General features: G+C 48.0%; 1 protein-coding gene and 1 pseudogene across 2 annotated transcripts; both read right to left on the bottom strand.

Annotated features, from left to right (window-relative positions):
• Positions 1–471: 471 nt before the first annotated feature.
• Positions 472–816, bottom strand: LOC308423271 (homeobox protein Crxos-like; annotated as a pseudogene). The gene has a single exon. The product of its transcript is annotated as a homeobox protein Crxos-like (transcript).
• A 28,123-nt stretch (positions 817–28,939) lies between these two features.
• Positions 28,940–43,238, bottom strand: SPRY4 (sprouty RTK signaling antagonist 4). Its single transcript, XM_080920315.1, has 2 exons — positions 43,114–43,238; positions 28,940–33,338 (listed from the first exon to the last, which is right to left on the bottom strand). Exon 2 carries the CDS (start codon positions 33,289–33,291, stop codon positions 32,389–32,391), a length of 903 nt encoding a protein of 300 aa, XP_080776441.1. The 5' UTR covers positions 33,292–33,338; positions 43,114–43,238; the 3' UTR covers positions 28,940–32,388.
• Between the last annotated feature and the right edge of the window lie 28,479 nt (positions 43,239–71,717).

Below are 71,717 nucleotides of genomic sequence, written 5' to 3' on the forward strand. Positions count from 1 at the left end.
AAAAACAAACAAACAAGTATTTAAACATAAAATACTCATGATCAAGGTCACAAAGGAAAAGAAGCTAGCAATGTTAGAGTTAATCTCATGGAAAATGGTTGTTCCGGAGGTATATATATATAAGTCTGGAATCATGCCTTGGGAAGAAGAGGCAAGAAGTCAGTGCCATACTGTGACAGACCTTGTTGACAGCTAGCCTGAAGTATACCACCTTTAAGGGGAGGCTGTTAAAAGACCTGGAACCACAGGCTTCAGCCAGAGACGGACCTCTGAGGTGTGGCTCTGAAAGTTCTAGTGGAGGCCCAGTTGGAGACTCAGCATCTGGCATACCATGTCTATCCAGTGCCATCTGTCCTGGCACCCAGGAATTCAAATATGGACCCTGAGGTCAGTCAGGAGTCTGAAAGGGAAGGGAGTTGGGGGAAGCAGTTTGTGTGCTACATGTTGGAGTGGCCCCATGGGGAAGGAGGATCAGCAACTGTGCTTACAGCTGGTTGAGGACTCAGGGGATTGGTGGGAATGAGCCTGCACTTCCAGCTTGGTGGCTGGCAGCAGAGGGCTTTGTGGGAAGGAGAAGAGGTATCATCCCGGGCAGTCTGCTGCAGCCTGGCCAAGGATGGCCAAGGATGGCTGGATAAACCAAGCCCCAACTCGTTCCTCCTTTAGTTTGAGTCTGGTGGCCATGATCTTTGGAGCCTCGAGGTCTGGGTATGGTTCCACCTTGAAGTGTTCCAGCTCTCCAAGATGCTCCCAACTGTACCTCTGGTCAAGGGGACCCAGGGTGTAGGAGGTCAGAGAATGTGGAAATGCCTCCATCTGGTCTGTAGCTCAGTTCAGGTGTGAGGGAAGGTCTGATCTATGAATTTTGGAAAATTTGTCTTTAGAGACATAATTAAGGCAAGAATCAGGAGATGGGGTCACGTACCACACATAAGTGGATAGGCCCTAAAGCCTGTACAGAGAGCCAAGAAACACAGGCATTCAGGGGAGAAGGCCAGATGTTGCTGCCGTATTAGCCCAAGAGGACCCAGGGCCACTGGGAGGGTGACACTGCACACACCAAGATGCCAGACCTCTCCCATCCAGAGCTGGGAGATGAGTTAATGGTGTTTGTAAGCTCCATGTTTGTGGTAGTTTGTCATGGAGACCCTAAAGGATGGCTCAATGCCTTCCTCCCACTTGGCTCGTGATGGTCAGTCAGAACCTCTCCTCCCTGAGGTCAGGAGGATATCTCAAAGGTTAACATACAGACTCTAACTTCTGCTACAGAACGTCATTGGCCCCTTCGCATACAGAAAAAGCCACAGCCCTTTTTCATAGCCTGTGGAGCCCTGCCCACAGCTCCCGGGTGCAGACGCTTCATCAGAACACACCAGGCTCTCTTGTACCTCAGGTCTTTGCAATGTCTGATCCCTCTCTTCACAATATCTGGAGATCTTATGAGTTGTGCCCTCTGTGGTCCATTAGGTTTCAGTTCACACCCATGCATGAATTCTTTCTTCCATTCACTCTGCAGCTAAATAAAATACTGAACTCTTCTAAGCAACTGTCACAGGTCAAATTCAACAGCTAATGTCAGGTTTCCTTTTTTTAATATATATTTTTTTTTAATCAGGTAATTCTTTGAATGGAGTGAAATCCAACAGGTGAAATAGATACTGGGTGGAAATCAGTGGCTGTTTAATACTGTATTTTCTTTCTGCTCCCAACAGCAGTTAGACTTTAGACTCTTCCCATAGCCGGGGCAGGAAGGTAAGGCCAGAGAGGCAAGGACCAGTGAGGGACCTAATTATTCCTAGGGATTATGCCACCTACAAATGAGTAGCACCCAAAGACATCTTCCTCCCAGGACAGCAGCACATTCTTGAGACGGTGAACGTGGTGTACGGCCGCTCTGGACCGTGCTCCATCATGGCTCTTCAAAGATGCCGACACCAGCCAACAGTGCCCCTCAAGTTTTAATAATTTCATTCCAAGTCTTTTCTTTGTTTCCCTGGCCCGAGGGATGATTTACTACTTCCTGAAGTTACTGCTTGCACGGAAAATTAGGGTATCTTTTTGTTCACCCCTCAGTTACATAGTTAATAGTCCGCATTACATCAGGTCTTTGGATCCGGCTCTTGCTATTGACTGGACAGGGATGGCTCCTGGCTCCTGTGTAGACCTTGGCTGACTCGGCCTCCCTCCGATGCCTGTCGGCCTTTCTCCCAGGAATTCCACAAGATGAATTTCTTATGCATCCACCTGAGAACAGATGCCGTTTGTTTGTTTGCTTTTTTGTTTTTAAATACAGGGTCTTTCTATGTTCCTGGATGTCCTCAAATTCTCTGTGTAGACCAAGCTGGCTTCACACTCATTGAAATCCTCCTGCCTCTGCCTCCTGAGTGCTGGGATTAAAGGTGTGTGCCACTGAGTCTGGCCTTTTTTTTTTTTTTTTTTTTTTTTAAGTTAAACAGTCCTCTGAGAAACTACCAAACGCCGGCAACAATCAACCACGCTGTGGTAACAACAGCTTTCCTCTTAGTACCAAGCAAACTGCCAGGCTCTGAAGAGAGAGTTGTTTCCTGTAGAGACGCTATTCTCTCCCAGTTTTCAGATGAGGAAACTGAGGCACAGGGTGACTTACTCCAGATCTCACAGGTAATGGGTGTCAGGGCCAGTGCGTGAATGCAGGAACCTTGTTCCTATTCTGTCTCCCTGATAATGTGAGCCTACACTAAGTGAGAAGCACCAGAGGAAAACTTCTTCCTTTTCTTTGTTTCTTTTCCCCTTTCCCCTTCTCTTTCCTACTCTCTCTCTCTCTCTCTCTCTCTCTCTCTCTCTCTCTCTCTCTCTCTCATCTTCATCTCTCTGTTTTGCATTTGGCTTGAATTAAAGGAGCACAATATTCCTGTGACATGTGCTGTAAAAAGCCAAGTTTCTTCCTATCCTCTCACAACCCCCTGCTTTTCCTCCCCAGGAGCATTGAAAAACCTGGAAGTTTTTCAGTTCTCTCTTCTTTCTTTTCTTATTTAGTTATTTATTTTTCTGAGACAGGGTTTCTCTCTGTAGCTTTAGCTATCCAGGAACTCACTCTGTAGACCAGGCTAGCCCAAGTGCTAGGATTAAAGGTGCTTGCCACCACTACCCCAGCTTAAGTTTATTGTACTATTTAGTGTCTATAAGCCTCTTGCCTGCTTGTATTTCCGTATGTGTACCACATGCGTGCCTGGTTTTTGAGAAGGCAGTGAGCTTCCATGTGGGAGCTGGGAATCAAACCCGGGGGTCTGATTGATACAAGTGCTCTTAATCACTGAGACAACTCTCCAGTCCCAAGCTCTCACTTCTTAATTAGCTCTGTATGTCAGAGCTGGTGACTGCTTCCTGTTTTTTTTTTTTTTTTTTTGTTTTGCTTTGTTTTTGTTTTTTACATTTTTAACATTATCTTTGTATTCCTTCACAGGAACATGACCATACACACTGTTATAAACGATGCACGAATTTTCTTTTCCGTTAGACAACACGTGTTTCATGGCTAACCCAGGTCTTCGCACATACTGAATAAACCTCTCCCTCTGAACTATGACCCCAGGCTTGGTTCATTCTTTTACATGGAATACATCAAAAGGCAAATGGCCATCTCAGAGTGTAGAGCGGAACCCAGGGCTTGCTCCTTTGGTCATATCTGTGGTAAGTTATTTTCAGCTGAGCCACGCCGTACTCTAGAATGTGCTAAGTAGCTTGTGTTTTCTCTGGAGACGGCTGCCCTCTCTGTTGTTGGTATGCTGAGTATTTCTCAACACTATTTAGAAATTCAACCTAGGGCACAGAAACCTACGGGCATCAGCAGTGCCTCCAGCCATCTGCTTGCCCTGTGCCAGGATCCTGTTCCTTCTAGTTGCTGTTGGATCTTCCGCTCCCTGGTCGGCCATGTTTGGTGGGTCCCTCTATTATACCAAGATGCCTCATTTGCTCCTTACTGTCAGTGAGAAGGTCTAGATGTGAAGAAGGAGGAGGAGAAGAAAGGAGAGAGAGAAAAGAGAGGAAGAGGAAGGGAGAAGGGAGAGGGAAGGGGAGGAGAAAGAGCGAGCGAGCGCGCTTTATAGAGATTATAGGCAAGCCTGCAGAGCATTTTCTTAGTGACGGACAGGCAAGAGCCCAGCCCATTGTGGGTGGTGCCATTCCTGGGCTAGAGGTCTTCTCTAAGGCTGAGCAAGCCAATAAGCTTTCATGGCTTTTTCATCAGCTTCTGCCTTGAGTTCCTGTCTTGACTTCCTTGGATGATAAACAGTTCTGTGGAAGTGTAAGCCCAACTCTTCCCCAACTAGCTTTATGGTCACAGTATTTTGTTACAGCAACAGAAATTCAAAGTAAGGCACCATATATATGTCTGATGGGCACGGCAGTCTACTCGTGTCAACCTTAGACGTCAGAGATCATGGGTCCCCAGAGCAGGCTGACTAGCCAGTTCTTCTTTGAGTCTGCTTGAGAGACTCTGCTTCGATGAATAAAATTCAAGACCTGTCTCAGCTACTAAATGAATTTGAGGGAAGCTTGGACGAATTAGTAAAATTCTGTCCCCTGCTAATCTGGAAAGGGGAATAACATTTGAAATGTAAGTAAAGAAAAAATATTTTTAAAAAAATTCTGCCCTCCCCTCCCCCAATAAAAAGATAGTTGAAGCTATATAGTTTAGTGTGGGGCTCTTGCCTAGCAAGTGCACGATCCTGCGTTCCATCCCAAGTGTTACAGAACAAACCGCAGCGGTGCTGCGAAGGTGGCTCAGTGGGTAAAGGCGCTTGCTGTCAAGTCTAAGAACCCAAGTTCAACCCCAATACCCACAGCACTGAGACAGAACTGACTCCCATGAGCTGTCCTCTGACCACACACGATTGGTATCCTGTAGCTGTGCACTGTGTAAAGATTATCCTTACATTATTCAAATGCTGGTTTCTGCGGCCCCATATCTGTTTGCAATCTGGACATGGCATTGTGATGCTTATTCTAAGAATCTCCTGCCTTCGGTTGGTAAATAAAAAGCTGGTCAATCAGTGACTGGGCAGAAGAGATAATAGGGCTAGATTTCCAATCCAGGCTAGGAGGAGGGGGTGGGGAGAGGATTCACCATGCAGATGAAGAAACAGGTACCACCATGAGAACACACACAGAGCAGAGAAAGCCAGGCCAATACTAAAATTCAAGTATCTCAGGGATTTCGGCTGGGGAATAGCTAGGTTATTTTAAAGGATTAGAATAGATCAATATCAGCTTAGTTATTGTGCCTTAAAGCTTGTTAAATAAATCTAATAGGCTCTATCTTTAATTAATTAAATATCTTTACTTCATTAAAGGCTCTATCTTTAATTATTTAATTATTTGAAAGATAGCCAGGTTAGAGAAAAATATGCCCCTTTTAAGTTTGTACTAATAACACACATATACTCATATACACTGGAACTCATACATCATACACCTATAACAGCATTATCCTCAGCATCATCAACAACCACATGAGTTATATTAAAGATAAAGACTTTATGAACTAATAACAAAAAAGAATGAGAATGCACCGAAAGTTGATCACAAAATGAGCCCTTTCTGGGGAGCAGCCCAGTGCCTTTGTGTATTTCACAATTCTCTGAACAGTTCAGTCTGTGGCAGGAGTATTCGATGCCCCCACCTTCCTGTCTGAAATATCTACGTAAGCGACGTTAGCGATCTAATGTTCTCAGCACCTGTGAACCAGAGGGCAGAAGAAAGTCGTTCGTGTTCTCGAACCTTCTCACCCTCCATCCCTCCCACTGCCATCTGTTAGTTGTCATTTTTATGTGTTTGTACACTGTCTATACCACATGGTCAGTCCTAGAGACCCAAAGGAGGCCAGCACTCCAGAGGCAAAGGCAGGCGGATCTCTGAGTTTGGTCTAGAGAGTGAGATCCAGTACAGCCAGGGCTACACAGAGAAACCCTGTCTGTCTTGAAAGGAAGAAAGGAAGGAAGGAAGAAAGAGAGAGAGAGAGAGATTGATTTCCCTGTGTAGGGGAATGCCAAGGTGCTGAGGTGGGAGAGGGTGGTTGGGAGAGGGATCACCTTCATGGAGGAATGGGAGGAGAGGGGGAAGGGATTGGGGGAAGGGAATAACATCTGAAATGTAAATGCAGAGAATATCCAATAAAAAAAGTGAAAGAAAAGAAAACCAAAGAAAGGGAGAAAAAGAAAGAGGTTCCAGACTGAGGAGCAGACCCCCCCCTTCCTAACCATGAGCTCTTGAGAAAAGGGTAAATTAGGAAATATTTTCTGGAACTTATTGCTAAAATGGTGACAGTTAAAATTTTTTCTCAAGGTTGCTTTAAGGATTAAGGAATAGAATCATAAAATTATAAAAGGCCCCAAGTGTTGGGACTGGAGACACTTGTGCAGCGAAGAACACGTACTACCCCTGGACTCGAAGGAACACACCTTTCATTTCAGAACCTGGAGGCAGAGGCAGTAGGTCTCTGAGCTGAAGGCTAGCCTGGTCTACATACAGAGTCCTAAGACATTCAGGGCTACACAGAAGACCCTATCTCAAACAACAACAATAAATATTAAACATTTAAAGAGAGAAGATACTTGCAAAAGACTGAAGTTTGCTTCCCATAACCCACATCAGTGGCTCGGTCACCAACTCTAGGGCATCCAACACCCTTTCTGGACTGAAATCACCCACACTTGCATGTACACAAACCTATGTGTATACACACCTAATTTTTTCTTCAGGGGAGACCTGGGTCTGGAAAGAAGACCCAGTGGTTGAGAGCACTTGCTGCTCTTGTAGAGGCTCCAAGGTTACACCCTAACCCTGCACTAGGCAGTTCACAACCGCCGGTAACTCCAGCTCTGGGTCATCCAAAGACTTCCTCCAGATCCATCAGAGACGGATGCTCATATGTGGACCGCCGCATGGACACAGAATTCTAATTATTAATTAATTAGATAAATTCTAATAATTAATTCATTAATTTACATTTTAGGCCTTGATGCTTTGCCTGCATGCATGTCTGTGTGAGGGTGTCAGCTCCCCAGTAACTGGAGTTACAGACAGTTATGAGCTGCTATGTGTGTACTGGGAATTGAACCTGGGTCCTGAAAGGGCAGCCAGTGGAATGAACCATGTCCTCAGCACTAAAAATCTTTAAAAATATAAAGAAAAGAAAGAAAGAAAAGGGGAAAAGGCCAGGGCTACACAAAGAAATTCTGTTAAAAAAGCAAACAAACAAACAAAAAAGAAAGGAAGGGAAAAGGTTTCATTATAAATGCTGAAATGAATATCGACTTGATAAGTTTTCTCCCTGGAAGGGTCTCAGGTCAGCAACCTCAGACCAGCCCCTGTTGCGAACAGATGGAGCTGTGCATCTTGCTTGAGTTTTCACATCTTTCTTCCACTCAGCCATGATTTCCAGAATTATCTGCTATGGCTAAATACTGAAGCCTTCTAGAAACTTCTGGAGAGATAGGATAGGCTGGTCAAGCCGAGGTCTCACTGTGGGTGCTGTCCAGTGCTGTGAAGGAGAAGGGAGGAGGAGCCTGGAGCTTGATTTGGATGGACAGGAATCCAGACAGGAATTACTCGAGGGGAGATATTTTTCACGTGGCTGGTTCCCTGAACACCAAGCAGAATGTCTTAGACTAGTGAGACCAGGGCTGGGAAGATGGCTCAGTGGACTTGAGTGTGGATTCCTGGAACCCATGCAATAGCAGAACCATGTAATAGAAACTTCCAGAACTCCTAGAGAAAGATGAGAGGCAGAAATTCTCCAGGAGCAGGAAGGTAGCTAGCCTGGTGTATGCAGTAGCGAATAGCAAAAACTTCCATCCCATACCAGGTAACGACCATACCCAAAGTTGTCTTCTGCCTTCCACAAATGTGCCCTGGTGCATGCACTCTCAAGAAATGCACACACACACACACACACACACACACACACTAATACGAAAGCACGCATACTCATCTAACACACACACATATACAAAGATTTAAAAAAGAAAAAAGAGGAGGCATCAAGAAGAAGTGGCTGAAGGCCTAGGCAAGGGGCCCATGAGCAGACCTTTGGGCTCACTGGGGGGTTGGGCATTTTGCTTTCTCAGGCAGCTGCTCATCATTTGATCAGCAGAGAAAACTGAGGCTTAAAACAACCAAGGAGATCCACTATCGTTACTAAGCTCTCCAGGGTCAGAGCAATAGCCAGTGTGGCCCAACATGGCCAGCACCTGCTGCAAGGTGGGTGGCAGCCCCACCCCCATCTGCCCAGTCATCCTTTGCAAGTTTCCACGGGCGGTTTGGAAAATGCCCCTGAGAGGAGCAGTCGGCACGGGGGCAGTCTGAGGCTCTCCCGGTCCTGAAGCGGTTTGGCGTGGTGCAGACACCTGGCATTCAGATACCGAGATCAGGCTGTTTGTGCCAGCGCTCGGGAGGAAGGAGGCAAGAAGGGTCAGGAGTTCAAGGCCCTCCGCTAAGGAGACCCAGGTTTAAAATAAAGTTTAAAGTTGCAGATGGCTTGGAGCTTACAGTGACACATCTTCCCCGGAGGGTTAGAGAAACATTGCTATGTCTCAGAACAAAAGTGGAGCTGAGGCGGGCAGCTGGTTCATCATGGGCACAGTGGCTGCCATCTTTTGGCTGGTCCCCTCTTGGTCCCAAAGCCAAGGCACAGAAGGATCAGGAAACACCCTTGCTTTTTTGGAGACAGGATGTGTTTGGGAATCTGTGAACATCCCCTTTGTCTAAGACCTTCCTGTCTCACCATACCCCAGGTGACCGTTCTGACATCTCTTCCCAGGCCAGGGGCCTCCGTCTTTGCATATCCAGCTTCCAAACGGCCTCTTCCCCAAACATTAAAACTGTTCACTTACGCCAGATGCCAATAGGTGATGAGGGCAACTCCTGGCAGGGCTGGAGCCCAGGTGGTCCCTCAGGGTGAGAATACAGGGACCAAATGGAGGTACCTTTTGGCTCCTCCAGTCACCCCATCACCCTGGGAGGTGACTCCTTTTATTTCCAGGGTCTTCTGAAGTGGGAAGCTCTGTTTTTTCCAAGGTTATAGAGTAGGAGGTGGCTGAGGCTCAGGGGTCAGTGTATAATGACAGGAGTTTATAAAACAAAAAACAAAAGCAATCCACAGAGAACCCTCCTCACTGCCTTATGCACTGTTTACAGCGTCCTGAGTCTTCCGACCATCCCAGAGGCCCTTGGTCAGGATGACCTTCTCATACACCTTGACCGAATACACTCCTTGCAGGGAGGGTGTGACCAGCCACCCAGTGTTTGCTCAGGACTCCTTTGGACCCTGGGAAGAGACTTAGCATACAGCACCTGGTCCAAGACCTGGAGGACCAGTCATACATCCCACTAGAGACTCAGTACCCAGCACCTGACCTGAGAGACCTGGAGGACCTGCTCTGTATCCCACTAGTGAGTGTCTGAAGAGTCAGGAAACCTCTGACTTGCCAGCCCTGGGGACAAGCTTTGAGTGTTCTCTCTGAGGCTAGTCACCTATTGATTGGTTCCTGACTTCCCCCTTTGATTTTTACCTGGTTTGCCAGTGCTTTCCATTAAGCAGCAATGGTGTCAACAAGTTCCAGGACACACACACACACACAGAGAGAGAGAGAGAGAGAGAGAGAGAGAGAGAGAGAGAGAACATTGCCTTCACTCTGACCCCCTTACTTCTCTGTTCTGTGTCTACTCACCCCCCCCCCCGTCATGCCGCCCCCTGCAACTTCTGTCCTCTTTGGCTTACTCAAAACTCTGTGCCTAGTTGGCTATGACCTGTATCTACCTCTCTAACATATCCCATAACTGCCTAGGACATTAATTTTCCTAACGACAATTACTACCTTCACTAAGGACTTAATCATCATGGCTGGCATTTAGTGAACAGGTTTTATGACTCAAATGCTCTAGAAGGTTCCATTAAGGTCTTTGCTATTACTGCTGTGTTGTACTCGAAGAAACAAGTTGAGGAATCTGCCCAAAGTCATGAATCTAATGAGTGGCAGGATTTTAACACAGCCAGCCTGGGTACTGATTGGGCACAGTTACCATTGACTGGGCCTGAAACTCAGTCTTTCTGAACACCAACTAGTAAAGCACAAGGCCAGGCAGGAGGACATTTGAACCAGAAGACTCTCTCTCCAGCAGTCCTGGCCTCAGCAGGGGTCACCTAGAAAGACTGAGTAAGACAAGTCCAGAAACCACCGCTGTAGGTGGGGGCAGGCCACAGATCACGGGCAACAGCGGAAGGAAGAGTGAGAATCCACATCTGGCTTGGAAGACTCAGCTAGGAGATATCCCAGGAGGAGGAATGGGTGAGGGGTGTTTTCAAGGAAAAGACAGGTTTGGTGACAGGATCCTGACAGGAGGAAGGCAGAAAGAGAACAGAGGGTGTGGGTCGGAGATCCAGAGCTTGTAGAATAATGTGGAGAAAGGCCGGACCGAGGTCAAAAGTCCTGACTGTGTGTCACCAATGTTGCAGAACTGTGTACAGTCTTTAAGAGTTGGTTCTAGCTGGGTAGGGTGGTACACTGGGGTGAAGGCAGAGGTGGAAAGATCTCTGTGAGTTTGATGTCACCTTGGTCTATTATAGTGAATTCTGCCTACACAGCGAGGCCTTGTTTCCAAACAAACATAAAGTAGATTCTTAGGGTGGGCAATGGAGCCCAGTGTAGAACACTGGCCTAGCGTGCTCAACCTACTGGCCTAAGTTTTACATCTAGTACTCAAAAAATTTTTTAAATGATTAATAGAATTTCAATATAATATGTTTACAAAATTAGAGCCAATGTTTAAAAAAGGGGGGGGAGGGGATGGAGAAATGGCTCAGTGGTTAAGAGCACTGACTATTCTTCCAGAGGTCCTGAGTTCAATTCCTAGCAACCACATGGTGGCTCACACCATCTGCAATGGCATCTGACGCCCTCTTCTGTGTGTCTGAAGACATTGATAGTGTACTCATATACATAAAATAAGCAAATCTTTAAAAAAACTAAACAAAACAAAGTTGGGCCTGATGGCACATGCCCTTTAGTCCCAGCACTCAGGAGACAGAGGCATTCTTATCTCTGTGAGTTCGAGGTCAGTCTGGTTTACAAATCCCGTACGGGACAGCCAGAGCAATTACACAGAGAAACCCTGTCTTGGAAAAACAACAAAACAAAAGGAAACCCCCACAACTCATAATGAACAAAACCTTTAAATAAAAAGAAGCCGCGTGGCTGTATTGGAGCCTAACGCAGAAGATCAGCAACATTGATCCTGTCTGAGGATAAGGACTTCACTTCAGCTGAGGTAATGAGCTTGAGAATTTAGCACCACTCTCTGGCAGGGGTGTGGGTGTGTGCAGCGGGGTGGGCGTAGGGGTTTTCTGGAATTTGAGGTCTGCGATTTGGGGATGAGACAGTTGTTTATGAACACCCGCTTCACTCGGGCTTTCAACCCCTGAGCCCTAAGGAGTGTCTTTCCTTCCCTGGTCAGTGATGGAACTCCACACATCCTGTGCCGGGGGAGTGGGGGGGGGGGTAGGGAGAGAGAAATCCTACTTGCCAAGATTGCCAATGCTTGCCGGGAGCCCTGTTCAGAGAAGTGTCTGCTCATTTCCGGTGAGTTACTATACTTGTTGGCCCTTTCTTTAAATAACAGAACTTCAGGGGTTGGGGAGAAGGCTCAGCAGGGAAAGTCAGGACGTGAGTTCAGTTCCCAGAACCTATGTACAACCTGCAGGAGGTAACCTCTCTCCCTCTACCATGTGGATCCTGGGGACTGAGCTCAGGTCATCAGGCAAGCGTCCCTGCCTATGGAGCCACCTTACCTGCCCAGGATCTTGATCCTACCGACGTTCACTTCTCAAGCGCTAGGGCCATCTCACAGATGCATTGGATGCTGTGTGGGAATCAGCCAGGGCTTTGTGTGTGCGCTAAGCCAGCGCTCACCCCACCAACCAAGCCCAGCCTTCAAACTGCTCTGAACAAGTGACATTTCTCAGTTTCCCTTAATAACCCGACTTCTCTCATTTCGTTCACTCCTTGTCTATACTTACCTTTTATTGTACATACACTTACTTACTTTTTATTATATATATATATATATATACTTACTTTTTATTTTATATATATATATATATATATATATTTACTTTTTTTGAGACAGGATTTCTTTGTGATCCTGGAACCTGCTCTGTAGACCAGACTGGCCTTGAACTCACAGTGATCCCCCTGCTTCTACCTCCCGAGTGATGGGTATGGGGCAACAAACCTGGAAGCTGTTAGTAGCTCAGGGAAATTTTGGTGACTGTGATGATCCTGCTCCATTGCTTCAACTTGCTGCTCTTCAGGTTAAAGGGCACAAGAGCAAACACACACACACACCACACCACACACACACACACACACACCAACACACCACACACACACCACACACACACACCACACACACACACATACCACACACACCACACACACACACATACCACACACACCACACACACACACATACCACACACACCACACACACACACACACCAACACACACACACACACACCACACACACACACACACCACACCACACACACACACACACACACACACACACACACACACACACACACACATACCACACACACCACACATACCACACACACACACACACACACACACCAAACACACACAACACACACCACACACACACCACACACACACACCACACACACACACACACACCACACACACACACATACTCACGAAACACACACACACACACCACACACATACATACCCACCACACACACCACACATACACACACACCACACACACACACATACCACACACACCACACACACACACACCACACACACACACACACCAAACACACACCACACACACACCACATACACCACACACACACACCACACACACATACCACACACACACACCACACACACACATACCACACACACCACACACACACACACACCAAACACACACCACACACACACCACATACACCACACACACACACCACACACACATACCACACACACACATACACCACACACACCACACACACACACATACTCACCAAACACACACACACACACACCACACACATACATACCCACCACACACACCACACATACACACACACCACACACACACACACACACACACACACACACATACACACACCACACTAATGATGAAGAAAAGTTTCACTGTCCTAAAAATCCTCTGAGAGATTGGAGAGGTGGCTCAACAGTTAGGAACACTTGATGCTCTTTCAAAGGACCCAACTTTGATTCCCAGCTTCTAACCTGGCAGTGTACAACCACTTCAACTCCCATTCTGGAGAATCTGACCTCCCTCTTCCATCTTCTCTGAGCAATACACACTCACATGACACACACACATACATCATACATATAGACACATATAAAATACAAATACATTAAAAAAATTCTCAGCTGGGTGATGGCGGTTGAGGTCTTTATTCCCAACACTTGGGGGTGGGGGTGGGGGTGGGGGTGGGGACAAGCAGCAGCAGGAAGATCTTTCTGAGTTTGAGGCCAACCTGGTCTACAGAGTGAGTTCCAGGGTGGCCAGGGCCACCCTCCTACTTGTGACTTCAGGGTCAATTCAAATACCACCTTCTGAAGTCTCCCCCAGGTTCTCCCTAACTACAACCAATACTGAAGAAGAGTCTTCCACCTTCCACAAACTAACATGGGTTCTGGAGCTAAGGGTCCTGTGAGGAATAGAAAACCAGATCTCAGACAGCTGGAAGTCCCTTATAGAAAATAAAATTGAGAGCTGGCCATTCCAGTGCTTAGTGTAAGTAAGGCCCGAAGCCCAGTCCCTAGCACCAAAACTAAGTCAGTAAATCCGAGCACTGTGTTGAGATCCCAGGGTGGTCAGGGGACTCTCCTGGGTTGAAGTGACCAGGAAAGGTGGAAGGAACAGGAAATGCAAAGCGTTCCCGTGGGCCTCAAGGAACACTAACCAAGGATCCCACGCCTGGGGGTGAAATTGATCTGCGCATGCTCAGTGACCATGGGGTGGGTGGGGCAGGGCACACCCTTTTCAGGAACTTCCGCCCAGTGGCTAGGCCTGGCTGCAGGGCTCACTTTCCCAGCTGGGTGCCGGGGGCTTTGTTTGCACTTTGGATAACATGCTGGATCACCTAAGTAAAAGGCTATTGCCTCTTTAAAGAGTTCAAAAGCCAAGGCCTTCCTTTTAGAAATAACTGGTACCCCTTCACCAGCCCTTAAGGGAGCGGGTTTATGGCCTATTTCCCCCAAAGGCAGACAGACTTACAGACACAATACTTTCCTTGATGGCGGCTTCCTACAATGGTGGGATGCTTCATTTCCTCTTTGCATTTTATGACCTCCTGATTGCTTAATCCTGAAATGGGTTCCTTTCCCAGGAAGGGGTGAATTTAAGACTGTGTGGATTCGGCTGGGGAAGCCAAATGCCTCCCTAGATCAGGAGGTGGTGAGCATCAGGGGAGGTAAGGTGGTAACCTCTTCGACCATGCTAACTCAACTCTTCCACATTTTATCCTGAGTGGTGGCTCTTTATTTTGTGGGGCAGAGGCGGCATTGGACAAGATGGTGAACCAGCCCAAAACTTACGGAGTAGGCTAGGCTGACGTGCAGGGATTGGCTAGCCAAATGGTCTAGCCTCATTCAAGGCATAATAGGAAGACCATGTAGACCCAGGACAGAGGCCTGTAGCAAAGCCTGAAGCCCCTTGGCACAAAGGCAGGCTTCTTGCCCATCGTCCATTGGTACTCTCCTGCCTCACAGCCTTTTGTCTAGTTCATAGCCTCTTGGCCAGGAACACACTTCAAATCCCAATCTCTCCATGGCTGGCCATGGAGTCTGATACCAGTGGACTGGGGTGGGCACAGGCTTCAGCAACTATAGCAGATATTCCAAAGACCACAGCTCTAGTCCACAATTCTCGTTCTTAACCACAGCTTCTAGTCTGTCCTTCGCCTGGCTCAAAATGAAAGGTCTCAGCTGGTGGCAGGCACTTGCCGACAAGCCTGGGTTTGAGCCCTGTGATCCACAGCATGTTAGAAGAGAACTGGCTCCTACAGGTTGCCTCTCACTTCGTGGTACGTGCACATGTATATGTGTGTGTGTGTCTGCATGCATACATACACACAAAACGAATGTGAGAGAGAGAAAAAAAAGACTGTCACTTTGGCATTCACAACCCTCTAAGGGCTGGTCCCCAAATTCCTCAGCCCTATCTCAGTTTTCAGTGACCTTGTAGTTCTGGAGTTCTCAGAGGAGAGGAATTAACGAACTGCATTTTGCTCCCCACTACTTAAGGGGTCAGAACACTGGCTTGGGAGTCAGGAAAACTGAGGCTTGAAGCCTGGCTGCTACGCGGAGTCTCAGCATTCCTACCCCACCTCTACTCTGTGTTCTGAGTGGCTGATACCATGACAAGCCCCGCCTTCTGGGAAGGTATCACAGGTACTAGTTTCACTTCCACAAGTAACGCGCCTTACTTTGTGCCATCTCTCTGCAGGGGATTCCTGGAAACCATCAGCAAGGGGTTTGCCAATATAACCAACATGGCCAGATAGCTTATTTCTCCGCCGACGGTGAAACGAACCAATCCAAGCCAGATCAGAATATTTTAAAGGCAGGTTTTTGGGGAAGCTGCTATCTGGTGGGCGAGTTCACTGGCCCCAAGGATCAAAGCCAGCGAAGTCGCCAAAGAGAAAGAGGTCGTAAAGGAGGGAGAGATTAAGAAAGAGGACGGAGACCAAAATGCCTGCATTATATAGGGAAGAGCCTCTGGGGGAAGGGCAGGACAGCCCCTGGACCGGAAAGTTCACGGTTGGGGGCAGGGTGTGCCAAATAGGGACTGAGGAATGCTGGGAGAACCTGGTGGTCTGGTCTGCTTTGATATGTAAAATATGTAACTCAGTCCTCCGCCCCAGCCCCTCGGGGGTCAGAATCCAAAAGTCCACCTTACAGCCAGGCCTTTGTCTTGTCTCCTGAGCTAAAAGTCCAGGTTCCCAAGGGCATGCTCCTAGATTTCGGGCCTGATGCTCAGCTCAGTGTGTATGTGTTGAATGAATGTAGTATTGAAAAGAAGCTTCCAGCACTGCGCTCAGGACGGGCACAAGTACGATACCATTCTATGAATCCAAGAGGACTTGGCAGTAACTCTCCCTCCCCAGAGTGTATGGCAGATTGCGATCGGTAGAGAAGCCACAGTCCTGTGGTCCAGGGGACAGTGATTCAAGAGCAGGTTCATGTCAGAAGAGGAGGTGCCTCACGATGGCTGCTCCCCCTCTAGGAACTGGACGTATTGGGTGTCTACCAGGACCTTCGCTTTGGCATCCCGTGGCCATCCAACATCCTCTCCCGGTCGGCGCCAGGGGACACAACGCCGAGTGACGGGCCTAAGCATAAGTGGGATTTGAACCCGAGGCTGCCTTGCGAGCGTCTGTTTGTCAGACCACCCACATTTACTGCATTGGCTGGGTCGTCCACCCCCCCACCCGCCCCCCATACCTTTCCAAGGATCTGTTGAACTTATTTTCAGCACCCGTTTTTAGCCAGCAGGACCCCCAGTGGAAGGGCCAGGCAGGCTCGGGGTTTGTTTCCAAACCACTTTGGGCTGGGTGCTGCCAGCACCAGGTCCTGTCCCTGAAGGAGGTTGAAACTCAGGGCAAGTGGAAACTTCCCCCAGCGTGGCGTTCAGAGATGGAATTTTTTTTTTCTTCCTCTTTCCTTTCTAATTTTGAACTAGCAGCAGGGCGACGGCCAAGGCAGAACTCCTCGGGGCTTCATGATTTATTCAACAGGTGGCTTTCTGCTGTAGAACACGCGCTGCAGGAATTTGCTGTAGTCGGAAGTGGAGAGTCAAGGAAACCCGGGGGCTCTTATCTCCCACCCCCCAACTTTACCCTGAAGCGAACAATGGCCATCTCTGGGGGGGGGGAAATGAGATTTACTCTCCCACCCCAGGCCGGGTGCCTGATTGCCAAAGAGATAGTGTCCCAGCAGGAAACAATTAACCGCTATTGTATTTTTTAGGCTGGAGCCTGGGGGAGGTGAGGATTGGGTGGGCGATTTGCAAGTTTATTAGCCCCCTCCTGCTCTTTTCCACACAAACGTACACTAATCCCCTTGGGCCCAGGGTTGGCTAAGCCAATAGTAAGGTCAAACTGATTGTTTGATTCCTTCCTTCCGGTTAGGTTAGCTTGAGCTCTAGCTTCGGCCCCTGACTATTTGGGTGGCAGTTTGTCCGTACTTCAAAAGCCTCTCTCTATAGATAAATGGGCAAAACCCCCAATACTTCACAGCCACGTGTCTGCCTTTGCACGTGGTGGTCCCTGGCCTGACACACAAGGACCTCCTAAGATGTGAGCGATCGCGGTTGCTGCTGACTCGGGAGGGCACCCCTGTGCCAGGTGTCAGTTATGATCCAGCTTCCAGTACCAGCGACCAGGCAGGAGAACCTCGTCCTCCTGTGCCGCTGAGACACGTACTCGAGGCTCTGGAGAGGAGGCTCAAAATCCAAACCCAAACAGGCTCAGCTTCCAAGATGGCACCTTGAGAGGTGTGCTCTCAGACGGGGCAGAATCTGCGATCTCACCGGTAGAAGGAACCAGAGGGCAGAAAGGCAAATGCTGTTTGAAGCCTCTTGTATAAAAGGTTTACTCCCACCTTGAGGAAGGTCCTAGGACCTAGACATCTCCTGAAGGCCGCATCTACTGTGCTGGAGATTAAACTTGAGCATGAATAGAAGGGGTGGAACATTAAACCATCAGTTACAACAAAGCACATTGAGTGACTCAGGCTAGTGCTGAGACTCCGCTCGGGGCCGGGGAAGCCAAGGGCTGCTCATTCACGCTCCATGTTTCATGAGGAAAGAGAGCCTGCTTTCTCAGATGCATAGACCCTAGCACAGAGGGACAAGGCCACCTCATGGCTCCCCAGCTACAGATGGCCCTTGTTCCCTTTCGCTCGACTAGAGGATGCCTGTGGGGGTGAAGGAGGCCATGGGCAGGGAGACAGATCATGGATCCTGGATTATTAACATGTGGGATTCGGACCTGTTTTAACAAAGGTGGTTGGCGCAGGCCATGCTCTGGACATATTTGAATAAATATCATATAATTCTTTGGTATAATTTTGCTGCAAAGTCAGGTGTATATTGGGAAATAGAGAAGCCCCCCCCAAAAAAAAAGAGTAAGCATGAAGTTTTCATTTATATTTTGAAACAGTCTTACCATGTCACTCTGGCTGGCCTGGAACTCATAGGACCCACCTGCTTCCCAAGTGCTGGGATTAAGGGCATTTGCCACCAGGACTGGCTTTACAAAAAAGAAATCTTGAGCCCAGCATGGTGGTGCACACTTTTAATTCCAGCACAAGAGAGGACAAGAGAGGCTGAGGCAGGTGGATGTCTGTGAGTTCCAGGCCAGCCAGGGCTACAGAGAGAGAGGAAAGGTGGGGGGGGGGGGGGAACAGTCAGACAGACACAATGAGAATGTTTGGAAAATGTCTGGATAATGTCTGGATTATGCAGGGAGAAGCCTCTGGGGGAAGGGCAGCCCAGTTCCTAGGCTGGAGTGTTGGAGGCAGGGCAAATGCCAGGTAGGTACCAACTGAGGAATGCTGGAGGCCAGGTCTACTTTGATATGTAAAATATGTACTTCAATCCCTTGTCACAGGGTGTTGACTACTACATGCATGCAGTACCTTCAGGGGCCAGAGGGGGCGTCAGATCTTCAGGCCTGATGTTATAGGTGGTTATGAGACCTCATGTAGGTACTGGGAATCAAACCCAGGTCCTCTGGGAGAGGAGCTAATGCTCTTAACTGGAGTCATCTCTCCAGCCCCAGACTGGATTGTTTAAAAACAAACAAAACACAACACAACACATTTCAATAATAAATGAACAGGCTGGACAATATTATGTATCTGTTTATCCTACATTCTTGGGCCACCGTCTCTCACTTTGCAGCCCTGGCTAACCTTGAATTAGGAATCCTCCAGGCTCTCTACCTAACCCTAGGTTCCAGAGGGAGAGAGAGAGACAGAGAGAGAGAGACAGAGAGAGATAGAGAAGGGGGGAAAGGGGGTGTAAGACCCTTTGTGACCTTCTCATGGTGTGTTTACACTTTAAGCCTTGTTTTGGCAGCTTTGACCTAAAGACAGCAGTTTCAATTCCCCTGGTGCTCTGAGGTCAAGGGGAAGCTTCCTGCCTTGACCTTTCAGTACAGCTCCCCTTGACCCCTCCCCACCTCGGGCATTTCTTTGTCTGTAGATCACCATCCTGGTGGTCCCTGGGGGAAAGGGGGGGTTTGGAGTGTGAAGCTTCACCTCCTGTCAAAGGAAGCTCAGCTAAAGCAGGGAGCTGAAGCACTATCATTCGGAAGTAGAACAACACCTAAAGATCTCTATCTGGGCCATTTGTCTGGTGCTTCCCAGGAGCTGGGCCGACCCTTCCTGCCCTGGCTTCTGCCCTGGAGGGAAGATTTTTTTTTTCCTTCCACTTCTGAGAAACCCTGGGCTTGTCTTGTCACTTCAGTTCACTCGGCCATATGTTAGGTGGGCCATTCATTTACATTTGTCATTGAGCACTTTTATGGTGTATGTGTGTGTGTGTGTTCCTATATGGTAGAACTGAGTCACAGGAGAGCTGTTGGAGAAGACCTTTTTTTTTTTTTTTTATGAGAAAGGTTCAGATCTCAATCCTTGCCTCTCTCTCTCTCTCTCTGTCTCCCTCCTTCCCAGTTTTCCATCCTTCCTCTCACAGCACTGGAGAACTAGCCAGGCATTCCCACATGCTATGCTATTCACATTTCCTTCAGTATTTCAAACATGACTTTCTCAGAGAGGCCCTCCCCGACCTCCGCTTAAGATCAGTGTCTCTATCTATCAGTAGTAGCTTAGTTTAATTTCTTTCTTTCCTTATCTTGTTTTTAAGATTTATTTATTTTACAATACAAGTACACTGTAGCTGTCCTCAGACACACACAGAAGAGGGCATCAGATCTCATTACAGATGGTTGTGAGCCACCATATGGTTGCTGGGAATTGAACTCAGGACTCTGGAAGAGCAGTCAGTGCTCTTAACCACTCAGCCATCTCTCCAGCCCCTTAATTTAATTTCTTTGTACCAACTTTCACTCTAAAAATTGTCCCGAACATCTATTTCTTAATTCTCTTTTTTCCTTATCATGTGTATAGATGCGCACTTTTGTGCAGGTGCCCTTGAAGGGTATCTGATTTCCTCTTTTGTAGTTACAGAAAACTGAGACCTGCTTGACGTGGAGATTGGAACAGAAAGAACTTGGGTCCTCTGCAAAAGCAATGTGTGCTAACTGCTAAGCCATGTCTCCGGCCCCTGTGCATTTCTTATTTAGTGCTCATCTACTTTCTCCCCCTCTACCCCATAAGGCCTATCTAAAATGGCTTCCAAAGCCTGGCCTGTGACTAGTGATTCCTAGGCCCTTAGTTAACATTGAGTGACCAGCTGTGAGCTGTAGTCTGAGGAATACTCGGTCCCTACCCAAGTCCTTTGTTCTAGCTTTGATCTGTGCGTGTACTTCTGTGTCTGTTTGTAAATTGTGTGTCATTCTTTATGAGCGGGCAGTGAGGACTCTGGATTGACCCTTCAGCCTACCTCTAGTACAAGGTCGAGGTGAGAGATCTTTGGTAATCTTGTCCCAGGAGAATAAACCGTGTGGTCCCTCCTTTTCCCTTAGGAGTTTCCCATATGGCTGCACACTTCCTGTGTGTGCTCTGGCCTGGGAACATCAGCGACACCACAAGGACTACTGCAAACTGTCTCAGTAGGAGGCTACAGTTGTCCCTTCTTAGGATGACAGTCATTCCCCTCTCTCTTCTTAGCGAACCCACAGATGTACCAGCTCACAGAGCTAAGGGATGCCTGGAATCCCAGTACCCACAGGCTAGAAGCAGAAATATCAGCAATTCAAGGCTGGTCATTGTTATATGAGACCTTACTTTAAAATAAATAAAGAAGAAAAATCTTTAAAGGAGAAAGGAAGAAAAAAGAATGAAGGAAAGAAAGTCAACTTGTCCTACAATATGAAGGCCCTGGGGTGTTGTCTGAGCCAGACTAAGCTTGCAAGAGCAGTTTGGGTGACCTTCGAAGGAGTAGCAACTCTCAGTTGGCCTTGCAAGAAGGTATCTTAGAGCGCAGGGATGCATCAGATGTTAGATGCTGCAGGCCTCACCACCACGTTGCAGGTGACCATTATTTACAAGACAATCTTATTCAAGCTACTGAAATCAGGGGAGGCAGGATGGAGACTGGATCTAACAAATGAGTTATTTATATCTATATCCCAGACCTCGGAGGGAAAATTCCCGAACTTAGCCATTCCTAGATGGCCTGCGACACAGGATATTTAAAGTAACAATGGGTTGAATTCTTGTTCACAGTTTTGGCAGGGCTCCAGTCTGAAAGTCCACAAGAGAAAGACTCCTTGGGCTGTGTAGCTTCAAGGGGCGGGGACTGTTTCTAATTTGGGATCTATTTAAGATCTGACTCCCCTCCCCCTTCTTCCTGGAATTACAAAGAAAATAAAAATTTGACTTTAGAGACAACAGTCCCTGTGGTCAACTCTCGAAGATTTGGGAAGTGTAGCTCTTTGTCCTTTCCACTCCATCTTTGAGGGAAATGGTGTTATTTTAAAGAAAGAAAGAATAGTATATAGTTTGCAAAGCCCAAACATCCCTTTTTAATTCTTTAGACTTGAAGGCAGAAATAAACAGTACCAATGGGAACAGCCTAGTAGCCAAGTTCTGACTACTCTGTGACAGCTGTCTAGAGGCGGATATGGCCCTGTGCACAATCACTGACCCATTTACGACACACTTGCAGGGAGACACTCAGAAAGCTGGAAATGACGACTGATTCCTTATTCGGTTGAGAAGATAGTGGGGTGACTTTTCCCATAACTGCATTCTAGAATAGTTACATAAATAACTAGCTGTGCACATTTAATAGATAGTCCTGGACAAAATACAGTAATTGCTTTATTATTTTTGAGACAAGGCATTCTTTAATCCTACCTGGCCTTGACTGTGTGGCAGAGGTTGACCTTGAACTCCTGATCCTCCTATCTTAACCTTCAAAATGCAGGGATTATAGTTAATAGGCTCTTCCCATCCCTAGGCTATTTCTAAACACTGGTTTGGGAAGGAAATAGACTGTGGGTGAGATGGCTCTGCAGAGAGAGGCGCTTGTGGCCAAGCCTGCTTATACTAGGGAACCCTCATGACAGAAGGAGAGAACAGATTCCTACAGCTGTTCTCTGAGCAGACATGCGCCCTAGCATGCTCACATACTCACACTTGCTATATAGACCAGGTTGGCTTCAACCTCACACAGAGTCACCTACTTCTGTATCTCAAGTGCTGGAACGGAAGGCGCGCACCACCATATCTGGACCCAAAAATTTGAAAGTAGAGAATGTACCAGTTAGAATGCCTTTGGTTCCAAGTGACAAAATCCAGCTCAAAATGGCTTATCTCATACAAGAGACTTATTCTCTCCTACGCCTAGGTGTCTTTAGGTTGAATGATTTATAAACTAGCTAACATGTTTTGTTTAAAGCCCAAGGTTCTTTTTCGTTATGCAGGTCAGCCTCCATGTTCACACCAGTTTGTTCATGGCACCAAGTCTTACTGTTACAAGAACACGACACTTAGATGGTTTCTCCTGTGTGTCAAGATGAAGAATCTTTGGAATTGGGGGATATAAACTCAGCGGCAGAACTCTTGCCCCAAGTTAGCCAGTAGAATTCCTCTCCTATTCCCATTGGCCAGTACGATGTCACATGTTCACTTGTGAGCCAATCACTAGCAAGACACTCAGGTCCAATGGGATCTGGTTAGACTCTGAACCTGCGGAATAGTGTATTACCACCCCCCCCCCCAAGGCTGATGGGCTCTGACTGGAACAATCTTGGATAGCAAACGAAAACTGGGGGTGGGTGCCAGCTAATTTGTTTGCCAAGACAGCTATGAGAGGGAAAATGTGGAAACGCCACTCCTGCCTGCAGAATTGTTGGTGATTAATGGTTGGTGGGATGGGGTGGAGGTGGTTCATCTTTATAGCCACTGATAACAACCATTCATGGTCGGGCGAACAACTCTAATTAAACCTTGGGTCACACACAAAAGGAAGATACGAAAATAGGAGACGGACTTGTTGAAAATCAGGGATCTGGCCAGAGAGGAAGGAGGATGAGAAACGGGGGGCGGGGAGTGTTGACAAACTGATGAAAGTTCATTACGTAGAGGTATGAGGCTGTTTGGTTTAAATTTGAGGTAACCAAGGAGCCAGAGAATATAGAGCTGCGGAGACGGTAGTGGGTGAAACCGCCCTTAGAGAGGGGAAGACAGTAAATAATGAACTCGTGTGTGGATTGGATAAGCACCGTGAATGGAAAGGCCCGGGCTTCGGTGAGGATGTCTTCCAGGTCAAAGCTGTGAGGCAGAGTAACTGAGCCAGGCCAGAGATGTGTGGGAAGTGGGAAGAGGAGGAGAACGCAGCTCCCAGGAGCAAGAGCTGGTGTCAGGCAGAGAGTATCCCAGCAGGTTGGAAGGGCTCAGGTTGCAAAAGACGGAACAGTGCAGTGTCTTCCAGACACTGACAAGGAGCCTGTCTTCCACATTAAGTTCAATTAAGCGTAAAAGCTTTGTCCGTTTTTTGTTGTTGTTGTTGGTGGTGGTTTTTTTTTATTCACAAAAGGTAAGCTATCTTTATTTGGAGACACAAGCAGCAAGCTTTGTTGTTTTATTCTAAGACCCCTTTTTAATTTGAAAAAAAAAAAAGGCTTAAGATAGTTTTTGATTTTTATCTTCTGTGGTGGGTGTTTTGCCTGCATATTTGTTTATGTACCATGTGGGTGCAGTTCCTGCAGAGCCCAGAAGACGCTGGATGCCCTGGAACTGGAGTTAACACCCTGTTGTGAGCTGATGTGTGGGTGCTGAGACTTGAACTCAGGTTCTTTGGAAGAGCAGCCAGTGCTCTTAACGGATGAACCATCTCTGCAGCCTCTATTCTGAAATAATTTTAGAGTTAAAAAAGAATTGCAAAAACTGTTGGAAACCCCCTATTTTCTTTACCCTCTTCTCCATTCTCTGTAACAAACCACTGAACAATTATTGAAGCCAGAAACTAACGCAGCATAGGCTTTGCTTGCCTTTACCCACCTCATTCCACTTACCTCATTTTTCCCATCAAAGGCTCCCCTCAATTCCAGGGTCTGCTCAAGACACCAGCTTACTGTCACTTCTCCCCCACTCCTTGATGTTAGCAGTGGGCATGTGTTTCTGCTGAACACGCCCCCATTTAGGTTTCTTTGTTGCTTTCCAATATTAGAATAGTCTAATATTCTAATAAAATATGCAGGTGTTTTGCTCACATGTATGTCTGTGCTTCACATGTATGCTTAGTACCTGTGGAAGCCAGAAGAGGACATTAGACCTATTGGAGCAGAGGTACAGATGGTTGAGTCATTATGTGGGTGCTGGGAATTGAACCCAGGTTCTCCTGAAGAGCAGCCACTGCTCTTAACCACTGAGCCATCTATTCAGCACAGTTGGTTTTTGTTTGGTTTGATTTGAGAAAGAGTCTTTCTATGTAGCCCTGGCTGTCCTAAAACTCAATAGATCAGACTGGTCTCAAACTCACAGATATCTACCTGCCTCTGCCTCCCAAGGTTAAAGGTGTGTGCTGACACACTTTACTTTTTTTTTTTTTAAGATTTATTTATTTAATGTATATAAGTACACTGTAGCTGTCTTCAGATACACCAGAAGAGAGCATAAAATCCCATTACAGATGGTTGTGAGCCACCATGTGGTTGTTGGGATTTGAACTCTGGAAGAGCAATCAGTGCTCTTAACCATTGAGCCATCTTTCCAGCCCTGACACTTGGCCTTTTAATATTTCTTTAAAGTATAATTTGATAATTTTTAAAAGTATAAATAGAATATGTTGGGCAGATTTACATTTAAATTATTAGTTAGTTGGGTTTGTGGGGGAGTGACAGAGTTTCTGTGTAACCCTGGCTTCTCACTTTGTAGACCAGGATGACCTCCAACTCAGAGATCCACCTATCTCTGCCTCCTGAATTTAAAGGCATGAGACACTGTACCTGGCTGAGCTTTTATTATTAATGTGAGATGTCCAAGCCATGGCCCATATGTAGAGGTCAGAGGACAATTCTGTGGGATCAGTTCTCTCTGCCACCTTTACATGGGTCCTGGGAATTGAACTCAGGTTATCATACATGCACAGTCTGTGTCTTTACCTACTGAGCCTTCTCAGGCCCTGGCAACTTCATTTCCCTGGCGGTTTTCCTTTTTGCAACAGTTAACGTTCTTTTTTAAAAAAGAGATCATCATGGAGGTCCACCTGTCACTTCAGCACTGGAGAGGAAGAGTCAGCAGGATCAGGACTTTGAGTCCAGCCTGGGCTATATGAGGGGTTTTTCTTAAAACCCAAACCAAGATCATCTGATTCTTAATAATGCTAGAAAACAAACGAAAAAGTATGCACCAAGTATGGTTACAGGCTTTCCCCGACTGCTTTTGTCCATCTGGTGAGCATGCCCAGAGCAAATGCGCTTTGGTTGCCCTAACAGTTCTAGTATAATTAGAGGAGACCCTTTCGGTGGGAATTGAAGCTGCACACAGTGAGGTGTTAGCAACTCAGGTGAAACAGACATGCCGTCGGTGTGAAGGACGTGAAGGAAGAGCAGGGCCAGAGACCACGAATACGGGTTTGATGCAGTGTCTCATACCCCACCACAAAGTGCTTACGCCAGCGTGGAAACGTGTTCACCAAGAGCCCTTTCACACATAGCGGTGTAAGAAGACATCCAGTCAGGTGTCAGTGGCCCACGGGGATGGGAGTCTCTTATCTGTGGTTGGAGTGAGGGATCTGCTGCTTTTATTTAACGAGCTTACTTTGCCTGGAAGGCTGAGGCAATGGGAATATTTTTTTGCCCTTGAGGAAAAATATGAAATCAGGAACTGGAGGCTGTCACTCTGCCATCTTTACCCTGGAGGAAAGCTTGGAAGGGCAAGTGGTGGAAGGTGACAGGGAAGCTGGCATCTGCAGTGAAGCCAGCTTTAGGGGACTCCTCCTAGCTGAAGTTAAGGGTTACCTGGCTGTCAGAGTAATTCAGGACGTAAACTGAATACTTAAAGCAGCTACCTTGCCACTTACACATGTGTGACATTTTTTCTGTTTGTTCTGGGCAGGGTTTCTTTGTGTATCCATGGATGTCTTGGAACTAGCTCTGAGGACCAGGCTGACCTCATACTCAGAGATCTGCCCGCTGATGCCTCTGGAATGCTGGGGCTAAAGGCATTTGCCACCCCCCACTCTGTTTCTTCCAATTTTTCTATTTTATGTATATAGACATACTGTCTGCATGTGTGTCTGGCAACATCTGCATGTCTAGTATCTGAAGAGGGCACTGGATTTCCCGGGACTGGAGTTGTAAGTGGTTGTGAGCTGTCCATCTTGTGGCACTGGAAACTGATCTTTCTCTGAAGAGCAGCATGTGTTCCTAAGCACTGAAGACCCTCTCTGCAGTATTCCATAGGCTCAGGAACAGACTACAAACTTTCCCAATAGCCATTCCAACCTGAACGTCGCTTGGAGCTCTCTGCCGTGTGGCTGGCAGGCTCTTTAATGCAGAGCCCTAAGTTACCTCCAGAGATTCTCCGGGTCCAGCAGAGAGGATGGGGAGAGCTCGGCTGGGAGGGGAGGAGTGCGGCTCCCAGCTTGCAGCAGTTACTGTTAGCACACGTGTGGGCATAGGAAGTAGAGCCCAGGGAGTTTTTCAGTCATCTCCTGCCTAATGCATCCAGATGCATCCATAATTAGCCCTTGCCTCTGGCCTCCGGGCCCAGGTGGGCTCCAGAAGGCCCACACTGCCGCCAGACGAGAGGCCTTAAAGAACACCGGGCAGACAATTGGAATGCTATTTATCCGTGCGAAACACAATAAAACCCTGAGCGCTCTTCCTGTCTCAGAGACCCATAAATTATGAAAATTATACCTGCCTCAGGCCATGGACATATTGTTTTATTAAAGTTCCGATGAATAAACTTCAGGTCTCTTAAAAATGCCCTCCCCAGCTTACGTCGCGGCACCTCCGGTGTGGGGCAGGCTTCCTGAGTCTTTCTAGATTTCCAAAGCTTGAACCCCCAGATTCACTTCAGGCTGTTAGTTACCTAGGCTGGTCAGAGCTGAGAGCACTAGGGACTCTAAACCAGGGACAAGGCTGCAGAGGTGCAGGGATACGGTCTACTTAATCAGCAGCCCCCACCAAGCCAAGCCCTTCCCTGCACGAGCTGGGTAAGTACTCAGCGTGAGGACCCGGCCATTCCTTCTTTGAAGAACACTATGTGGTGACAGGAAGAGGTTGATGCAACTTCTGCTTTTGTATTTGGTCACTGGGACACGCTCAAGCTTCCCCATGCAGTACTTCTTCCCCAAGTCCAACTACTGAGCCCTCACATTTTTACATTCTGTATGTGCAGCAATTTCCCCGACTTCCATTTCTGTTATCTCTAAAGCAAACGGCATCAAGCAGAAAGTCACGCAGCAAATGCTGACCTTTGGGGTCACCCCAAAAACCATCTGTAACTGGGAACTAAGGAGGTCCAAGGCCATACAAGGCAGACAAGAATAGCAGTTGCAGATTTCCCTTATGGATGTTCTGGGCTTCCTCCTTTTCCCTGGGTGAGTGGACTCTTCATGCATGCAATTCAAGAGGGGTTTTTGTTATTAACCTCTAAAACCCCCAGAATCAAAATGTAAACCCCACCAACCAACCTGTGACTGAACCTGATGAGTCAACAAATGTTGAATGTTAGACACTATTTGGGACCAAAGTGTTACTTTTGTAGGGCTGGTAAAGGTCACATGGCCAGAAAACAGCAGGGGTTCAAGGAAGTTCACTATAGAATGGGACCAGGGGACCACATGGTGGTGGCACATGCTTTTAATCCCAACACTCAGAAGCAGAGGTAGGCAGATTTCTGAGTTCAAGGCCAGCCTGGTCTGGAGTTTCAGGACAGGCAAAGCTACAGAGAAACCCTGTCTTGAAAAAAAATTAAAGAATGGGACCAGGGGTTCCTTGACTTGTGTTCCAAAACCCCAGAGGGTAATAGTATTGGATACTAAGGAGCCCAATGATGCCACTAGTGACTGAGAGAAGGAACGGATCCAGGGATGGTAGTGCCTTTCATCCCTACACTCACAACGAAAAGGTAGGCAGATCTCTTAAATCTGAGAAGCTGTTCAGTGGCTAGGAGGCCTTAAGTGGTTAAGACCTCGCTTTGAGGTCTCTTATTAGTAAAAACCTGCTGGAGTTCTGCTGAGAACTCTACTGCTTGGCTTCTTGAAGCCTGTAGATCTCGCAGCATCAGGACCAAAGTTTGGCCCTTCCTTTTCCCAACCTGTAGATCTACAGAATCCTTTTTGCCCATCTATATTACCAGAACACCCAACAGCTTGGCATGACAATACACACTTCTAATGCTATCCTGGGCTATCATTATCTTGGGATAGCAAGGACTAACCTAGAACAAGAAAACTTAACACCCAGATACCCCGTGTAAGGGGACAGGGAGTTTTTGTATCACATGGTAACACCCAGCTTCTCTATGAAGTACAAAGTTCTTCAGTAGCTTTCCTATTAATTCTAGACATAGGGTGAGGTTCTCCCCAGTCTGAATACCTAGCCCATGTGTGCACGTGCCCATGTGGCTTGGAGTGTGGAATTCCTGATGGATGAGGATGTCAGACAACTGAACACGACACAGAAGAGAAATGGCAGCCATGTATATATTTAACAATATATATTTATAGATATCTTCTAGATCAGTACATTCAGTTTTTAACTTGTTTTTTTTCTTCACAAACAGAAGAACTCTTACAATAGTAGACTTTCTAAAATAAATACTATTAAAATAGAGCTTCAAAATAAATATTTTTTACAAAGGAAACCTTCTGTGGTAACTTTTGTGGTGGGATGGACAGGTGGGGGGGGCTACAGTAAAAGAGGAATGTGGTGGAGTGGGCGCTGGGGCACAGCTCTAGTGCTGCCAACAGGAAATCAACCACAGGACACAAGAGAAAAGCAAGCTAAGGAACAGCACAGTCACCCACAATCAAAATGGAAAACACAGGATTGACATCCACCGTGACAGAGCAGGGAGGGCACGGAGCTACTCCTCACCAAATGCATAAACCGGGAGGCCCGGGAAGCTCCGGATGTTCTGGTAAATTGTACAGTGCAAATGTGTGCTGCCCACACACCTTAGGCATTTCTTGGAGCAGCACCAGAGACCAAGCTGTTTCCGAGTGATGGGTACCTGGGTCCTGGACCTGACCACTTGATATGTTGCTCCCCCGATGTTGTGATCCAGTTGGGCCCCACTGATGCAGACCCATCAAGATCACAATGTCAGCCGAGTAGGGCCCAACAGTCAGGGCTGCTCTTTGCTCCCTTCCAGTTGGCCTGAGGAGCTCTGATTGTACCTTGGAAGATGTTGCTAGTCTAGACTCAAGACCCCAGTGTGCTCACAGGATTGCTAGCCTTACCCTACAACGGGGAAACCCAATAGCCGAGGTACTTTAAGCAACGTTCTGGATGCCATCCTCGGCTCCAGGGACAAATGACACCCACCCCCCAGGTCTAGAAGCAAGAACCAGCTGGCATTTCTGAAGTGATGTAACCCAGCCAAGCAAGCTAGCAAACAAGTCAGCAACAGCCACAGAAATGTGAGAGCCTTTGCTCTCAGTGCCTGCTGACCAACCTGGGAAGGGATGGGGGCCCTATAAACAAACTACCCCCTTTTTTGTGTGCTTGCCCCCCCTGCACCCCATGTATAGGTGTTTGCCAAGAAGTCAGGGAAAAAAAAAAAAAACCCACAACAGAGCAGAGGAAAAAGGATGCTTCCCTTTACCCCTTTTCTTACCACTGAGCAAGTGGATCCCAAAGTAAACTCCTGGGGGGCAAGGTGGGGGGGGGAGTTCTGTAGACATCATTCCCAAGCCAAGCCAAAACAAGGGGGGTATGGGGGGAAGCAAACCAAAACCCATAAAAATCCGTGTTTACAGCTATGTACACAATGTCAGGGTTTGGGAGGGGTTGCCAGGAAACAGGGTCTGTGTGGTAGAGGGTCTGTGTATGTTAAGTGTCATGTGTGCATGTGCGCATACACGGCTCATGTAACTCAACTGTCCACAGAAGTGTGTAGACCAAGATCACCAAAGTGCAACTTGCTACCAGGTCAGCTCTCCTGTGGAGACAAATTGAGGGAGGGACTCTGGGCAAAGATCCCAGGCTTCTTAGAAAGAGTGCACGTGTGCGCTATCATTTTTTTTGGGGGGGTTGTTTCCCTCCACACACCTCATCTGAGGAAAACACCACAAGCTCCTTCAGAAAGCGTCTAATACATTCAATTAGTGTAAGTGGTTTGCTGATCTCGGGGTTTTGTCCTCTTATCTTTCCTTCCGACCTGTGCAAGAACAGCACAGTTGTGGTGAGGGCAGGTGTATGGATTAGCTATAGACGATGAAGATGCAGATTTTATACTTGCCTTTTACAAGCCAGTAAATGTTACATAAATAAAGCTGAAAAATAAAACCCTCCCTTCCTCCAATCAATAAATACCTATGGTTACAATTAACTTATTCTAAATCATAAGGTGTTAACTACTACTTCTAGTAGCTTCCAAGGAGGGGGTGGGGGTGAATCCTTGAGAACAGAGCAATAGGTACACTCCACTCACAACTGCCTGCCTCCTCGCCTCCTTCCTGGAGGCAGCTCACACAAAGAACCACAACTGTTCTATATGCTTTTCGCCTAATGCTCTTCCAATTTTACCTGGGGTACCTCTTCTGACCCAGTCTATTTCCCGAATCAGAGGCAGGGATGGAGACAAAATACCACACAAAAGCAAAACAAAACAAAAAAAACTTAAAAAAAAAAAAAAAACCGCAACAGTTGGGGAGCAAGGACCAGAGACACTGTAGCTTTCTGCATGCAACAAGTACCTACCCACTGGACGTGCTGCGCTTTCTGAGTCCTTTAGCACCGTGAGAGAAAGAGTTGCTACGTCTTTGGGGACCGTTGGGAGGGGTGTGTGTGCTGCACACAAAAAGTGGGGCTCAAATCCGGCAGCCCCTGGAGTTCCCCACCCTCTCTGGCATCTTCTGACTTCCCCACTGGGGCGCCTCCTAACACTAAAATAGACTCTGTCATCTCTATGTACAAAGACAGGCGCATCGCTATACACAAAAGGCTACAGCAAGCAGCAGAACCAGAAGAAAACCCAACCCCAGTTCGGCTCAACTGTCATTCTGCCAATGGGAGGTACGGCCTCTTCTTTGCCATTCTTGATGTGCGTTGGGGGGGGACGCTCCTTGAGGTTGCTTGCCCCCAGATTTTGAAATCAGCCCTTCCTGGGGGTGGCCCAAAAGGAAGCAAGTTGTTGTATTATTATCATTTAAACACCAATAGCATCTAGTTTAATTAAACATATAAAAACATCATGGCTGGATCCAGAGACCACAGCCTCAGACTCATTGGCAAAATGATATTTGGTCCTGCTTGTGCTATCCTGACCTTCTTAACCCAGCAAGTTTTCTACAAAGAATCTGAGTAGGAAGAGCCCAGGACACATAGCAGGGCAGGCCAGTCTGTGACTCTGTTAAGAACCAGAGGATGGTGTGATGAGCGGACACCCCCAAGTCAGTGATTGAAGCTAGGAGGACCACATGGCTAGGTGGTTCCTTATCCACTCCGCGGGCTCCAGGGAGAGGGCAGCTTACCGGCGATTTTGTTCTCAGCCATGAAGTTCATACAGCAGGAATTGCTATGGTGCACCTTCCCAAGAGGCCAAGGCCAACAGGCATAAACAGAGGCGGAAAAAGAAGTCAAGGCTCTGAGGGTCTTCCTCGAGGTATCTCGCCTCCCATTAGCTGTTCCTCCCAAGCAGGAGGCTCCAGTAGGAGCCAGAGAGAATGGCGGAGTGGGAGGGAGGGGAGGGGAAGGCCGAACTTGCAGATTTTGTGTCCACATTTGTCTTCAGTCTTCTGAAATAGGGAAACTGCTCTCCCCACACCCTGACACTGTCACTGCTGTTTAACAAAGTTTCAAGACCATAACACCACCCCCCCAAAGTGCATCTTCATCCTTTTGGGGACTCAAGGCTAGGCAGTAGCGTTCTCTGCCGGTTTCTTCCCAATCTAGGGTTTAGGAGAGGACGGATGAGTAAGGTCAGCCTCAGGAGACTGGCAGGAGGGACCACGTCTTCATCCAAAGTGTCAGAAAGGCTTGTCGGACCTGCTGGCCTTGGTGTCCCCGCTGGCTGCCTTGCAGATGACGCTGTTCGTGTGCTTGCAGCGGCAACCTGGGCGTCTCAGGCGGTCATAGCCGCGCTGCGCCAGCTTGACGCAGCCTGTGGCCGGCAGGTAGCACAGCAGACAGGGCAGCACCACAGAGAGGGCGCCCATGAAGGACCAGCGGGCGCAGCAGTTGGAGCCGGAGCAGGAGCAGGGATGGTCAGCGCAAGAACCCTCATCATCCTCATTAGTACAGTGGTAGAAGATACCTTGCACCAGGCACATGCATGTGCCGTAGTTGACCAGGGTCTGGGCCGAGCACAGGCACTCTTGGTTGCAGACCCAGCAGGAGGGTAACGTCCGAGGGGACGCACACTCCTTGCACTTACACTTCCCACAGGCCTCACACAGCAAGAAGTGTTTGTCTAGCTCTGGCGGAGCTGCTGGGACCTTGAGGTCCAGTGGCTTACAGTGGACCACCTTGGGCTGGAGGCGCACAGCCCGGGGCGAGGCCTGCTCGGCCACTGGCGGTGGTGCCATGTGATCTAGGAGCCTCTGGTCGGAGGAAGTGCTGCTGCTGCTGCTTACAGAGCTGGGCCGACCGCTGAAGGAGATCCAGTGGTGAGTGACATCCTGGTCACAGCGGGCGGGTGTAGGAGCCAGCTCTGGGGCCCCGCCCCGGGGGCGCTTGGGCCCCGTGGCAGGGGCCAAGCTGGGGTTGTCTATGTAGTCGTTCTCCACGTGGCTGGTCTTCACCTGATCAATGGGTAAGATGGTGAGTGGGTGCTGGAGACGGCTGTGGGGCACTCTACTGTCCAGGAGGGGCTGCACCATGACTGAGCCGGGGTTCAAAGGGACGCCGCTCTGTGGAATCGGGGGCTCCATGAGGCTGGAGGTCCTGAACTGCACCAAGAGACAGGCTTCTAGGGGTCCTGGAGGAGAGGAAGGAAAAAGAGAAAATGGATTCCGAGCATCAATACATGGCCTGTTACTACACTCCCCTCAATCTTAAAGTGAGGCCGTGGGAGCCTAAATAAAACGCAAACTAAATTCCTTCATTGAATTTCCTAGAAACTCCCAAGGCTTACACGGTCAAAACTGATAACGATATTGGAAGAAATAACACCTATTGGGCTTGGTGCAGCTTGGTGGTAGATGGCTTTCCTAGAGTGCCTCACAGGTTCTGGCTTTGGTTATCATCACCATGGGTGTGTGTGTGGGGGGGGGGGGGGGAGGTCCAGGCCTAGTGGCACATGCCTAGAATCTCAGAATTTGGGAGGTGAAAACAAGGGGTACTAGCCTGGGCTACAGACTACACAGCCTGTCTCAAAAACAGCTTTAACACTAACAGCATTGCTGTAGACAAGTTTATAACTTCCTTAAAAAAATTTTTTTTGAGGGGGAGAAGGGTGAGACAGGTTTTCTCTGTGTAGCCCTGGCTGTCCTGGAGCTCACTCTGTAGACCAGGATGGCCTTGGATTCAGAGATCCACATGCCTCTGCCTTCCCAGTGCTGGCATTTATGGCATGTGCCACCACTGCCTGGCTTAATTATTTTTAATGTATGTGTGGGGTTGGGGGACAAAACTTTTCTTAGAGGACAATCCCTTCTCTCTCCTTCCACCTTTATGTATGATGATAATGTTTGAACTCGGGTCCCCAGGCTTGTGAACATCTGTACCAGCTGAGCCATCTCATTCCTCCTTTTGAGGAGAGGGGACAGCAGGGAGATGTTCTCACTGTGTAGACATGGGCTGGCCCCTGAACTTGGTTTGTATTAACAGGTTATCCTTGAATTCACAGGGATCCACCTGCCTCTGAGTTCTGGGGCCCTAAAGTCTTCACCTTTTTAAAGGGGTTCCTGCAAGGATTAAATAAGATGTACACCTGCTACATAGGGATGTACTTAATTCATCACTACCTTAAAATAAAACCACTTTGACTTCCTAAGTCAGCACTTCAAGTCCTGCAGGGTCTGTACTGGGCACTGAGGACCATGTATGTGGTCAATGGAACTCAAGAGCTGGATAAACAAAAGCCTTCATTTTGGATACTGAGAAGGAAGGGACACATCCGATGCCTGATGCCTGCTCATCCAGGACATTAGCCTACGACTCCCAATTCCGAGAGCAGCAACGGCCAGCAGCCAATAGCCCCTAGGTAGGTGAGCTTCCAGCAACTTGCATGGGAAATCCTCTCAAGGGGTACTCACATCACCCATTTTCAAGTGCTGAGCTGAACATTCAGACTAAATGCTATTTACTAGAATAGCTAAGCCAGCCCTGGATCAGTTTCTAATTTCACTGAGAGAGTGCAATTTTAAGTTGGCATCCGGCCAGAGATTCAACTGCAGGGCCTGACACGGAACCCCAGGAAGTCACTTAAATCAAAGAGCGGAAACGGCTTGGTTCAAATTTAGAAAGTGCACATTGTTTTCTATTAGAAGTGCCATTTCCTTGCCTGCTGACCTTTACATTTGGAATTCGGATGGAGATCAATTTAAAGAAATAGCAGCAGAAGGCCAAGACCTCTGCTCAAAGGAGACACAATTTGGAATCCAAAGGGAAGATTACACTGTGGGAAGATTTCACAAAGAACTTCAAGGGAACAGGGATGGGGTGGGGTGGAAGGATGGAAGAAGAAGAAGGGTCTTCAGAAAGACCTTACACACAAAAGGCTAGAGTGTGTCAAGGGTGATGTTTCTGTAAAAGCCTTTTCAAGATGCTAATGACAGTTCCTGTCTCTCACCTAAGTTTATCTTGCATCAAAGGTGTTGCCAAGGGGATGTGAGGTAGGTTTCTAGTTCACTTTTTTTTTTTTTTTTACCCACTTGCTGGGACCATCTCAGTATCACAGGAGAGAGACACCTACCTGCCTGGGACTCACACTGTGGTAAAGTCTCGTGGTGATGGAGGGAGGAGGCTGAGCAAACTCACTGCTTATCTATGCTTGTCCCTGCTTAGAGATGAGGGTTTAAGCCAAAGCTCTTTCTTGGATGCTTCTAGTCCATATGAAATAGGGCTGTCCCTAGCATTACTCTATGTATTATCTATGCCTCTAAGCACAAAACCTCCAGTTTTCTCAAGGGTCAATGCTCAGTTCCAGTTTACACAGGGCACTGACTACTGGCTCTATGGGGATTTCTACATACACTATTTCCCTGTCTGTCATGGATGAAGTCTACCTGGTGCAGGGTCACCAAAGTTTTCTTCAACAAAATCAGATGTTTTTTAACCGTCTATTTGCTGAGACAAGGCCTCACATTATGTTAGGTAGGTCCTGAGACTTACTATGTAATAGCCCAGGCTGGTCTTGAACTTGTAGGCGTTCTCTTCCCTCACCCTCCCAACTGCTGTGATTACAGGTGTGAGCCATTATACACAGCACAGAGCACCAGTTTGCCTCAACTACCTGGAACATTCTCTTGTCAAGGGTGGCTTCACTGAATTGTTGTGGCCATGGCTGGGAATAAGCATCCACCCACAGAGATGCCCTGTGAGGAACGATACCTTTCAGATAGATAGCACACTTGTTCTAAGTAGGGTCTCAAAGCCTTTTCTCTAGAAAATGTTAAGTTTGGGGTCAAATGACCAGCTGGTTAGAAGCCCCAGGTTTTAGCAGCAGGGTCTTAAAGGGGTGGTTAAAGGGGGAAAAGGCGTATTTTTTGCATAATATAAATGGTCACAGGTGTCAGCCAGAACCTTCCTCCCTCTTTCGATAACAACATGACCTTTGATTACAGAAAGCACAGGTTGGGAACACCTGCCAACAAAATGCCTTGGAAGCTTCAAGTGGCTACATATTGGCCCTTGTAGCTATGGTTTTTATCTCAGGAGCAAGCAGAGTTGACCAAGCTAAGCCACCGAGGCAGACTGATTTCCCTGCTCTGCTTTCCAAAGCAGGTTACCCAAAACAGCTGCGTTTCTTGCAGATGAAGCAAAAAGCACAGGCAACTTTGAAGGATGTTTTGCAGGTCCTGGAATATGTGAGTAGACAAGACTCTCCCAAGTCATGCGAAAGCCAGGAAAACCAGTTTGGAGCAGCCACGGAAGCCAGTGAGGACACTGCCATCCACAGGTTCCCATCATGCTCCAGAGGCAGCTGTTAACATCTGGGCTGACAGTCTAGGCCAGCCTTGAGAAGACTGTGGGATCTTGGACCCCAATGACTTAGCTTTCTCTGGACACGCAGCATCTGACATTCGGTTCCAGAAGGCTTGTTCAAAAAGGAATCTCCCCACCATAACCATCAAGTCTCTCAACCAGCACCTCAGCAAACCCTGATGGCTGGCTCAGAGACACAACACAGCTCACACTTGCTTAGGCCTGCCCCAGCCAGCCTCTTAGAGCCTCTGCTGAATTGATGTGGCTGGCCAAGGAAGATAAACAACTGCCTGTCAGACAACCCCTCACAGCACAACCCTAGGCCTACTCCCTACCTGGCAACCCCCACCCCCCCAAGTCTGAGTTCTATTCCCAAGATCAGTCTCCACCCTGGGACACTTCCGCCCTTGCAGGTGTTAAGTGCACTGCTCCAGGCACCTCTGCTTCTCCTCCAAGGAAGAGAATTATAAACAGGATAGGAAGCTTTCCTCAGCAATCTGTAGGGAAGAACTAGATGGTCAATTTGGAAGATTCTGGAGGGAAATGACACCAACCCTGCACTTAGCCAAGGAAGGGCCTCACAGCTATATGATTAGCCTAAGAAGGAACTTTCATATCACCTCCGCTCAACCAAATAATAATAATAATAATAATAATAATAATAATAGCTACTTTTTAGAAGGGGCTGATATTTACGGAACACTTCCTGGTGCCAGGCTTTCTGTTGGATTCTCCCATTTACTCTTTACTGTTGCCTTATGGGATAGCGCCCATATGGGAGTTAGAAATGAAAGCACGGGGAGATGGCTGGTCAGTGGAGTGTTTGTCATGCAATCGGAGGACCTAAATTCTGGTCCCGAAAGCAGTTTTGTCATATCTGGAACCCTTGTGTAGTGAAGACAGAGCATAGCTCACAGGTCAGTCACACCGCTAGATTATCACTGAGTTCAACTGAAAGACCCCATCCCTGTCTCCAATGATGAGGGACTGGAGGAACGCAGCAAATTAAGAGCACTTGCTGTTCTTGGAGAGGACCTGGGTTTAGTCTCCAGCACCCGCATGGTGGCTCTCAATCATGTACATCTCTCATTCTAGAGAAATCCAACACCCTCTTCTGGCCTCGGAGAACATCAGATATGCCTGTGGTATACGTACATGCATACCAATACTCCCATATAAATAAGATAAGAGAGCCATTGGGGAAGACAGCACATCCGTGCACACGTTTGAGGGAGCAGGTACTTTGGAGCACAAAGGCAGAGCAAATGATCAGGGTGGGAGTCATTTCTATTCAGTCATGTGACCCTGTGGCAAAAGTCTGGGTTCTGACAATGACTTGCGGAAACTTTCCCTACCCCAGGTGATCCATGCCATGACTCTTCAGTTACCACCAGCCCCCCCCCCCACGTGTGTGTGTGTGTGTGTGTGTGTGTGTGTGTAGGTGGTGAGAGGTTTAGTAACCCAGTCACAGCAAGGAGATCAGTGTCTCCAGACAGGGTATTTGTCCCATCACTAGCTAAATATTTCAGTTTAGTTTTTTTGGCCACTCTTTCTGTCTTTTCACCTTTCCTTTGTGAAGTGTCCGCATCTTTACACAGATGACCTCAAAGGGTTTCACTGTAAAAACAGCCCCTAAAGGAAGAGGAAATTCTGGGTTGAAAGGGGACCCCCACCTCCTCCTCCTCCCATCAAGCTAAGCTTGGGGGGGCGTTCCTCAGGCATCTCTGATGACAGTTTCCAGTGCAGGTGTGTAGGGGAGAGGAGGGGAGGGAAAGGGAGAGCCACTCAAGGAAACTAGAAGAGGCCAGGGCTGATGAATCAGCAAGCTCCCCACCCCCACCCCCTATCCCATCACAGTCTCTTGATCTGAAGCTTGGTCTGGCAGCTCAGAGCGTCCAGTCTTGACCATCACTGCCAGCGATATCTGTGGGGAGAGAGCTAGACACAGGCTGCAATGATCAAGAGGCAATGTCAACTGTTCTCACAAGCTGGTCACCCCGCCCTAAGAAAAGGGGAGCTGGGGAATACGGAGAAAACCTGCCGGCCATACATTAACATCTACCAACTGGTGAGAAGCTCTGAACGGCCATACATTAACATCTACCAACTGGTGAGAAGCTCTGACCGAATGCAGTTTCTCTGCTGCCCATTCAGTCTTAGCAGAGGTTTGTCTAACCCTTTAAAGAACACAGAATAAAGGTCGTTCCCGCCCACCCCTCTGCAACACCAATGCCTGGTCCTTTGTGACACTGTCCCACTTTAGTTAATTAAGCTACAGCCAGATGATGACTTATTGCTTTTAGAAAGACCCTTAAGAGGGGTTTAGGGAAAGCCAGGGACTTCCCTCCCTGGGCCTTATGGGGGAAACCGATTTGTGGAAAAAATGGCCCAGTGGAAGGAAGGCAGCTGAATTTGTCTGAGGACACACCCTCACCCGCTCCCTACTTTACTAGCACTGAAGAGCTCACAGCTGGCTGTGTTAGGGATCACAAAAGAAAACAGGGGTATTCAGTTCTTCTCCCACCCCTGCCCTTCCCTTGGTGTGTTTTAAGCAATTCTAACCAGTTTCAAGTTTCTGCTTTGCTGTATGTATACCCCTGCAGACCCCCGCACCTTGGAAGGCTTCTTTTTAGAAGTCATCAGGATGGTCTTATGGTCTCCCTAAGCTCCACCAAGAAACAGAACTGACAATAGATTTTTAGCTCACTCCTGGGATTGAACAGGAAATAACTTCCCCCTTTCCCAGCCAGAAACAGACTGACAAGGGAAACCTCTTCTACAAGTGGCCACCTGCCCCGGGGCCCCTTCCCCTCCTCCACTAGACCTAGAACATCTGTGCTCACTCTACAACGCCTTGCTTCCTCCCTTCCTTCACAGACTGGAGGCCCTCTCCTCGGTAAGAACCCTATCACAGCTGAACAGCAGGGCCTCTTAAGCCTGGCCACATGTCATGGATACATTCTCCAACCTAGTCAGCTGTCTGAAATCTGCAGGGTAGCCCCAGCTCCCTAAGAGCCAACAATACACCACCTTTCACACCAATAGGTACTTCCTGTGCCTTTCATTAAAAATGTCTTTAAAACTAGACTCTCTACCTAGGAGTACAGGATTAACAGAGGAGCCCCCTCCTCCCAGTCCTGGACACTCATTAGCATCCCTACTGGCAGCTCTGGTCCCTCAGGCTCTTAAGATAGAATAAACTCTTCAAGTCCTGTGCTTACCAGCCCCTAGTCCGTCTCTGCAAAAACCTAGTCATTGTATTCTTCTGTCTTCCCAACCTTATTAAAAAACAAAACAACAATAACAAAAATAAAAACCTGTAAAAACTGTTGTAAAATGGGAACCATGGAGCCTTCTTATAATACCAACACTCAGGAGACAGAGGGAGGAGGATTGCTCTAAAGTTGGAGGTCAGCATGTCTACATGGGAAGTTCCAGGCCAGCTAACAGCTTGTTTCAAAAAAACAACTCATAACTGCGTGAGATAGCACATCTGCAAAAGCAGCACCCAGGAGGGGGGGGGGGCAGAAAAATTAGAGACTGAAGGCCTACGGGGCCTTAGTGGCTAAGAGCACACCCATACTGGAAGACCGAGTTTGGTTTCCAGCACCAACATCCTTCAGATTACAATGTAACAGCTCCAGGGGATCCAACACCTTTGGCTTCTGTGGGCAATTGCATTCACATGGAAGTACCCATATGTAACTAATAAGAACAACAAGAAAACCTTAAGAGTTCAGGATTAGCCTGGACTAGACTGTTTCAAAACAAGCAAGCCAGCTAGCAAACAAGGAACCCCGGTTCAGTCTGTTTCCCAAGCTCCAAATGATTCTAGTAGACTTGGTCAAATGGCAGGAGTTCTCCTTCAGCTAGGCACATGTAACTCCCTCCTTGGTTCCAGAGGACAGACATCCTTGGATTCAGAAACAATTAAACCCAAAAGAAGGCTCTTTTTCCGTAGGCCATCTTGAACACTCAGGCCATATCTAACAGGCATGAGTCCCAGCACCTGGGAGGCAAAGGCAGGAGGAACTCGGTCTGAGTTTGAAGCCAACCAGGACTAGATAATGAGTCTGTCTCAAAAAAATAAATTAATGTAAAAGTGTTCTATGAATCAAAAAACAGGGCAGAAAGATACCTCGTTAAGGGACACTTGACAGCAGAAAGTGAAATTTAAAGCCCTTATGTATGATCCAAAGATGTTACAACCCCAGAGGTAACACATTTCAAAAGCCACTTAAGAACATGTTAATGGGTTTTGTGTCTCTCTTAGTTTTGGATCACTGATTTGCCTTCATTTGTTTTCTGTTGTTTTAGAAAGTCAGCCAAACCCCTGGGCACATATAGTACTAAGCTTGCGAGACAGTGAAAAAGAGGTATGAAGTGGGCAAAGGGTGATTTCCAAATTGCCAATTCTGGAATGAGATACAGGCAAAAACAACCACAGATGCCCGGCCTCCCACCTTCCCTGAGTGGATCCAGTCCACGTGCTGTCCATCTCTTCCCACCCAACCAAAGCTGTGGCCACCATTTCAGAGGGAAATGTGGGAAAGGTTGTGGGACCCAACGAGAGCGCTGGGACATCCCAGAAGCAAAGTGACTCTTGACCTTAGGTCTAAAATTTTCAGATGGCGCATAACCAAGGGATGTCATTAAAGCTCCCTCAACCTAGTTGCCCATCTGGAGTTCAGCAATCTAACCCAACAACACAGTTCAATTGCTCTAGCCTGGTGAGGATTTTCCTGGAATCAAGGGACCCTCTTCTCAAAGAAGTAGCAATGGAGAAATTCAAACTCAGGCGTGTCAACCCTACAACTTCTTTCAGAGAAAGAGCCCGGGCAACTGCAGTCCTTTCCTTCCGGACTCCCATTCACATCCGCATGCACTAAAGCTGGGTTAGAAGCAGAAAATCTCAGATGTTTATGCTCCATTTGTGTGAAGATCCGGAGAACTCTAAACATTGTGAAATCCAGCAGTGCAATATTGGGTAGGGCCTTAGGCCAGACGGAACTTATTAAAAGATTGATAAACCTCTATTTCCCAACCGCTCTAGGTCTCACCTTCCAGCTCTGTACTGCGCAGAGGCCTGTCAGAAAGGTTGCAGCACTGGTCAGTTACAGAGATGTATAGGACTCTTGCCCTCCCCAGGGTCCCTCGCCTCTCCTGAAAACGGGGGAACCACGCCACTGGTTTGGAGACACTGAAGAGGAGACTGCCACTGAGTCTGGAGACTCCAAGGAGTCTATCTTCCTTGCAGCGTCGCCGGGTTCTAGGAAGCCTCCCTGCGCAGTAGGAGGCCTTCAGCCCTGAGCCAGGCCTGACAATATGGATGTCCAGCCATCAGCTTTCCCCTCTACTTAGCATGCAATCCCCCCTCCAGCCCATGTCGCCTAGAACTCCATCCCTTCAGCCCTTCAAAAGTCATGCAACCATCTTTCTGTCTCTCGCCTCCTTTGAGCACCACCCCCAGCCCCCAATCAAAAGAATTGAGAAACCGTCTTCTTGCCCAATAGCAGCTACTGTAAATGCGTTTTGATCGACTGCTTGGAGAGGGAATTGGGCACAGCCGTGGCCCCAGTGATGGAGCAAAGCCCCAGCTACCCAGGTTGGCCAAGCCCGTCCTCTCCCTTACCCTCCTCAATGCCCCCGTGGCCCGGCGACTCCGAATTTTTCAGAACATACCGTCTTTATCCTCTGTTCTCGGTGTTGTCAAGTCTGGTACCAACAAGGAGGGAAAGTGGGCACCTTATCTCTCCTACGCACGCAACCTCTTCCTCCAGCTCCCACACGCCCGGCGTTATGTAAACGCACCTTCAGCCCCCACCACAGCCTTAGCGAGAGGCCCAGGGGCCCTGGGGCTTGGCAAAGATCGATGTCTGAGGATAGGGGGGCACCGGGTGGCTAAGGAGCCTCAGGCCCAGAAGAAGCGAAACAAGGCAGTTGTACAGCATAAAAAGCAGCAGCCGAGCAAAGGTCAGACGGCCTGGAACCTCCTGGCCAAGGAGAGGGAGCAGAAAAGCTCAGTCCTTGGCTGGCCCCACGCTGACCATCCAGTAGGGAAGCTAAGGATAGGAAATCTTGTCCACCACGGCTTGGAACCAAGAAAGAAAAAGCTACGTCGAGCATAGGCCGCTGAGGCGGGCTGGGAAGACCCACGGCAGAGCTGCCACCGTGGGCACGAAGCCCAGGGGTGGGCGAGCCGCCTAAACCTAGGGCACCCCCCCCCAATTCCAAGCGATCGCTCCAGAGCGAACCCGGGGCTGCGGGTTCCAGCGCTCAAGGAGAGTAGTGGCAGAAAAGGCCAGGCCAGAGGCAAACTCCCCTGACACGCACAGGGCTTCCAGAGTCGCACAGGGCGCGGAAGCCCGGCTTGGCAATGCCCCGGGTCAAAAACGGCAGTGCCAGGCTGTGAACACCCCTAGCGCCGTGCCGGCCGGGCGCGCCTGGTAGCTGCGGCGTACCGCAAGGGACCCGAGGAGGCGCAGACCGAGGGAAGGGACACCAAAGCGGATCGAAATAGTGCACCACTGGCCCCAGCCCGAGGGGAGCCGCGTCACGGAATCGAGGGGGATACTTTTGGTTTCCCAAACCGGCTGTGGACTTACTTTGAGGAGCTGCAGAGTCACAAGCATCGCTCCACGTCTATGTAAATCCCCGAACCCGAGTGGGTTAGTCGCCGTTATACTCGCAGACGCCAGTCAGAGGAGCCGGTAAGGCTCTCTAAGTCCTGCAGCGCCAGCTCCGCGCTGTCAGCTCAGCTCGCTGCCTCGGCGGCGATGTTGCAACCCTTGCCTGGGAAAATGGCTTTTTTATGAATGGGAGGGCAGCGAACTCCAGTGCGCACGCGCGCCGCTCGCGATTCTATGAATGGGTGGGCACAAGTGACCCGGTGCGCGCATGCGCTAGGCTCCTTTTTTTATGAATGGGGGGCCGGAAAAGAGCTTAACCCGTGATTGCTGGGGCCGGCTGTTGCTCCTCCTGGGGCCGTCGTTCTTTTACAAAGAGGGGTGGAGGTTGTTGTTCCTTTTTTTTTTTCTTTGTAATGAATGGAGGGCGGCGGCGACTGCAGCAGCTGGCTTAGCTGCGTGGGTTGTACCCTCCTCCCAGCCTGCGAGAGGAGGTAAAGGCCACCTTCACGCCACTGCGGGCTCGGACAGGAACCGTCAGTGTGACTAGAGGGTGGGGGGCGCTGCGGCCTCCGGATCTTGGGCTCAGCGTAGGGTGGGGGAGGATACACCTCGATTTGCGTATCTCTTGTCACCGCAGGCGATGGGGAGGGGGAGCAAGAGGACCCCTACTGGGGACCTTCTCTTCCTTTTTTTTTTTTTTTTTTTTCTAGATCTGTGGCGCCTGGGGACGTCGGGGGTAGGGACCTTTCAGCCGCGTTTGCCAAAAATTAAGAAAATGTCCTTTGTCTATTTCAAAGAAGGGCAGGGTGGGGGTTGAAGAGTGAATCTGGCTCCCATTCTAAGTGCAGACCACTCCTCCTCCCATTTCTTGGGTGTGGACAGTATCTGGGCTGAGGCCTCTTCCGGCTCTAGTACCCCCCGGGGCGATTATGTCCACTCAGCCTGAGGCCTGGCCCTCACCTCTCAGCGCCCCGCCTCTCCCCCGCCCCAGTGTAATGTCCGCAATGCCCGGAGCTTCCGCCCGCCCTCTGCTGCCCTGGCTAGGTTCCCCCTTCACTACTCGCGTCCTTGTCTTCAGTCCTTCCAGGTCTTTGTAATCTTGTGGCCCTCACCTTTGTTACCGAAGGCTGTTTCCACTAATGCTCCCCCCACCTCGCTAAAGAAATAGGGAGAATTGGCCAGGTGGATGGGTGGAGCAGGCCGCGGCAGGATGCTGCGGGGGGGGGGGGGGGGGGTTGGCCACGGTATTAAATAACAGGGCTCTTGAGCCACAGAAGGAATGGAAATGGCCGGAGAGCCTTTCTTTGCTGGGGGATAGGGGGTAGCAGCCCAAGCCGGTGAAAAGAAAAGCCTCTCTATTAGGCCTGACTCCTGTAGTCGGGCTCTCCAGCATCAGGCCCAGGTCCGTACAGTAACCGGGAAGCCTGGGGTAGAGGTAGCTTTGCTGCAGTATAAGGGCTGGTTTTCAGTCCAAATCCCAGGCAGTCTTGCTGGTGTTTGGCCTTCATGGGTTGTAAGGTTTTTCCTCCTACGCCATCGTGTAAAACTGCGCTTGGCTGTTGTCAGAGGAACCAATTGAAAGACTCAGACCACTGGTGAGGTCTGGCCTGGGGCTGGGACTTGGGCTCCATCACAGGCTATTCAGACCAGAACCCAAGGTCACTGTGTCCTACCGTAAAATGCCTTCACAACACTCAGACTCAGGTCTCAGAGATTACTTACTCAGTTCCTGGGACCAGAACAGACTCTCTCCCACGGAGCCTCAGCTTCCTTCCGGAGACGTAACCTCCATCCAGAGCCGGGGGTGGGAGGTGGGGCTTTCGGACTTCCCTCTGTATTCATCGCTATTCCCATTTGTCAGGTCTGGAAATTGAGGCCCGAAGTTCCGCATCTGGTGACCAGAAGGGCAAGTAAATGTGCTGAATTTCAGGGCTTGCAACCCTGAACCTCTGAACACTGAGTTCACCCCTCACCACCATCAGGGTCCGAGAAACCTATTTCTTGTCATCTAAGCCCTTAAACAATGACATCCCCGCGCCCCCCCCCCCCCGCTGGTTTCACTGTGGCCCTTGTTCTGTTTCAAGGATGAGAATGAATAACTCCTTTTGTAAACTGTGCAGGAAGGAGAGGGGATGCTTCCTGATCCCTTCATTGAAAAAGTAGCCAAAAGACAGGGTTCCACTTTGTGAATCTATCTTGAGGGAGGAATATGCCCAAGCCCAATTGAGGAGTTTCAGAGACCCTTCAAGCCCCACCCCCTGTAGTGTTGCCGTGAGCACGGTGCCTGAGAGGCACTGGCCGGCAGCAGCTTTTGAGGAATCCACTTGCTTGTCATATGTTCCTGTCTTCGGTAATTGGGGGCTTATGGTGGGGGACAGATAACTCTCCTTGTCCTTGTGAAGTTCAGTCTTCTAGGAGACAGAGCAAATGCAATTTGAGCATTGAAGTCAGCCCTCTCTGAGGTCATGTGCCTGTGTGTCTGTGAAAGGGTGTGCTCTTGTGTGTGGAGAACAGAAGTCAATCCTTAAAAGAATTAGATTTATTTTTTTATGTGCCTGAGTGTTTTGTCTGTGTGTATGTAATATCACAGGGGTGCCTGGTGCCTTTGGAGGTCAGAATAGGATGCTGGATTTCTGGGAGCAGAGTTATAGGTGTTGTGAATTGTCAGGTGGGTGATAGGAATCAAACCCCGAGTCTTCTGCAAATGCAAATCATGCTTTTAACCACTGAGTCACCACCTCTCCAGACTCTCACTGACAGGAATCTAGAACTCACTGCTTAGCTAAAATGGGTGGAAAGCAAACCCCAGGGATCCTCCTGTTCCTGCTTCTTTAGCACTCATAGTACTCTGCTTTTTGATGTGGACTCTGGGTATCTAGACTTAGGTCCTCACGCCTGCAGGGTGTCTTAGAGTTCATATTGTGATGAAACTCCATGACAAAAGCAACTTGGGTAGGAAAGGGTATGTTTGGTTTCCAAGTCCTGAGTCACAGTCCATTGAGAGAAGCCAAGTCAGAAACTCAAACAGCAGGAACCTGGAGGTTGGAGGTGATGCAGAGGCCATGGAAGGGTGCTGCTTACTGGCTTGCTCTAAATGGCTAGCTCATCCTGTTTCTTGTAGAGCACAGAACCGACAGCCCAGGCGTGGCACCACTCACAATGGGAGCTGGGCCCTCCCCTATCAAAAAAAAAAATTTTTTTTTTTAATTAGTGAGAAAAGAACCTACAGGCTTGATCTGGTAGAGGCCTTTCCTTCCTATCAAATGGCTCTAGCCTGTGTCGAGCTGACATAAAACTCGCTCGCACACTGAGCAAGCACTTGACCAACTGAGCCATCTTCCTAGCCCCATGGGTGGGAAATTTCAACGTAGATATCAGGAAGCATCTCAGAAAGGTGCCTGTGGTTTTGAGTTGCAGCTGAGGGCTGAGATACGAGTCTAAGGTACGTTAAAGCTTGTGTTAAGTTGAGGTGTCAGGTGGAGGCTCCATCACAGGTGGGCAAAAACCTGGCATGTGGACAAGCTGAACAGAAAGTCTTTGGCCACAACTTGAGCAAAGATGAGGAGTTCTAAGCAGGCATAACATCCAAATTTAACTCAAAATCAATACCGAGGCTGGGGTTTCAGAGAAAAAGACAAAATGAAAGCTAGTGAGGGAACAAAACATTTGTCCCTCAGCAGGTGGAAGACTTCACATTGACTATTGTAATTTGGGCAGCTGGTAGCCTATGCACAAGCCTTCCAAACTGCCCAGTGGTTGCCCCTGGAATAACATTGTGTGTGTGTGAGTTTTGATTTTTTTTTCCCCCTAGCAGCAGGTTCTAACACCTATTCAACCCACCTGTGCTGACGATGGTCTTTTTACTAACCATCACTACAAATACAGTTCATCCCTCCAGGTTGGGTGGCTTCAGTTCTAGGCTTTTGCCCTTTTGCCAAGGATCCAGGAGACATGTTTGAAGAGGGAAGAGAGGCTGAAGTGCTAGTTCAACGTCAGACATTTATGGAGAGCCTCCTGTTGGCTGAACCTAAATACTCAGTGTATTTTTTACCCCTGAGCTTTCTTTTTTTTTTTTTTTTTTTGTTATTTTGGCTTTTGTTTGGGGAGTCTTTTATTATGTAGCCCATGTTAGTCCCCAACTCTGGACCCTCCTGCCCCAACCCATGTCCATGCATTCCTGTGCTCAGCTGTATTCATTCATTCATTCATTCATTCATTCATTCATTCATTTTTGAGACTTGGTTTCTCTACGTTGGCTGTCCTGGAAAATACTTCTGTAGACCAGGCCTGACTTGAACGAACTCAGAGATCTACCTGCCTCTGCCTCTTAAGTGCTGGGATGAAAAGCATGTTTCACCATTGTCTGGCTTCAGCTGTATTTCTTTAAAACTTGTGTGTGTGTGTGGTGGTGGTGCTTAGGATTGGTATATAATCAGCAAGAACTATACCATTGATCGACATACCCAGCCCTGTAATGTTTCTTTAGAAAATTCTATTCTTGCCAACGTCAGGGCTTGTAATCCCAACTAGGAAGGAGGCTAAAAGTAGGAAGATTGCAAATTCAAGTGCTGCTTGAGCTATGGGGTAAATTCAAAGCCACCTTGGGCAACTTAGAGAATATTGTCTCCAGATAAAAACTGAAACAAGACTGAGGTATGGTTTTAATGGCAGAGAATTTGCTTAGCAAGCATACAGCCCTAGGGTCAATTCCTAGTGCAAGAAAAGAAAGGGAGCCTGCCATTGTGACACAGCCCTTTTGTTCTGGCATTCAGAAGGCAAAGGCAGGCAGAGCTCTGAGTTTAAGGCCCGTGTAGTCTACATAACAATTTTCAAGACAACCAAGGCTAGACAGTGAGATTCTGCTGAGAGGAAAAGACACACACACGGGGGGGGGGGGGGGGGGGGAGCATGGAGAGAATGAGTATATCTTGGTAGTTTACAGATTATCTGTAAATCTTAGCCCTGAGTAGGCTGAGGCAAGAGAATGACCCTGAGTTCAAGGCTAGCCTAAGCAATATAGCTATGTTGTGAAGTAGAAGGTAGTCTGGGCTACAAATAGGAGCCTATCTCAGGGCTGGAGAGATGGCTTAGTAGTTAAGAGCACTGACTGATCTTTCATAAGTTCTGGATTCAATTCCCAGCAACCACATCATGGCTCACAACTATCTGTAATGGAGTCTGACACCCTCTTCTGGTGTTTTTGAAGACAGCTACAATGTACTCAAATGTATTTATACATTAAATAAATAAATAAATAAATAAATTTTAAAAGGAGAAAGAGAATGAAGAAAAGTCTTATCTTGGTGTCTTCATTAGGGTTTTACTGCTGTGAACAGACCCCATGACCAAGGCAACTCTTATAAGGACAGCATTTAATTAGGGCTGGATTACAGGTTCAGAGGTTCAGTCCATTATCATCAAGGTAGGAACATGGCAGCATCCAGGCAGGCATAGTTCAGGAAGAGCTGAGAGTTCTACATCTTCATCTGAAGGTTGCTAACAGAATACTGACTTCCAGGCAGCTAGGATGAGGGTCTTAAAGCCCACACCCACAGTGACACACCTACTCCAACAGGGCCACACCTTCTAATAGTGCCACTCCCTGGACCAAACATATGCAAACCATCACACTTGGTCTTACAGTATTTGTTTTACAGCTAAGAAGCCCAAGGTATTATTTGGGTGGTGGCACAACACCTTTAATTCCAGCACTGGGGAGGCAGAGGCAAGGGAATCTTCGAGACCGACCTGGTCTATGGAGCAAGTTCAAGGATAGCTAGGGCTACACAGAAAAACCCTGTCGCAAAAAAAAAAAAAAAAAAAAAAAAAATTAAAATTAGTAGCTGTTTTCTTTAGGTCGAACACACTACCAGGTGCTGAGGTCACAGAAGAGACACACTAGTGTCGAAGCTACAAGGAGGAACAGAGGGAAGTAATATACAGTAGTCTTCATGACCCACATTTGGGTGTTAGATGCACATTTCTCCAGCCCCCACCAACTGTGGCTGCATCTCCATAGACGTTCCAGAGTAAAGTAAGGGGGAGAGACATTAAACAAATCAATATCAGCAGTGCATACAAAGTACGGAATGCAGATGACGGGGGGCACAGCTGAGCTCTGGGAAGGTGTCCCTGTTAGCCACACCTCCACCGTGCATGCTAGGCCGGCATACATAGCCAGCCTGACGTGACAGTGTGATACTAGGCTTTGTGGCACACTGGTGGATTGAGAGTAAATGGCCTGGCTGGATAGTTGGTCAAACAGGTTGGAGTTCAAGATCAGTGTGAGTGACTTTAAATACCCACTCCCCAGGAAGTGTGAAGATGGTGAGCTTGGTTCTGACAGTATAGCTTATTTCCCTTTCTCTAGGAACTTAAACAAGCAAATAACAGATCGCTTGTGTGTGTGTGTGTGTGTGTGTGTGTGTGTGTGTGTGTGTGTGTGTTTTGTGTTATGCCTGGTACCTGAGAAGGCCAGATGGCATTGAATACCCTGGAACTGGAGTTGCAGGTGGTTGTGTGCCGCTTGATGTGGGTTCCGGGATCCAAATCCAAGTCGTCAGCAAGAGTAGTATTCACTCTTAAATGCTGAACAGTTTCTGAAGCCCAAGAACTTAAAAAAAAAAAAAGTGTGTGAGTGTTCTATTTGCATGTAGGCCTACATGACCGAAGGCAAAAGATCCCCTTACAGATGGTTGGGAGCCACCATGTGGTTGCTGGGAATTGACCTTAAGACCTCTGGAAGAGCAGCCAGTACTCTAACCAATTGTCCTACCTCAGCTTCCTGCATGCTAGGATTCTACTGGCTAGAAGGAGAGAAACAGCTCCCTCAAACCGTCTGCTACATGTGTGGCGTAGCACATGCACCCGACCCCCAACACACACTGTGGAATACAGTAATAAAACCAACACACAAAAACCCAGCTAAGAATAATGCCTTGGTTCTTACTTGCAAATCTCAGGTTTTTAGTAATCTCAGACTCTTAAGATAATGTAATGGCTGAGTGATCTAGCCTGGGGTAAGCTTTTTGGTTGTTTGAGTAGGTGTGTTTGTTTGTTTTTTCCAAAAGAAACTGTGTAGCCCTGGGAGTCCTGGAACTCAGTCTGTAGACAGGCTAACCTTGAACTCAGGAGACTGGCCTGCCTCTGCCTCCTGAGTGCTGGGATTAAAGTTGTAGTTCTGCCAGACAGGATTGCCACACTTAAGGGAGTAGTTCCCAGTGACCCCGTTGTAATGCGCCTGGTGGGTGTGATGACCCCTACCTCACAGACTATTGTCCGTACCTGCCTTCATAAGACTCCTCTCCCAGTGGAATGGGACTCTCAGGAGAAGCCCGGCTTTCGGGAAAGGACTGAAGTATCTGTCTGAATCCAGACCTCAGCATCTCTCAGCAGTCAGACTAGACTCAGTCTTTCCACGGGAGAAGTGGGGCTGGCTTCTGCTTGACTGGCCAGTGATGCTTTGGACCCTCTTTCTACCTGGCCCCCATTCATGCCACATCAGTTAGCCAGCCGCTATTCCAGGTCCCGAGAATGCTTCTGTCAGTGAAGAGGGCCAGCCTGCTTTCACCTGGCTTAGTCTAGTGAAAAGAGCTGTGTGGGCATCCAGGTGAAGATAGCCACAGGGTGAAACCCTGGAGGAAGAAAAGAAGTCACAGATTTAGTGGAAGGGATGATCTTTTCTCGGGGTCCAGGGATATTCATGATGCCAAACATGAGCTTGTTAAGTCTAATGACCCCAGTGAGTCACGCTATATGTTTTGGGCCCCTGGATACCTCAATTTGGGCTGTAGGTTATACATTAGGACACAGTGGACTTGTTGTGGGGCTTTAGTAGAGTCAGAAGCCTTGGGCTCCAGGGAAGATTTTACACTGGCCCTTAGCTTGTTGATCACCTGCCAAGGAGCCCCAGGGAAACCAAACCTGATTTACTCAAAATCAGTTTTTACAGCACCTTACTGAAAGCAGTTCAACTGAGCAGGATTTTTTTTTCTTTTCATAAGTAGTCTTTTTATTGAAGTATAAGTGTAAGTTGGACCATATGTGACTGCCTGTATCCACCCACTTTTCATGTATAAAAATGCTGATTTCGTGTGATTGAACATAAGCACATTCAGAACAAGGCACGCTCAGAACTGTACAGCCCTGGGAATGTTCACTAAGTGAGCAGGCTGCATAGCCAGTTCCAACAGCTTTCCCCCGGCTGGAGGTGTGGCTCTGTGAGTACAGTGTCTGGTCAGCATGCAGGATTTGATCTGGGTTTGATCCAGAATCACAGAAAAACAGATATGGTGGCACATGCAGCTACTTTGTCAGTTCAAGGCCAGCCTGGGTAACATGATTTACTGTTTTCAGACCAAAGATGAGCAAAACCCCTTCTACTCTCAGCACATCCAGCCATTGGTTTAAAAAAAAAGAAAGAAGAAAAGAGAAGAGCTGGAGAAATGGCTCAGTGGGTAAGAGCATTTTTTTTTTTTTGAAGACCTAAGTTCAATTCTTGAAACCTATACGGTGACTCACAACCATCTGTAACTCCAGTTCAGGGGCTCCAGTGCCGCCTTCTGAACTTGTGGGTACCAGCCATGCATAGATGCGGGCAAATCACTCATGCATAGAATAAATAAATCTCTTTTTTAAAAAAATCCACTGCATCTGGACCAGGAAATGGCTCAGTGGTAAAGCCCTGTGTTTGATCCTCAGCACCCCTCACTCCCCAATCTACCTTGAACATGTTTGTGTATCTGTTTATGTCCGTCGAAGGCAGTGACGGCTTTCCAAAGCAATCACGCAGCATTTTCAGTGTTGTTTAACTGTCTGATTCTTTAGTGAGATCCCATGCAAAGAAAGGATATGAGAAGACTCAGTCTGTTGTCCCAGCAATTGATTGGAAGGCAGAAGTAGGAGGACCCAGTGTTCAAAGCCAGCCTTGTCTATATACCAAGTTTGAGCCAGCCTGGGCTACATGAGACTGCATCTCAAACAACAATAAGAACCAAGGATCTGGAGAGATAGCTCAGGTTAAGAGCACTTGCTGAGAAATCATAAGGACTTGAGTTGGAATTCTGACACCAACAACAAAAAAATGCTATGTTACCCTACTGAGTAACTCCAGAGTGTGCGTGCTCGCTTGCTCATTCTCTCCCCTCTCCCTCTCCCCCCCCCCCCCGTGGTGGTAGGGGACAACTTGCTGAGTGTAGGCCTACCTAGTAAAAAGATAAACAGCAAATAAACAAGGAATATGGAGGAAATATGAGGTGGGTTCCCTAAGAGTTAAGGATTGGTGTATATTGGGATTAAGAACCTAAATCTAGGTTGACGGGTAGAATAGGGTGGCCTAGCCTGTGCAACCTATCTTAAAATCCTGTGCAACCTATCTTGAGACCAGGAGGTGTAGCTCCACAACACATGGCTAGCTTCAAATGTGTGGGGCTGGATTTAATCCCCAGCACAGAAAATAAACAAAAAGGGAGAGCGCTGACTTCCGGGAGCTAGCTAGGCCAGGGTTTGGACTTGACTGCCCTCCATACCCTACTCCATATTTACAAGTTAGCCAATAATACCACAAATAACTCTTACCTTGCAGGTTCTGCTACCCGCACCGATGTTAGAGCAACACCGTGATGCCTATGGGCTCCCTTCTGGGACTGAGGATTCTAAGTAAGGTCCCATACAAAGGACAAGTATGAGACAACTGTGTGGCAACAGATGCTCGGCATCCTAGCAGGTGGGAGGTGGGGGCGGGAGGGCCAAGAGTAGGACAGCCTTAGCTTTGGTCTGGTGCTGTATACAGTCCAGACGGGGGTTGCAGTTGTTGGCTGCAAACAAGATTTGTTCAGCATGACACACAATGTTCAGGCAGTAAAACAGGGCACAGAGACTGACCGGGGTAGGGGGTGTGGGTGATGATTCAATAGGTGGTAATTGGGGCAGAGGGAGGGTGAGCTTAGCCTGTGCAAGAAATGGAAAGGTGGAAAGTTTGTTTTTGCGAGAGGGGGCCATACAGCATCTGAAACACCATGGTGATTATTATCCTAATATCCTTGAAGAGCCCAATATTTCCTCTCTTCCAGAGGAGGAGGTGGCAGTGGAGACTAAGAGCCATACTGTCCCCAGTAGAACCATTGTGTTGGTGCACGCCTTTGTTCCCTTGAGCTCAAGACCAGCTTTGTCTACATAGTGAGTTCTAGAACAGCCAAGGTTATGTGGTGAAACCCTATCTTGGAAAAATAAAAGTTCACCTGGTTCAGTGTACAACCTGGTTCAGTGAAAGGAGCTAAGAGGGGCCTGGAAACTTGGGGACACCCCCTCCCCCACCCTTGGGTTTCAGGGGTGATAATAAAGATGATTTCCTAGTTCAGGTTGTGTTTACCTCTTCTCTTTCCTCCCATTCTCTCCTTCCTTTCTTCTGTTTCTAAATAGGGTCTCATGTAGCCCTGGATAGTCCCAAACCCACTGTGTGGTCAAAGATGACTTTGACTGTCTGATCCTCCTGTTTTCTTCACCTCTGGTATTGTAGGCAAGCACTGTACCAGCCCAGCCACTGTCCTTTCTGTATCTTCTGCCCACCTCTCTGCAAATAGCAGCCTCTGCTTGGAGAGATCATAGGGTGGACGTAGTGAGAGGGAAGTTCAGCCTCTTTATTACACTCATGTAATGCTGGGTTTGCATCCTGAGAGTCTGTTAAGCCTTACTGTTTCAGTTCACAGGAGCACACCTCAGTTTGCTGTGCTACAAACACTGTGAATGTAGTTGCCCACTGAGGCTGGATCTCCCGGAACTGAAGTCACAGAAGGTAGTGAGCTGCCTGACCTGGGTGCTGGGAACTGAACTCCTGTCCTCTGGAAAAACAAGTAGTCTTAACCTCTGAGCCATCTCTCCAGTCCCACGTCCTCTTTACTTTTCAGCCTTGAAACAGTCTCAGCAAACTGCCCAGCTGGCTTTGAACTTGTTTTATAGCTTAGGCTGGACTTGAACTTTCAATCTTCCTGCTTCTTCCCACTTCTCTATAGCCGAGACTACAAATCTGTACCACCAAGCCCAGCTCAATGGTTTTTAATGTATAGCTTGTTTCTGGGAACTTCATGGGTATTCTCTGATGCTTGCATTGGAATTGTAACCCTCCAGAGGTGTATATTAACTTTAACAAGTTAGTGAGGTTCCCCTTCGAGGACCTCATTAAAATGTCTGTTTCTGGCGGGGTGTTGTCTACACCTGTAAACATCACTCCAAAGGCTGAGGCAGGGAAGTCTCGAGCCTGAGGCCAGTCTAGAATACACAGTGAAACCTTCTCAAACACAGAACTTAAGAAACAAAACAAAACAAGAACACCATTTACTTCTGTGTGAGGAGTCTTGGCCCTGTGTGTGTTATAGCGGCTGGTATGACTCAGGGTTAAGCTTTTGGTAAGTAAGGTAGACGTAGAGTTAGGGGTTTTATCGTATTTTTACTTCTTATTACACAGGATCTGGTGACCCATGCTGGCCTTGAACTCCATATATGTAGTTGAGGATGGTCTTGAACTTTTGCTCCTGCCTCTGTTTCCCCAGTGGTGACATCACAGGCATGTACCGCCATGCCAGGCTTATGCGGTCCCTGGGATCGAACCCAGGGCTTCATACATGGTAGGCAAGTGAATCCATGGAGTTACAGCTGCACAGCCCTAGTTAGTCATGTTCAAGGTTTATTTATTTTTCTCCGTCCCAGCACTTAGGAGGCAGAGGCAGCTGGATCTCTGAGGCTAGCCTGATCTACAATTGTAAGCTCCAGGACAGCCAGAGATAAAGCAGTGAGAACCTATCTCAAGGAAAGAAAGAAAGGACAGAAGGAAGGGGGTAAATTTGTCAAGGTATTTGTCAATATCTGTCAAAGTGGGGGGAAAAGGAAAAAGCTAAAACACAAGTAAATCACTGGGCAACATTAAGGGTGATCTTTGAAGGTGTTGACATCCCTTCATTGACTCTGAGGGAGGAGAGAGGGCTGAAGAAAAGATGGTGTCATACCGGGTGTGCTAGTGTATAATCTGTAGCACTTGGTAAACTGAGGCAGACGACTTGCAAGTTTGAGGCCAGCCTAGGTGGTATAGGGAGACCTTGTCTCAAAGCAACCACAGACAATGGCCACAGTCTTAAGAGTGGCCACACAGATGGTACTGTCAAGGGGCAAGGATTCAGGAGGAGGCTGAGTTTTGCCTTGGTTTGCTTTTTGGTAAAGGTGCTGTGTGTGCAAAACAAGGTGCCGACTGGCCTGACTTTCTGTGGTTCTGTAGTTCTAGACCTCTTTGGGTTTAAGAATTAGGAAAGCAACTCAGTGTAGAGGGATGGGGGAGACATTGTCTGACTGTCAGTTCATCTGGAACTGGAGTTTGAACGGTGTGCCCAGATCTGTGTGTGAGGCAGGAGCTAAAGCTGTGGGGGTGGTGGATGTGAGTGACTCCTGGGAGCACCGGCTGTATTCTAGGGATGAATGAGTTTGCCATAACAAAACCTTGTGGACTGAAAAACTCAAAACGCAGAAACATACTAACTCACATTTCTGGAGACTACAAATCCAAGGTCAGGTTGTTAGCCAGATTGCTTTCTTCTGAGACTCTTCCTTGAGTTTTAGATGGCTGTTTTCTCTTCCATCTTCACATGGCCTTCCCTCTGTGTCCTGTGTTCTTGTTGGAAAGGCACTAATCATGTTGGTTGGGGGCCCCACCCTGGTGTCCTCATTTTAACAGTTAATGTCTTGAAAGTCCCTCTTAATACGGTCACAGTATGAGTCACACATTACTGGGATTTCTACATATGAATGTAAGGATTGTTAAAAATTTATTCTTAATTTATGTTGTGTGTATGAGCTTTTACACAGATGTCTCTGTATGTGTCATGTATGTGTGCCTGATGCCCACAGAGGCCAGATGAGAGTGTCAGATGCCCTGGAACTAGGGTTACAGATGGTTGTATGCTGCCATTAGAGTGCTGAAAACTGATCCTGGGTCCTCCGGAAGAGCAATACTTTTAACCCCTAAGACAGCTCTCCAGCCCCCACCCCAACATGTGGGTTTTGAAGATGAAATTAAAGCTGTAGTGACAGATGGAAGGGAGGAGGTAACAGAGGAGTTCCGAAACCCAGGAAAGCCAAAGGAGACAGGTAACCAGAGAGTGAATGGAGGTGCTCGATACAGAGTCCGGAGTGCAGCTGGGCATGGGCTTTTCAGCGGTGTCCTGAACACTGGGTGTGGAGGTCACTTCAACAGAGCTGGCAGGCATGCTTTGGGGAATTGAGCAAAAGCCAGTGAGTGAGGTGCTGAGGGGAAGATAGGACCCAGCTTCTGCTCCCCCCCCCCCCCACACAGATATAGTCACTGAGAGAGTACATTTCCTTTACCCATTCCTCTGACGTTCCAAGGCCTTGGGTTTTCTTTTAGACATTTAGAACACAGAGGAAAGGTCTGTGTTCTAGGACCCTGACTCCAAACTTATCTGTGTGATTCAATGCTGGGAATAAGTCAGGACAAGAATATCTAGAATATTGTTCCTTTTTTTTTTCTAGAATATTCTTACTTCTGGGGGAAAGGGCAGAGGAAGAAGGAGACAGGAGGAGGAGCAGGTGCAAAAAATATGAACTGAGCTGGGGATGTAGCTCATCTGGTATGTATTTGCCTGTCATATTTAAAGCTTTGGGTTGGTCTCCAGCACTGTATAAAGCAGGTATGGCAGAACCTGTAATCCTAACACTTGGTAAGTGGAAGCAGGAAGTTCAAGGCCATCCTCATTATATAGCAAGTTCAAGGTCCATTTTGTCAGTGTATGACTGTTTCTCACATATTTGCACCCCCCTAAAAAAAACCCTCCAGCTTCTGGGTATTGTAGTACATGACTTTAATCCCAGAATTTGGGAGGCAGAGGGTAGGAGGATCTCTGTGGGTTTGAGACCAATCTGGTCTACATAGTTTTCCAGTCCAGCAAGGGATACACAGGAAGACACTGTCTCAAACAAATAAACTCAACAAAAAGTAAGCCAAACTTGGTAGCGGGGCCCTGAAGTTACAGCAGCCACCATAAGCTGAGGAGAGAGGATCCCTTGAGAGCAGGAGTTTAAGTCCAGCTGAGGAAATTTAGCAAGACCCTGTCTCCAAATGGAAGGAAGGAAAGGGCTGGGGATGTAGCTCTGTGATAGGGCAGCGTATGGCTACCATGCACAAAGCCCTGGTTCGAGCTCTGGGGCTGAGAACGAATGAGTAAACTAAAGATGAGCGTGGTAAGTGTCTTGCTGAGCACCTCCTCTGAGTTAGCACAGTTTGAGAGGTCAGAAGGAAGCAGCACCAAAGCAAATACCAAGGATTTATTGATGGCTTATGCAATGCCATGTCCTGTGCTGGGCACTTAGTGTACATCCTGCTCTCAAGGACTGCTGCCGTGGCTTTTTATTGACAGGATAGTTTGATGACTCGCCGAAGGTCCCAGGGTGGGCAGTGAGCTCCTGAGACCCAGTCTTTGTTCCTGCTATAGCTTCACCCCAGGCTCATGCTCCTCCCGGTGTGGTCAGAACTGTCGGGCGGGGTTGTGGTGGGCGTGGTGAGTCGTCCTGAGCTGAGCATCACAGCACTGCTTCCTGTAGTCCATCCTGTCCTTGGCCTGCAAAAGGACACGTTATATCGGACAGACGTGGGCTGGGACAATAGTGCCACATCACTGCTGACTGTGTGTTCACATCAGCCACTGTCACAGCTCCTGTCTCCTTTGTCACATTTTTATCCCTCTAGCCCCATTGGAAACAAAACAGCTGGGATTGTGTCTCATGAACCAAAAACGTCTTTCCTTCCTTTTCAGGGCCTTCTCAGGGTCACCTGAGAGCACAGCTGGTTTCTGGAGTATTCTTCTCACATGTCCAGGATTTCCTCTGTGCTTCCAGAGAGAGGGAGATGCCTGCCTCTGTGACAGCATACAGAACAGGTTCAGGAAGAGGCAGCCCAGGGATCCTTCTATTTTGAGGTGAGGAGGGAGGTGGGCCCAGTACTGGCCGGTGAGTAAGTCAGTGGATGCATTATGGAACTCAAAATAGAACTGAAAGAGATTCTCTTTCTGTCTGGTCTGATGTAGCAATCTGAAACACTGAAGACTTAAAGAAGTCCACGGAGCTATGTATAGAAGGATGTTCATTAGAATGTTCTAGTATTCCTAACCTACTAATTAGATCCTCATGTGGAAGGGGCTGATGAAATCTGTGGCCTTTAAGCAGTGGGTGGAAGACCCGTGAGACATGGGTACCGACAAGTGCTCCAGGCTAATGGGATAGGGCAGGGATGTGGTGACGCACATTTTTAATCCTAAGAGTCGAGAGTTCAAAGCCAGCGTGGGCTACATCACACACACGCACACACAGAGAGGGGGAGGCCTAATTATTTAGGAAATTTAAAATCCAAGGCATTGATTGGTACATCAGAGGGGTGGGGATATTTGTGTGTGTGTGTGTGTGTGTGTGTGTGTGTGTGTGCGCGCGCGCGCGAGCGCTTCTAAAACCATAGATATGTTCAGGAGATGCACAGGAGCAACTGCTAACTGGCTGCTTCTAAAGCATAGGAGTAGTGCTTTGGGTGGGGAGTTAGACATTTGTCCTTCAGTGCCTCTTCAGAATTGTGACCAGCTGCTGCATCTGCACTATTGTGGTGACAATAAATAAAGGCTCTGGAGGCTCACAGAACAAACCCGTCAGACCTTAGGGCATTGCATCCAGAAACACTGAGGGAAGAGCACAGCAGAGTGGGACCTGGGATGGAGCAGAAAGACAGAGCTGGTCTCCAGCTGTTGCCTGCAGACGTAGGCTTTGAGTAGCCAAGAGTGGATACAGGGACAGGGATGGTGGGAAGCCTCTATTCATAAAATTGACTCCGTAACTGAAAGAGTAAAACAGAGTCAAGGCCAGAGTTCCAGTCAAAGACCAGGGAGTGGAGCGGCTCTCCCAACTGTCTTCCCCGAGGCAGCTCTCCACTCTCTGTCATGTTTCAATTTCAACAGGGCCAGAATAGGACATGTTAACTCCTCGTGAGGCAGGAGAATGGCTACTCGTTTCAGGCTAACCTGGGCTATGCGGTAAGTGTCAATCAATCAGTAAATAGGGTCAGGCATGGTGGTAGCACTTACTTGTAGTCCAAGAACTTAACTTGAGGCCCAGGAAGAAGGATCATGAGCTTAAGGATAGCCTCGGCCAGGTGTGAGTTCCAGACTGTCGGGCTCCACCTATCAAGACCTTATCCTATACATACACGAGTGCATAGGACATCTCAGGCCCTTTCCCATCAAGAAATACCAAGGTTAGTTGGAGGAAGATAACATCAAAATAAGTCAGTTTGGTGACTTGAATAAGGCGCCATCACAGTTGATTTTAAAGCTGGGAAGGTCAGCAAGTCCTGGTGTTGCTAATGAAGGTAGTCCAGAGAAGGAAAGATGTAAACTAGATATGGGCCTGGCATAGTGGCACCCCTCTATAATCCTAGAACTGGGGAGTCAGAAGCAAGAAGACCCCATTTCATAAAACAAACCACAAGTAAGTAAAAACAAAATAAATATAGATGAACTACTTCTGGAGTGGTAGACTGGTTAAGTAGGATTATTTGGCATTTGGTATACTAATTAGCTAGCTAACTAGCTCCATTGTATTGAGACACTGAAGCCACTTGCCTCAGCAGAATGAGAGTCTGCAAAGGAACCTAGACAGCATCATTGGCCATTTTTACTGGGAGTAATAGGCTGTACCTAGAATTTCAGCATTTGAGAGGTGGCAGCAGCCTGGATTATGTGGCGACTTTTAGGTCAGCCCAGGCTTATGTAGCAATATCCTGTCTCAAAAAAAACAATCCTGGGATATAGCGAAAGGCCATAGGTTCAAGCCATATCACTGCAAAATGGTTTATAATTATAATTCTAGATTTAAAAGCATACAGAGGAACTGTAATTTAAGGTGAGTAAAAATCAGGAGCCTTAGAAGGTGTTTTGGGTATTGAAGGGAGTAATACCTGAAAGGCCAATCAGAAACCAAGGTGACTTGGGGCAAAGGAGAGTGTGTTACATAAGGCAAAGTGTGGGGTGACAGAGGTTCAGTGGAGAACCAGCAGGAGGAAGAAGACAGGCCAGTGTGACATCTGCAGGGGGATGCAGGCAGGAGGACCAGCTGACTGAGAGACAGACTGGGGCTGTCCCTCAGTGGAGTGACCAAGCACTAGGTCAATGTGTCGGAGACCCTGGTCCATCCGTACCAGTCACATCCAAAAACAGACCCTGAAGGAAATGAGAGGCAGGTAACCCCAGGGAACGAAGTGCTGCTATCAAAGGACACAGTCTGAGTCTGGAGTTGGGGAAGGGCACCGAGGGACACTTCTGGTTGGCTGTTGGAGGTAGGGGTGGGAAGGGAAGAGATGATGAGCTGGGTTTTCATTTTGAACATCTCTTCCCAGGACAGTCAAACATTTTAGGGATGTTTTTGTTTGCTAGATTTTCTGTGCTTGTGTGTGTGTGTGTGTGTGTGTGTGTGCGCGCGCGCGCGCGTGCGAGTTCGCGTGCATGTGCATATGCCTGCGTGTGTGTATTTGCTGTATATATGTTCCTATACATACCAGTGCATGCACATGCATCTGTGCTCATGTGTGGAGGCTGGAGTTTGACATGCAGTATCTTCCTTGATCACTGCTCACTGTATCTTTTGAGATAGGGTTTCTCTGAGCCTTAGCTTCTTGACTCTGTAGACTCTCCTCTGCCTCCCCAGCACTGGGATTATATACTGCCACAGCTGACTTTTCCATGGTGGCTGGAGAACACAACTTAGATCTTATGCTTTTCTACTAAGCTGTCTCCTCAACCCTGCTGTTAGTTTTCCTGGTGTTGTAATGCGGAAGATTTATTCGAATTAGGCATTTGTCCGGATCTCTTGGTTGGGGGCAAGAGGGTGGCCCTATGAACCCAACCCAGTACCCTGAGTGCAAGCTAGGCAAATGCTCTACCATTGAGATATACATTTCTTCACTAACTTATTAACCAGCCTCCCTCCCTCCCTCCCTACCCCCTCCCTCCCTTTCTCTCTCCTTCCCTCCCTTCCTCCCTCCCTCCCTCCCTCTCTTCCTCCCTTTCTTCCATTTCTGATACTGGGTCTCACTGTGTAGCACTGGTCTGGAACCCTCTGTATAGATCAGTCAGTTCTCCCTTTGCCTCTTTTACTGTCTGGTGGGAACAGTGGTGAGTAGAGCAGGGTTGGTCCTCGTCCTCCCAGAAGACAGATACAGAAGAAGAAACAGCAAGGGCCACTTCTGTGTGCTTTAGCCCTTGAGATGGCATTTCTCTGTCCCAGAGCAGTCCTTTCTCCTCCCACTGAATTTGGAAGGATCATGTATGTGTCTGGCTGGTAAGCATATTTATCGAACACTTTACTATAGATTACATCTTCAGATTATTTTTTCCACAGAGGGGTGTAGCCCAGGCTGTCTTTCACATCAATCTTCCAGCATTTGCTAGCATGCCAGGCACTCAATTGTACCAGTGAATTGAAAACAAAAAAACCAAAAAAAAATAAAAAAATAAAAAAATAAAAGAATCCAAACTCCATAGTACAAGATATACTTTATGGAAATGTCTAAACCATTAATATATGATGAATATATACCAATGAAAAATAACCAGGGTGGGGCAGCATGGACTCTTTTTAAGGATGTGGGTTTGCTTCCAACAGCACATGGCAGCTCACAACTGCCTGTAACTCCAGTTCAAGGGGAATTCAACACCATCTTTGGGCCGTGGTGCACAGACATACATGCGGGCAAAACATTCATGTGTAGAAAATTCATGCTTACATGTGCATGCTAGAGAAGAAGCTCTGTGGTTACAGCACTTGAGGTGATGTGTGGGGACCAGGTGACGTCGTAGGCAGAACCCACACTGAGACTGGGTGGGTATGGTGACCTGCCTATAATTCTAGCTCCTAGAAGGTGAAAACTGATTCCCCAGAGCAAACTGGCTAACGAGACAATCTGTATCTGAGAGCTCTGGGCTCACCTGAGATACCTTCCTCAAGAAGATGGGATCACTATTGAGTAAAAATCCAGAGGATAATCTCAAGCTCACACACACACATAGCCATACATGTAAACACTCATGTGCACATGGAAGCACATGACATACTGTGCTGGCTAATTTTAAGTCAACTTGACACAAGCTATAGTAATCTGAGAGGAGGGGGCCTCAGCTGAGAAAATGCCTCCGTAAGATTGGGCTGTAGGCAAGTCTGTAGAAAATTTCTTCACTAGTGATTGATGGGGGAGGGTCCAGTCCAGTGTGGGTGGGGCCATCCCTGGGCTTGTGGTACTGGGTTCTATAAGGAAGTTCTGTAAGGAGCAAGCTAGTGAGCAGTACTCCTCTGTGGCCTCTGCATCAGGTCCTGTCTGTAGGTTCCCACCCTTCTTGAGTTCCTGCCCCAGCTACTTTCAGTGATGAGCAGATAAATGTAAAATAAACCCTCTTCTCCCCAAGGTGCTTCTGGTTGTGGAGTTTCATCACTGCAATGGTATATATACATTTGAAAAGACAGTAAAAAAAACTCTCAGTGACCATCCATTCATTCCTTCTTGTTTTTTTACATCTACTTACGGAGTGGTACTCCCTATGGTGACGAATTACTCCAGAATCTATCAGAAGAGCTAACAGTATAAGCAAATTGTGATAATATAGGGTAAATGCATGTGAAACACACCAGATGCTGTGGGAAGCTCCTAAGAGACGAAGCCACTCACCCTCTGTGTTTATGCAGGGATAGGTGGCTGGCCGGGAAGTCTCCCTGATGACCCAGAATAATGACACAGTTGTTTATACAGGTATTTAAAGCATAGTAGGAATGGGGATATTTCAAGAGATGACTCAGCAGCTAAGTGTGCTTGTTGCTCTACAGAGAACTCTGGTTCTGTTCCCAGCCCTCACATGGTGGCTCACAAAAAGAAACCTGTTATTCAAAGACCTCATACTTCTTGGGAACAGAGACAGTAAAGCCAGGGAAATAAGATTTAGAATTCTGTGCCCTGACAAACTATGAAGAATTCCAGATGAGGGAGTATGAGCCTAGTGGGCAGATTGAGTCTGCCTCAAAAAAAAAAAAAAAAAAAAAAAAAGGAATAAAAGAGTAAATCAAAGCAAAGACTAAGGAATACAAAGAAAGCCATTTTCAGATATGAAGGTCTGAGAAATTTACCACCTGTATTTCTCTTTGTAGGAACCTACTGGAGGATTTAGCTCAAGGAAACCTGCAAGGAGATTAGGAAAATGCTTGGATTCCAAGGGACTGACAGCAAGAGCCAGGCAAGCAGGACCTGGCAGAAGCTGGCATGGTAAGGGGTCTGGTCAGGATTTCACTAGGGTGTCTTTTCCCCTTCCTTTCTTGGGGTGCCAAGGATCAGACCAGGGCCTGATCTGAACAAAGCAAGTTCTGTTGAGCTACATTCCCACCTGGCAGGTCAGACTTACTTCATAAAAATAATAGATTGATGTTCTAAACTAGAATTTCTTTTCCTACTTAATGTTGAATTCATGAGCCTTTTTCATTCCTTTCTCTTGGAAAATTCTTTTGTTTGTTTATTTTTCTAAGACAAGATGTTCTCTGTGTAGTTGTGGCTGTCCTGGAACTCACTGTGTAGAGCAAGGTAGCCTTGGACTCACAGAGATCCACCTGCCTCAGCTTTCTAAGTACAGGGATTAAGGTGTGAGCCACCACCACCTGGCTAATTTTCATTTTTAATTTCTCTTGCCTGGAGGTGGTGGAGGTTAGTGGTTAAGAGCACTGACCGCTCTTCCAGAGGTCTTGAGTTCAAATCCCAGCAACCACATGGTGGCTCACAACCATCTGTAATGGGATCCGATGCCCTCTTTTGGTGTGTCTGAAGACACTACAGTGTACTTATTGGGATTTTGAGGGAGCCCAGGAGTAGTGTACTGAAGAAAGAGGTGGAGCCTATCCTGGTAATGGACACCAATAATTCCAGCACTCAGGAGGCAGAGGCAGGCAGACCTCTGACTGGTTTGATAGTGATCCAGGACATTCAGGGCTATGTGGAGAAATCTTTCTAGTAACAACGACAAAGATTGATGATGATGTTGTTGATGGTGATGTTGTTGATGCCTACAAGAGACACTTCCTTGTCCTAGGCTCTCTCTCAGCAGAGATGATCCCAGAGAGCATTTATCCTGGAAAGGCCTCCTTCAAGGTGCCTTTCCCCAGGCACACTGCACTCTGATCACCAGGAATGGGAATCGGTAAAGTGGTATACCAAGGCCGAGAAAAAGAGCTTTCTCCATCTCTCTGTCTCCGTCTCTCTGTCCCCCTCCCCCAGCCCCACCCTCATATGTATGTGTTGCCTCTCAGTCTCCCTGCCTCCATGTATGTATATGTGCATGCTATGTGGCTTTAGACAATATTTAAGAGCTGTGTTTCAGCAGATCTCCCACAGACATCTGAGCAGAGATCCAGGTTCCCTAAATCTGAAGCCAAAGAGAACCTTTCGGCTATGATCTTGGTCAACAGGAACTTTCTTCCCCCAAATCTGTACACAGGCCAGGCTGTGGTGTGATGATGTTTACTGGTTTTGCTGACCTTAAAAATGGGCATTCTCTCCCGTTTCCCACCAGCCAGGAACAAACCCTTCTCATCCTTCCCCCAGACCAGCTCTAGAGTTGGCAGGTGGCCAGAAAAATTGCCTTTGCTTTGTTACGCTGTTAATGGTTTATCAGTTTAAACCTTGGGATCTCAGAAACTTTCTACAAACTAAGTTGGAAAAGAGGTAGCATAACAGGTGTTTGTTTGCTTGCTTGCTTTTAAGAAAGAAAGGGAGGAAGAGGAGGAAGGGGAAAAGAAAAGAAAGCAAAGCAATTACTATGTAAAGGATTTGGGGAGAGAGGATTCAAAGCTGGTCAGGCCCCTGTGGGAGCGGGGAAGGGATTTTATCTGTCTAAGTCAGTCTGTAGCCCTGGCTATCCTGAAACTCACGACATGGACCAGGCTGACCTCAAACTCAGAGATCCATCTGCCTGTCTCTGGGTGCTGGATTAAAGGTGTGTACAACACCCAACCCCGTGTGTGTGTGTGTGTGTGTGTGTGTGTGTGTGTGTGTGTGTGTTTGTGTGTGTGTTAGCAAGCCTCCTGGAGGCTGGCAAGAACAATGAACTACACTCCCAGGTAGTAGTGATAATTTTTGAATAACTAATAGCCCAATCACTATTGGATTTGAGGGAGCACAGGCCCCTGGATGACTTTTACTTCAAGAGACCAAGTCAGCCACTGAGGAGCTGGTTAGCTCAGTCCACTTTTCCTCCTCATCTCAGGCTGAGGTTAATCACTGCCTGGGGTCTTGTACTTAGAGTTCTCAGACTGGCAGTGACTGAGTCCTGTATGCACCAGGTACATGGCTGAGGATGTGGCTTTATTAGGGCGTTTAATTCTCACCATCAACTCTGTTTTCAGGAAGTGGGAAGGAAGGCTCAGAGAAGGTGAGAAAACTGACCTTCCAAAGCACTGAGTTTCCCCCTCTCCTTAGCTTCTGCTTGGAAGCAGGATATTTTGCTGTTCCTAAATCAGAGACAAGAAAACATAAATAGGGGAAATCATAGAGTTGTCTGACAGTCCCTCTTAGAACCCAGTGTGGCAGCTTTTGCTGTTGTCCCAGATCATGCACTTGCTGAATTAGCTTTCCTTATCGGAGGAGACAGTTCTTCATGTGATGTTATAAGCAGGACCCACCCCATACCCCCCAATCTTTCTCTCTAGCTTTATGACTTAGGTTTTGACCATCGGGCCTTTTTTTCCCCCTCTCACACGAACACTGTCCTCTTTCGTCTGTTGGAGCCTGCAGCTCTTCAGTCTGCCTTCTAGAATCCAGAACTCTTCTTGGGACATGAAGGTTAGACTACGGTAAGATATTGTCTATAGGGAAGATGACCTCGGTGGATATGGTACTAGCTGGAGACTTTTAAGAACTGGTCTCAAAGGGTCACCTCCACATGATTGCTTCCGGGCCTCAGTTATGATGCTCCCTTTTAGGATTTATTTCCTCATAGTACAAGGGGTAGGAGAGATGCCTTAGTGGTTAAAAGGACTGGCTACTTTCCCACACGACCTGGGTTTAATTTCCAACCTATATGGTAGCAGCCCCTCTTGTAACTCCAGATCACCAGATTTTATGCCCTCTCTGGTCTCCAGAAGCACCAGACGTCGAGCGGGCAAAAATAAATTCAAAAAGCATTTTAAAAGGTTTATTTCATCCCAGTAGAGTGCTTGTTTAACACACACAAAGCTCTGGGTTTGATCCCTGGTGTCTTTGGATACTCTTCCTTGTGAGTGTAATTTGCATCCCGACTTGAGAATAACTAGATTTTTTTCACCCTTTCTAGCTAGGGCACTGAAGCCAGGAGAGGCCCCGGGATGTCTCACAGGTGGGGACAGGAAGTGGCACTGTTTCCACATGCAGCCAGGTGTGGTGTGGCACACAGTAATCTCAGCATTCTGTAGAGGTGGGACTCTTACACAGGTGTTCAAATGGCAGCCTAGGCTACACGAGATGAGTTTCAAACAAAACAAAAAACAAACTTTTTTTTTTGTATATTTATTTATGTGTGTGCCTGCACGCATGCCTACCACGCCAAGCATGTGGAGGTCAAAGACAACTTTCAGGAGGCTGTTTTCTCCTTTCACCTTGTTGAGGCAGGGTCTTCTGCTTCCCCTGTTCTGCCTACTGCAGGTCTGCTGGCCTCCCAGCTTCTCAGGCCTCTGCCTTCTCCTGCTCCCCATCATCCTGTAGGGGTGCCGGGATTACGAAGGATGCCACTACATCCAGTTGGTTATGGATTCCTGGGATGGAGCTCAGGGAATCAGGCTGGCAAAGCAAGTGCTTTTATTAAAAACCATCCTTGTGACCCAGCATTGTTCTTCAATAATTACCATACGACTATCACGTTAAATAATGTGGAGAGCGAACGATACAGTGGTCCAGGCGTGGCTCTGAAGCCAACCCTGTAGGGTCTGTTCTCGGGATTATGATGTTTGCAGTCTGTGCTCTCCTGCCCTGCAGTGCTTCCTAAACACTAGAGGAAGAGCCTGTTCTGTACATCTTGGGCTTTGTTCCTTGCCTTCTATAGGTAGCTCAGGCTGGTTGCAAACATGGGATTCTCCTGTCTCAGCCTTTCTGGGTTCCTTTTGGTCAGTAGGACTCTTTAGGGATATTTTTGTTTTTAGACAGGATTTTACATCTTAAATCTGGTCAGTCTGGAACTCACCTAGAGACCAGGCTGGCTTCAGACTCCCGAGGTGCCGGAATCAAAGGCGGACAGCACCACCCTATCCTACCGTAAATTCAGATGGCTTCCTTTTCTTCCAATCTCTGCCTTAATGGGACATTTCCTTCCCTAGGGAACTTCCCCTAGGTCTTACTTACACCACACCCTCCTCTGGATCCCGCCTCAGGCAACTGAACTAATGGGAAGGTGGTGACTGGGTGACAAGGGCTTCAGTGGCCTGCAGAGGGGGAGTGTAAAGGCCGGAGAGACCAGCCAGCTTTCTCTGTGTTCTGCCAAATGGTTTCTCAGACAGAAGCAGAACCTCAGGGTTGGTGGGAATCATCTCAGAAGAACGCAGAGAATCAGCAGGAGACACACAGACTGTTATTTTAGGGCTGCACTCTGTCACTTTGGACTGCCACCCTGGGCGTCCAGGCCACAGCCCCTGATGTTGTTATATAGGAGTGGCCAAGACTCAGCCCTCATAGGTTATTTCTCAGCAGGTGAAATAAACCAAGTCAAGCCAGATTAGATTATATTAAAGGCAGGTTTGCTGGGAAGCTGTTCACTGGCTCCCAAGGATTGGGAAGCTCCCTGGGAAGGCTCCATGGGGATGGATGTGAGGAAGGGCCTGTTTGCAGAGACAGAAGGGGGGGCGTGAGCACACCCACTGCGTGTAAAAATGTCTGGATTGTGTAGGAAAGTGCCTCTGGTGGGTGGGGATCTTGTCCTTGGCCTGGGATGTTCAGGGTTGGGGGCACAGTATACCTAGTAGGGACTAAGGGATCCTGGACAACCTAGAGGTGTGCTCTGCTTTGATATGTAAAATATGTACCTCAGTCCTTTGAGCCCCGGGGTCTGAAACCAAACAAACCCCTTCACCTGAAACCCACCTTTTCAAGGACTTACTAGCTACCTGCCTCTGACCAAGTTCCACTTTCTCCTTTTAAATACTTCCTTCTCTGAAAAGTGTAAATACTTGCTATACTTTTCTCATTGGGTCGTTTTTTCTTGTAAGATGACCTGTAGATGTAGATTTTTCTTGTGGATGGAGCTGGCTGCCTTGAAAGCCAAACTTCAGATTTTCTAGGTCTATGGTTCTTTCTGTCTCTGTCTCCTCTCCCTGCCACTCTGTCTCTCTCTGTCTCTGTCTCTCTCTCTCTCTCTCTCTCTCTCTGTGTGTATATACATGCCTCCCTACCTTCTTTTGAGATACTGTCTTACTGCACAGCCCTGGCAAATCAGGAATTTGTTATGTAGAGCAAACTAGCCTTGAACTCAAGGATCCACCTGCCCCCGCCCCCTCTGGGTGCTGGGTTAAAGATGTAGGACATCACTATTCTGGGTCTTGGCTATTCACATGTCCCCTGAGCCTTCTTGTAGTGTCCAGGCTTCCTTACTGGGAACTCTGATTCCTTAAATCTCAGGTGGGTTAGTAGTTTTGCTATTTGAAGTACTGTTGAACTAACTTGGGGTTATAAGTCTGTACCCTCAAAAAGTCAAGTTAGGATAGTTGTCCTTAAAACTGTCAAACTAATAGTTTTTTTAAAAAAGATTTATTCATTGTGGCCACATTGGGGAAGAGGCAAAAGGATCCAGTGACCCCCCCCTATTTATATAGTATGTACCCCAAGAATCAAGTCAGTGCTAGAAATCAAACTTACCTGAAGCAAGTTCTTTTAAGTTTCAGTACATCCTCAGGCAAGGAGACCAAGGATTTGGACATTATTCTTTTGAGAATTCTGATTTGCATCCAGAGAGGATATCAGGAGGCCCTGGGAATGTCCTTCTGATGGTGATGGGCTGACATTCTGTTTCCACTTCCGGCTCTTTCCTGACAGTACTGTCTGGACCTTCAACACAGTTCTTTAGGGCTAGGGCCTTAGTCTCCGGTGACTGACCACCCCCTCACTGTTCTTACACAGACCAGCTGTTCTGATCTTAGTCTATAGGTGTGAAATAGTTCACCTACCCACCCATCATCCATCCTTAAAGGCCATAAGGATGTAGCCATTCTGGGGTCAAGGACCCTGTCCGAGACATTGCTGCTGTACAGTGAAACAGAGTGATGATCAACACTTAGTTAAAAAAAAAATCATTAAGTGACTGAATGAATGAAATCCCAGGAGGGCAGTTGAGTGTTTTGTGTTTTTGTGTATTTTTCCTAGTCCTAAGCATCTGATTCTCATTATTTCTACAGTTCAGAAAGCCTCTCTCTGCCTTGGCGGTTTATAAACCTGGTGTGCGCACATCGACATTTTAAACATAAACCTAAAGGTCGGAGGCTGGAAACTTTGAGGAAAGGGGATTGGTAGAAGGGGGTAAAAAAGTACCCAGAGGTCCAAGACCTGTCAAGTACAGCTATCCTCTTGGGGAGGGGCGACCTTGGACACTCCTCTGTGGAAGATGTCTCTGGATGCAACAACCATTAGTGGGGTTGGCCACTGTCCTCCCGGACCTTGGGGAGGGGCGCTACAAAGGAAGGGGTACAATCTAGGTCGTGGCCAGGAGCCCCAGGAACAAGAGCTTGGCCATTCTTGTTCTGAGGCGGCGTCTAGGGGAAGCTGCATGTAGAGCTTTGGGGTGAGCTGGGGGAACCCAAGGGGAGGGGCTGTGGAGGGAGGGGCCTGTGCTTGTCTCTTTAAGAGCCGAGTACTGCCCCCGCCTCGCAGGCGCCCGGAGTCTCACAAAAGAACAGGATGTTGTTGATTTGTCACCAAACCACAGAGAGGAAATGATTGTAAATTTCCTTTAAACATCCCCACCGCGCTCCGGCCGCCCCCGCTTCCGCCTCCACCGCCCCCGCCGGGCCCAGCACAGCGGGGCCTCTGCGCTCCTGTGGCCGCTTCGGCTCCGGCTCTCCGCCGGGGCTCTGGACTCAGGCTCCTGAGAGCCCAAGAGGGAGCAACCAACCCCCTGTGCTTGCGGGAGCATCCCAGCCCAGGGTCCAGCTGCTTGCTGAAAAGCATGCTTCCCCCCACCCCCAACACACAACAGCTGCAGCCAAGGATGGTCCGCAGCCCACGAGGGCGCGCACGGCTGGTTGCATTGTTGCTTCTCTTGCAGCTGTTGCTGGGTGTCCTGCCCAGGAAGCACGACCTCGCCTAAGCCTAACCAGGGGCTTTATTATCAAGGAAACTGAGGCACACGTAGATGACTTGAGTCACCAGTTCCTTTCTCCCCACAACTGGCTTAGGTCACCCAGAGCGCGGGTTGGTGGTGGTGGGGTGCATTCTAGAATATGGTCCCAAGCTGTGATGGCAATCTTAGTTGCCAAGCCAAAGTAGGGATACCTAGTCTGAGTTTCCTCATGGGGATCACACCTGCCCCCGCAGCTGGCAATGTCTTTAGGATCCACTTGGGTTTCAGTGCGGCTGTGCCTGTCTGCCAGCCACTTCACCTCCGCCTGTCCTGAGGCTCTTCTTGCCTTCAGTTTACGGTATCTGGAACTCTGATTAAGTTAGTGCACTGTGCTACGCCAAATGGTTGCCCTTAATCTTTGCATTAGATCCAAGAGGCAGAGGACACCGTATGAGCTGGTGAGGAAGGTTCTAAGTTGAACTGCAGCAGCCATTCCTGCACAGAGGCATTTTTACCATTACCTTCTGATAACTGGTGGGCTCTCTCTTTAATACATTCGAATTTGTTAGGATCATCGCTGAACTCTACAGGGGACATATTTGTTGGCCCTTTTGTTGTCTCACCCCCCCCCCCCCCCCCGGAGGACCTGGGCAAGTCTTTGTGCTTCTCCCCCAGATGTTGAGTGGTTGAGTTTCTCAGACTGAAACTGCTAGTTTTCTGGAGTCTCCCGAATGGCTGACTTGAGTGGCTCAGGACATGGTGTGGAAGCTGAGCAGTTCTTGTGTGTGTGTGTGTGTGTGTGTGTGTGTGTTGTATGCTCAGAATTTAACCGTGTATGTATGCTAAGCCCACTCTGCAACTCTACACCTAGGCTAATGGAAAAATAAAGTTATCTAGTGCTAGACTTCTCAGCAGACTCTGTTCAGATTCCCAGCATCACATAAATCAGTTATTCTTAGGTTTTGCCACATGCTTTGCTTTGTGTGGAATGCTGTTTACTTTTTCCCATTTGACCCTAAGAGGTGAACAGTTGCCTCAGTACCTAACAGTGCTGAAGCTGGGGTGAGACTTGTAGAGGTCCCAGGCGCTCCGGATCTCAGACTGCAGTTGCTTGCCTTCAGTCGCTGCGGAAAGAAAGGAGGGTCCTTGGTGGAGTTGTGGGGACTTTCGTAGCTGCCTTGGCTCCTGTGTGCTGCAGCTGTCTGCCATTCTTCAGCTTCC

Source organism: Micromys minutus (genome assembly GCF_963924665.1).
Source record: "Micromys minutus genome assembly, chromosome: 8".
Taxonomy (NCBI): domain Eukaryota; kingdom Metazoa; phylum Chordata; class Mammalia; order Rodentia; family Muridae; genus Micromys; species Micromys minutus.

Bases quoted from the DNA above. Each gene is read 5' to 3' on its own strand.
- SPRY4 (XM_080920315.1), bottom strand. From the start codon at position 33,291: ATGGAGCCCCCGATTCCACAGAGCGGCGTCCCTTTGAACCCCGGCTCA.